This window comes from Sphaerodactylus townsendi, linkage group LG12, assembly GCF_021028975.2.
Source record: "Sphaerodactylus townsendi isolate TG3544 linkage group LG12, MPM_Stown_v2.3, whole genome shotgun sequence".
Lineage (NCBI taxonomy): Eukaryota > Metazoa > Chordata > Lepidosauria > Squamata > Sphaerodactylidae > Sphaerodactylus > Sphaerodactylus townsendi.
In genome coordinates this window covers 14,690,768-14,762,568 of record NC_059436.1, presented here as the reverse complement: position 1 = coordinate 14,762,568, position 71,801 = coordinate 14,690,768, and the positions used below count along the sequence as shown (strand labels likewise).

The following is a 71,801-nucleotide window of genomic DNA, read 5'->3' as shown; positions in this document are numbered from 1 at the left end:
AGATTCAACAATTTATTTACAAGCTTGATGAAGCTTTATACTATCTCTGTCCTCCCTGAGACACGTATGGCTACTTGGAGAGGCTAAAACAACCATTTAATTAAAATGACATTTTCCTTAACCTTTGTGGTGAACTGAGCCCCAGTAGGAACTTAATAGCTAACAATGGGGATCTTAGTAGGTTGAGCAAATGGCTGTAGAATAAACAGTAGTGACCTGCCTTTGAATTCTTTGGCTTAAATATCCAGATGCATCTATATTAATCAAATTGCTGAAGGAACCAGGCACTTGTCAAAATCCTACAGATTGCTTTTCAACTTAAAGAATTACTGTCTCTGCTGAAAGCATGAATGAGAAAAGTATCTGAAAATCCTTGCCATTGGAGATTCTCCAGTATTTATGGCTGCATACTAGTAATAACATCTAGCTTTGTATGGCAAAGTCAGCATAGCCCTTTATTAAGCCCCCCAAAAAGTGCTTATGAGCAGAAGCAGAAAAATTAGTTTGGATCCTAAATTTTTGGCTTCTAGTGACAAAGATGGTTTGTCAATACATGTATTAAGATATAGATAGCTGGGCTGTAACCAGTTGCCCAAAAACGAGCCTCTCAAGACAAGTTTACCTATAAACAGGCACTGATAAGGACTGTTTTAAACATTTCTGTTCAGATACACACAGGGTTTGGTTAACCAATGAGTAGTGTGGCTGTTCAGGGACCCTGGTGAAGTAGTGAGTGATGGCAAAGGCATTCTATCATGTGACTCACTGTATGGTGTACGTTCTATCAAAATCCATTTTCTGAAATCCATTTTCTACCTCCCCAAGAGTTCTTTACCGTGAAGTTTCTGGGTTGACCCCAAAGGTTGTGTGGTTTCATCCACGGACTTCTAAAACGAAGAAAGTAATATTTGATAGTATAAAAATTCAAAGAAGGGTGCGGTAAGAACTTGAGGGAACATCTCATTTTCCATAGATTTTGGCCCCGCTGAATCCTCTTTCCCTTCCACGGCAGTCCCCATGGAGGAGAGCTAATATGCAATCCTGTTTTACTCCTTTGTTGGAAGGTATTTCAGATGCTAATTGGCCAAAATCGTTGCTGTGAATATGGCAGCTGGTGGCAGTATATAGTTTGCGGATGAGAAAGAGTAGACGGGGATCCATCACCATGTTGGCTACTTTGTGCCATAACCACTCCCTGGAGACTGGATCAAATGCAGTCCTCAAGTCAAGGAAGGCTACACGTAGCTTATTCCCCTCCGGGTCACTGTACTTTTCCAGAAGGTGGCTCAGCATTGCGCAATGATCAATGGTAGACGGACCTCTCAGAAATTCTAATTGTTCAGGGCCTACCCAAGACACACACTAACTTATTACTATTGAATTTGTTATGGTTTCTGTTTTAACTCTTGTAAGCCGCCAGGAGCTTGGCTTTGGCTGGGTGGGGTAGACATATAATAAAATAAATAAATAAAAACAAATATAAGAAAGAAAATGGGCCTGGTTGTTCCAACTGTTCTGAAAGAGCTGCAGCTCTAAAGCACCTGTGTTTTCCTAGGCCCCGTTGTTCTAGCCCGATTTGCTTCTGCAATCCATCACAGACGCTGCAAAGATTTCTGTTCGCCGCTTTGATAAGGTTGTTTTTGTTTATCATGTTTTTCCTAGTATTTGCATGGGAAACGGCCAGCGTTTTTTAATCTCCCTTCCGTTGGGGCTTATCAGCTATTTATTCATTGGTCTTTTTGGAGATAGTGGCTCCGCAGGGATGGGATTCAATCTCCAGAGTTCTCGAGGGCAAATGAGAGCTGGTAGAAACACACGTATGCCCACAGACAGACAAAATGCCCTCTGTGTGCATGCTGGGAGCACGCCAATGAAAAATCTCGAAGGAAGAATGAATGAGCTTTCCCTGTTTTGTTTCTTTTGATATTCAATTATATATTCAGTTTGGGTTCTTTTGATATTCAGTTATATACATTTGTCAAAAGAGCTGGTTTTCTACTTTTCACTGGTGGTTTTATAGGTGCGGTTGCACTAAGCGTGCAATTTGTATGCATTTTTTTGTCATTAATGCACAGACATCCAATGCAGAATATTGTAGTTGACACATGAATAAGGCTGAAATGTGCATACATTTTTACAGGCGGAAATTGGTGAGGGAACGGAAAGCACTGCAGAAATAATTGTGGATTTGATTTCCACAAGGGAGAAGTGAAATTGAAGTAGGGAATTTTCAGGTCACAACAGCAGGGATGAGAAATTAAAAAAAAACACCCCTGCTTGGGAAAGTCTGGGTGGAACTTGACTTATAGTGAAGTCTTCACCCACCCTCTTTGGAGCAGACCTGGATACAAGCCACACTTCAACACACAAGAGATTTTTATACTGGTTCATTTTATGGCATAATAACTTTTCCCCTTCTCCACAAATCCAAGAGGCAATATTGTCCAGAGCCCATAGGGCCGGGGTGGCGAACCTTTGGCACTCCAGATGTTATGGACTACAATTCCCATCAACCCCTGCCAATTGGCCATGCTGGCAGGGGCTGATGGGAATTGTAGTCCATAACATCTGGAGTGCCAAAGGTTCGCCACCACTGCCATAGGGTATAGTGATGAAGAGTGGCGGATTCTAATCTGTTGAACCAAGTTTGTTTTCCCTGCTCCCCCACAAGAAACTTGCTGGGTCACCTTCATAGTTCTCTTCAAACTCTCTCAGCCCCACTATCTCACAAAGTGTTGTAGAAAGAGGAAGGGATTCTGATTGTAAGCTGCTTTGAGACTCCTAAAGGCAGAGAACAGCGGGATGTAAGAACCAACTCTTCTTAAATTCCTTGTGAAGAAATCAAAGGCCCCTTCCGCACATGCAAAATAAAGAGCGGCCCTGGAATCAACAGGGCCTGCCATTGCTGCCCGGGATGGGCACTGCAAAGAGGCCCTGCCATGCCTCCCCTCAGAAGGGAGGCGTTGGCCACACCCACTATGGGCGTCAGCAGGTGGGGCGGCCAGGAGCCTATATTAGGCTTTGACCTGGCCCTTGGCCCCACCCTGGAGCAGAGCGGCGCTGAGTTTCCCACCCACCTCTCCCTTTTGGTCAATGTTAATGCATGTGTATGCTGTCATAGCCAAGCTGGCGGTTGCGCATGGGAACTGATCTGATGGTGAGGGGAGCTGCGGAGCTAACCCTCTTTGGCGGAACCTCCTGAAAAGGTTTGGGGTGGAGCAAGCCGAGAGTCAGGATGCCCAGCAGGGGGTTACTGAGGCTTGCTCTTTAGCGGTAAAATGGATCTTCAGACAGGGCATGTCAGCCCACCTGAATTTCCACTCGGTCGCTGCATTCTGCAGCAAAAGCGGATCTCCAGAAAGGGCACTTCGCCGGCTGGGTTCCACCGATTATGCATAAGGTTAACGGTTTCCTCCCAACAGAAGCGGGTTGGAGGAAAGTTTTCACTGGGGAACAGCTCTCGGGCTGCCCAGTGTTCAGATCAGATCCCATGCTGCGCCTCACGCTTCTTTTCATCCTTTGTCAATAAAACGGTTTGGCTATGGCCAAAATTTTAACCCACAGACAAGAGTGTTGTGTCGTTATTTTGTTAGGAACTCTGAGCAGTGCCAGTCCCACCCTCGGGTGGCAATGCGTTTTCAAAACACTTTCACAACTGTTTGCAAGTGGATTTTGCCATTCTGCACAGCTTCAAAGAGCACTGAAAGCAGTTTGAAATTATTCTGCATGTGCGGAATGAGCCAAAGTGCTGTGAAAACCTTACAGGGCCTGACGAATGGTGGACAAACATCCTAAACAGTTCTGGGGACTTAGACTAATGTCTTTATTTCCACAAATATAAGTTTAGAACAGGAGCGCAGGCAAGCACACCAGGATTATTAATTAATTCATTCAAAACATCGTATGCTGCCTTTCAACCCATTCAGAGTCCACAAGGACTAGTCTATGAAGCTGCTTCAGTTCCCTGCAACCAATTGTATAGCCTGGACGCCCCAGCCCACATAGCCCCCTGGGATTGCCACCTTCAGGTGAGACCTGGAGAGACCTGACATTATAACTGATCTTCAGGGGACAGAAAACAGTTCACCTGGGGGAAATCGCCACTTTGGAAGGTGGTCTCCATAGCATTATATCCCACAGAAGTTCTCCCATCTCTAGACCCCACCTTCCTCAAGCTCCATTCTCAAACTCTCCATGTGTTTTCCAACCTGGAGCTGAAAAGTCATTCACAATAAGAAGGGGGCCTGGAGACACCTCCTAAAAGAAGGCGATGGCGGCTTCGTCTCCGATAATCTTTCTGATCTCTCAGTCAAAGCAAATGGTTGATCTTTGGCATGGTTTTCTGGAGACAGACCTTGGGCAACCCTGAGCAAAACCCCTGCGGGTGTTTATGGTGTCTCTTTACTGTGGTTGCCATTTGCAGTCATTAAATCCCACCCCATCATTATCTTCTAACAGTACTGCAATCCTAAGAAGGTTAGCAGTCTCCAGAACAACTTCCAAGACGGCAGAGTCAATTAAGAACCTCCTTGAACTTCTTTCAGACAATAAGAGGACCAGTAGAGAGACTTTTCCCATGACCCAGTGACCCCCCCCCCATGACACCACTGGGTTTTTTTCCCATCAGTTGAGGAATGGGGTGGCTTTTTGTCATGCTTCTACTGCCATGTGACTGCTGAAAGCATGGGATGAAGTGAGTTCAGCTTGTACAGGGATTCCCTTTCCAGCAAAGAAACCAAAGGTAGGATAGTCAGACCAAACCTCTACAAAATCCAGCTGTTCAGCCACTGCACAAGTGCAGTCTGTCCCTTACATGCAATGCTTGTAGGAGGAGGAGGAGACAGCAGCGTTTGGATTTATGCCCCACCTTTCTCTCCTGTAAGAAGACTCAAGGTGGCTTACAAGCTCCTTTCCCTTCCTCTCCCCACAACAGACACCTTGGGAGAGAGGTCTGAGAGGACTGTGACTAGCCCAAGGTCACCCAGCAGGAATGTAGGAGTGCGGAAAGACGTCTGGTTCACCAGATAAGCCTCTGCCACTCAGGTGGAGGAGAGGGGAATCAGACCCAATTCTCCAGATTAGAATCCATCTGCTCTTAACCATTACATCATGCTGGCTCTTAATTAATGGGGGCTATTTATGGGAGAGGCTGGCAGACCCCACTTCACCCTGTTCCTGCTTCCTAACCCCAATGAGATCTAGCTGCTTGCACATTACAAAAATTTTGACATTTGCACCTACCCAGGCTATTAGATGTCTCTGCAAATGCATGTGGGGTAAATGTAATGAACCAGAGTCCGCAGTCCCCATAACTTGTGTTGGCAAAATTAGCCCCATATCCTGGTGTGTCTTTGCCAATGAAGGAACAGCAGTCAGGTGGAAGATACGAAAAAGAATCTTTGTTGCAATAAAGGGAGCTCCAGATGGTACGAATGGCCAAGGCCAGACCTTTTAAACCAAGTAGTAAAAAAATAGTGATACATGCACAATACATTCCTTCAGAACTCTCCATCCATCCCATAATAAAACTTACTCTCTGTTCCCTTATCTTGGTAGTTGTGCTGCTAGGCAACATTCCCATAATAATAACTTTCAGATGGGAGAGAAAGAAATGTACCATTGTTCTATGATCCTAAAATACCAAGCAAAAACTTTATCTTTTTCCTCCCTGCTTCAAGCATCTAAGCACTAAGCAGACTATTACGAATCCAGCTTTAGCTAGGCCCATTTAAAATGGAAGCTGTTTGGTTCATAAATCACTTGTATTGTCTTTCTCTGCTAATATGCATTAGAGGCCACTCTGCATGCGTGCGCGCGAGTGCGCAAATTGCCGACAAGTCGCAGCCAACTTATGACAACCCAGTAGGGTTTTCAAGGCAAAACGCATAGGCCCTTTCTGCTCGGGCCATAAACGGCGCCCTGGGGATGGCAAAAATGCCGTCCCCAGGGAGCCGTTCGCACAGGCGGCGCTGCCAAAACGCAGCAGCGCCGACCTAGCTCCCCTCCCCCACCCCCAGGGCAGCGTCAGGCCGCCTCCAAAAACCTCCCTCCTGGAGGGAGGTTTTTGGAAAAACAGCGCATTCAGTATTTGTGATTAGAGCAGCACCACCAGGAACACGCTGTTTTCCCCGTCCCTATCCCACTCACCTCATCGCCTCCATTGCCCTGCTGTCCTCCTACGACCCTCCCTTGCTGTCCTCCGACCCCTGGAGGTCGGAAAGCAGCGTGGGCGGGTCTTAAGAGGTCAGCAGGGCGACGGAGGCGACGAGGTGAGTGGGACAGGGAGTTTAAAGGAGCAGAGGAAGCACCTGCGCTGGCCTCTGCGGGGGCCGCTCGCATGCTCCCATGCGAACGGCCCCCACCCCTCCACCGGCAGAATTCCTGCCGGTGGGGAAGTGCCCTTTGGCCCGTGCGGAAAGGGCCCAAGAGAGCTAGTTTGCTATTGCCTTTCTCAGCATTGCAACCATGGACTTCCTTGGTAGTCTTATAATCAGGGCAGACCCTGTGTCACTTCCAAGATCTGACGAGATCAGGCTAGCCTGGGCCATCCAGGTCAGGGTCGGTCCCTCTATTTGTCCCTTTAATATCAGTTGGATCTCAAATCACAAGCCTTTATTGGCATAAAATAAACATACAAAATCAGCATACAAAATTTGCCCATTATTGCTCACAATTATAGACACTGGTACTAAAATACTAAATACTAAAATATATACATGGTCCTTCTGTAACTATAGGACATTCCTTCAGCTAAGTTAACTCACTTAAACGTCATCGGATACTGACAGAAGCTAGAAAAATTACTGCTGGCTATATGTGGTCATAATACATAGACATTGGTTGGTATTCATCTAGACTTACGTCTATTATTGTTAGCAGAAATTTTGCTACATTCTCACACACTGTGGGATCCATGTTGTTCAAAAGCATAGGTATCTTAAGAGCATCAGTTAGATTGTTATACAGAAATGGGATAAGTGCAGATTGTGACATTCTGATTTTTGCAAACCTTACACAATGAAAGAGGGTATGATCGAGTGTCTCCACCTGACCCATATTGCATGGACATAGCCTCCTCTGTTTATCAATTTGTTGATATCTGCCATAGAGCAGCATAGAAGGCATTAGATTGAATCTGGCCAGTGTTAAAGCTCTTCTTAATTTAGGGTTGGTGATCCACTGTAAATAATTGGTCATGTGTCCTTGTTCAATTGGAATAAGCAGGGTCAGGGGGGAACACGTTTTCCTCGCAGCTGTTATCATATCCCGATACTCTTGTTCTAATAGCTTAGTTTTCAAGCAGCTATATGCTTCTGATAGGGAAAGAGGGACTAACGACTCTAATGAAAAGCCAAGAGTGTTGATTTTTCCCTCAACTAGTTTCAGCCACCTAGAATTTGCATAGTCGGAAAGCATGAGGTGTAACAAACTGGAGTGATCCTGCAAATAGTGGATACGTAGCCAGTATCTGACAGTTCTCAGCCAGGCCATCGTGGCATATGATATTTGCCCGAGTTCTAAACATAGGGCTGCATATGAAGCACAATTTGGTAAGCCCATAATTTTGTGGAAGAAACGGGACTGGGCTGTGTTTATATTTTTGTTTATAGCTCCGATCCAAATAGGTGCTCCATAGAGGAGCTGAGAGCCGCATTTAGCATTGAACACCTTCAATGCGGATGGTATATACTGGTGGCCCACAGTGAAAAAGAAACGCTGAATTGCTAGGGCACTGTTGTTAGCTGCAGCGAGTGCTAATTTCCTATGTACTGCCCAATTAAGGTTGCTAGTAAGAGTTATGCCCAAATATTTGAACTGGTTAACTTGTTCTATGGGTCTGTTATTGATGGTCCATGTATGACTAGGGGGTCTTCTAGCGAAGACCATTATTTTGGTTTTTTCATAGTTAATTACCAGTTCGTTCCTCTTACAATATTCAGCACAGCAATTTAAGAGACGAGTGAGACCAACTTTAGTGTGGGAAAGAAGAACGGTGTCGTCAGCATACAGTAACGCGGGCACGTGTTTAGTGCTTAGTTTGGGAACATGCCCATTGGCCTTCTGGAGGGTTGGCACTAGATCACTAAGGAATATATTAAACAAAGTGGGGGCCAATGTACAGCCTTGTTTGACCCCTCTGGTTGTGATGATATTTTCTGTGAGCGGTCCTTTTGTTGCGGCTCTTATTCTGCAGCTAGTGCAAGTGTGTAGCTGTTTTATAAGAAACAGTAGTCTGGGGTCCATGTGTAACGCCGTCAATTTTCTCCACAGTAGGGCTCTAGATATGGAGTCAAATGCCCCTTTTAAATCCAGGAAGGCTGCAAACAGTTTACGGTTATTATGAGTTATACTTTTGTTAGCTAAGTGTGCTAAAACTGTTACATGATCCAGTGTTGATTTATTTTTAGTGAATCCAATTTGCTCCGGTCCTATTACTTCTACTTGCTTGACCCAATCTTCCACTCTCCTAAGGAGTAGTTTTGCATATAGTTTGCCAATTACAGATAATAGGCTTATAGGACGATAGTTTGAAGGATTAGTAATATCACCCTTTTTGTAGATTGGGACAACTATAGACGCCAGCCACATCTTTGGGATGCGGCCCGTGTTATTTACATGGGTAAATAAGGAAGCCAGAGTTGTAGCCCACCACTCGGGTGAGGATTTAAGTATTTCTGGTATTATTGCATCGGGACCTGGGGCCTTACCGCTTTTCAAACCACATATCAGTTGGATCTGCAGAAATGATCAGGTGATGTTATGTAACTTCACGCCATGCAGAGCTTCTCCTTTACCACACGGTAATCCTCCACGAGAGGAACAGGACATTATTTTCCTGTCCCAGTTGGCAACCTTGGATGGAGGCATGGATCAGAGAAGACTGAAGAGGGGTTCCTTCACAATAGCCTGATGCCACCTACTGCTGACACCAGCCACAAAAATGTCCCCTGCTTCTATTAAAATGCTTTAAAGGGACCAGGCCTTTCTCTGGCTTACATCCCACCCAACCCCCATCCACAGAAAAGTACCCACCCATTGTTCAGTGTTGGAACAATGCCTTGACATTGATGTTTATTTCTTTAAACAAAAGCTGCATTAAGTGCCTTTAAGAGCTGGCTGCTTGTGGGGCGCAGGTGGGCATCTCTCTTGGAGGATTTCAACTCTCTTTTATGCTCCAGGCTTACAAAATGTTTTGCTGGGGGCGGGGGGAGAATCTCCATGGCTTTCTGCCGGGCCCTTTTGTGAGCGTTGAAGTCATTTTCACACCCACCCACCTCCTCCGCCACATAAAACATTACGAAAATAAATAGCCGAGCCAAAATTAAATTACTCCCCTGCTGACCTTACACGGATTCAGCAGCCTCCAAAGTTCAGCATCTCTCGGCTGAGGTCGACGTTAATTGTGCAGCCTGCAAAAACCACTGGCAAAGGTTGGAGGGGACCGGGGATTCTGTTGTAAAGTCTATCACATTTAGACCTGACCATAATTGCAGGAAGATTTACCTAGTTAAGAGTTATAATCTTTAACAGATGCCTGATTTCCTCCCATCTTTTATCCCTCCTTGCAAGAAAGAGGTAGGTATAAATCTTGGAATAGGTGCATTAATCTCTTCACTCTTGTCAACAGTCGTTAGGGAGGTTAAATCTCTCCGATCAAAGAAGATAAAGCAACCTTTGGGGGGCACTGTGGCTCAGTGGAAGAGGCTGTTTCCACACAAGTCACCTAAAAAGTCTTTAAAATGTTTTAAATTCACCTACAATTTTTGTTCACACTCATCCACTTGAAATGATTCCCAGGCACCAGTTTCTGTTTTTCCCAGCGTGCAGACAAATCAATTCTTCTATGCTTCACAGGCTTGTGCTGCAGTTCCCTGAGTCTTCTGCAGCCAATACTGTGAAGATTAAGTCCCCCAAAATCTCAAAACCCCTGGTCAACACACTGGGGAAAAAACCAGGGAAAAACAGAAAATGGTGGCCAGGGGGAGTTGAAAACATTTTACAAACGTTTTAGAAGAGTTCTGCAGAAAGGACCACTGTCTATTTGGACTGTCAGTGGCTCTCCAAGGACCCAGGGAGAGAGCCAGCATGGTGTCGTGGTTAAGATCAGGTGGATTCTAATCTGGAGAACCGGGTTTGATTCCCCACTCCTCCACCTGAGTGGCAGAGGCTTATCTGGTGAACCAGGTGTGTTTTCGCACACCTACATGCCTGCTGTGTGACCTTGGGCTAGACACAGTTCTTCAGAACTCTCTCAGCCCCACCTCCCTCACAAAGTGTCTGTTGCGGGGATAGGAAGGGAAAGGAGCTTGTAAGTTACAGTGAGTCTCCTTACAGGAGGGAAAGGTGGGATATAAATCCAAACTCTTCTTCTTCTTCACATTAACCGCTACTTTATCCTATCAACTAGAGATGCCAGGGATTGAATCTTGGGCATTTCTGTATGCAAAGCAGGGGCTTTACCACTAACATCCAGCCCCTTTCCAGCATTAAGCAGTCTATTATTCTTTCAGGAGCCATGCCAGCCATCTGCCCCTTTATAGACATCCTCGCATACACGCTTATTTTTAGCTGACAGATGTTGGAGGGTATGAGACCCAAGCCTTCTTGCCCACCTCCCATGTTCTCCTTCCAGGAGACCGAAATATTCTGCATGCTCTCCAGCTCTGGCTAAACAGATATTTTTTAAAAAATGTAAATATTCACATTACAAGCCAAGGATGGAGCAAAGCCCAAGAGAGCAGAAAATAAGTTGTTAAAACACAGAACAGCCTTCTCAGAAAAATGTGCAGTTTCTAACGCTGTCCAAAAATCACATGCTGAATGATTACTTAAACATTCCAAAGTGAATGGCCTGGGGGAATGGCACTTGAAGCGAAAGAGAAAGGGAGATAGTCTTTAGGTGCTTGCTCTGAATTGGACTAGTTTGCTTTTCAGGCTAGCCTAGAGTACTATTTTCATATTTCCAGTTGCAGAAGGTTTTTGTTAGTTAGGTTGTTAGGAATAGATCCTGTTGTTGGGGCACCAACCTTCCGGTTGATTACAACTGATCTCTAGGCACAAGGGACCAGTTCCCCAAGAGAAAATGGTCACTTTGAAAGATTGCCTCATTCCACACATGCAGAATAATGCACTTTCAAACTGCTTTCAGTGCTCTTTGAAGCTGTGCGGAATAGCAAAATCCACTTGCAAACAGTTGTGAAAGTGGTTTGAAAACGCATTATTTTGCATGTGCGGAAGGGGCCAAAGTCTCTATGGCATTGTGCCCCATTGAAGACCTTCCCCCTGCTAAAACCCTGCCCTCCACAGGCCCCACCTGCAAAATTGCCAGGTACTTCCCAACCTAGAACTGGCAACTCTATATTGCTGTAACATCTTTCCACATCTTTCCATTGCTACAATTGCCAGTCATTAATGGCTTCCTTGGCAGCTTCTCCAAGGAGGCCAAAGCTTGTGTAGAATTGCTAAGTCCAGATTGGGAAATTTTTGGAGATTTTGGGGTGGAGCCCAGGCTCCGTAGAGTCCATTCTCCAAAGCACTCATTTTCTCTAGAGGAACTGAGGGGGGTTTTTTGCCTGAAGATCATTTGTAATGTTTGGAGATCTCTAGGTCCCATCTGGAACCCTGCCATCCATGACCCTGAAGGAAGAATCAACTTCATCCTCCTCGAGGAGAACCCAAAGTAACTTCATTCTCCTCTCCTCCATGTTATTCTCACAACAATCCTGTGAGGTAAGTTAGGCTGAGAGAGTGTGACTGACCCAAGGTCACCCAATGAGCTTCCATGACACAAGTGAGGATTCCAACCCAAGTCTCCCAGGGCAGAGGCAGTTACCAAGGGGAAAGTCTGCAGGAGGTCTGCTCCCACCACCATTGCCTCCCCTGGAGCCAGTCTGGGGGTTGCAGTGGGCAGGCATGACTTGTCCCCCAGGGCGGGCCTAGACAATGCAGCTCTTTGATGTCCAGATCCCCTATCCTGAAGTCATGGAAGGGTCCTAACAGCTTCATCCTCCAGCCCTGGCTTGGCCCAGCCCCAGTTCAGCTTCATCCCCCAGGGCAGTGGCATCCAAGTAGCGATGGGGCAGGTGGCAGAGGTGGCTGCTGCAGCTGAGCTGAGAACCAAGCTCAAATGGGAAGCTTGCAAGCACTGCCTTCTTACACATGCCCCTACCAGCCAAGCCCACCTCCCCTTGGCGTCCACTTGGTGGCTGCTGGTTGCATGACGCCAAGGGCAGATGTTCTGTTTGTGAGTGATTGACTGTAAGTGAGTTGTCGCCATCATGGCTAGTCTTTTATATAATAGCAGGATATTTATCACTGAACATGTTTCTCAGAATGAAGGACACTTGACAGGTCATTTCAGGCCACCTTCTTGGTCCTTTGCCAAATCCTAATGAAGAAACAGGCTGATGTTCTTGCAAGATGGAATTGACTACCTTCTGCCTTTCTGACCTTGAAACTATGTGTTCCCTTTTTTTAAAGTCATGCAGTCTCTTTTTGAAAGCTTATTGATGCACATCTACAAGGTTCTGCCAAGTTAAAAAGCCATTCTTAAGTGTGTGGTATTTTGAATCCCAAGCACTTGATAGCTGCTCAACACTGGCCTCCAGCTGATGCACTTTGCTTCTACTTCATCTGTTGACATACTCAAGAGCTGCCACAGGAAGTAAAATAAGAGGCTGGAGGTAGAAATCATCCAAACAAAAATGGACACTTAAGGCTGGCCTAGGTCCTGATACTAAAAAAAAAATGACGCAGAGATGTCAAAACATAGTGCCTTTTGAAGAGCAGATGAAAGCTCAGGGGTTACTCTGACCTTACTCGAGAAAAGTGGAACAAGAGGTTCTCAATTTTATTATAAACAGATTGCAGAGTTCACATTATCCAGAGAGAATATGATGAGCTTAACCAGGAGAGCCAGCCAGACAGAGAAAGGACCAGATGGATGATCTTAAATGCTTTCTTGGCATCATTGGACAGCAACCCAAATAGGTCTGACCCAAGGCCTGATACCTGTAGCATGATAGCCAAAGGCAGCCCTTCTTCATGTACCCCAAAACTGTGGGTAAACGTAAGTGATATGCTGCTAGGAAAAATGGCACAAAGGAAGCTGTTGATTTACATTGTGAACTCTCTCCATCCATTACTAGAATTGCTAACTCTGGGTTTGGAAATAGCTGGAGATTTTGGGGGTAGATCCTGTTGGATTTGACAGCCTTGCATGCAGAAGGCACGGAATTCTGGGACAGCTCAGCGAACATCCTAAAAGTGACAGTTGGAAACAGTTGCTCTCTTGACTCCTGCTGAGAAAAGATGTTGTTCAGTGTTCTGTTAACAAAAGTTGTGTAAAAGGCTCTGACTGAATGTTAAATATTGTAAATAATACTTGTTATGGTAACCAAATTGTAACAAAACAATGAACTGTGAATGTATCGATGTATATGTGATACTTTGTTATGTGTATATAGTCTTTTTCTCAGTACAGTGGAACCTCGGTAATCCATACATGCGGTTTATAATCCCAGTTTCAGAGTTAGATTTGGTTGCAGCAGGCCGTTTTTCTTCCTTAGTTGTCATGGGTTCCTCCGGTGTTACTTCATACGGCATTAGCACAAATTTACGCATGGCGTAGCACATAGTAAATTTACGTGCAAATTTACAAACGGCGTAGCACATGCGCAAACGGCGTAGCCTCGGTTTACGCCGGTTTCGGAGTTTGCCAAGCGCCGCCGGATGGATTACCGGCGGTTACTGAGGTTCCACTGTATAAGTAAAAAAAATTTGTTTATGATCTCTGAGGTAAAAAGGCTGGTCTTTACCAAAATAACTGCTCTTCTTTTAAAGTGGAGCACAAAGGTACATTCTGCCCGTTACTCTGCAAACAGGATTATACACAAATATACCTGTTGACCTTCAGATCCTGGGGAGGGCAGGGTTTGGGGAGGTGAAGGTCCTCAGCAGGGCATAATGCCATCAAATCCACCCACTAAAGCAGCCATTTTCTCAAGGGGAATTGATCTTGGTGATCTGGAGATCAATTGTAATAACAGGAGATCTCCAAGTGCCATGCTTCACTGTATATTCTCAAATTATAGGTGTGTGTCAAAGCACCTGTAGACTTGTGGAGGAGGACTTTCTCCTTTTCCCTCCCACTGCAGTGCACTGATCTTCCAGAAAAGTTATTTTGGATGGTGAGTGGATCTTCATGATTAGAATAGGGGGCAAAGCAGGGTCTACAGACAGTGTGGGGAATTGTTCGCAGGAACACTAAGGGCACTGGGGGACCCCAAAGCCATGTGAAAACAAGCAACATATCCTGTATACACAATAAATTCTTCTTGTGAAGAGTTGGGCTATCTGAGTATTTACTTTGTTATCCCATTTTCCTATAAAGAGTTCTGGGTGGATAAAGTGTGCTATCGTGTCACAGTTGACTCATGGAAACCTCATGAAGTTCCATCTCCTGAAGTTTTCAAGGCAAGAGACTGCCTGCACCTGTGGACTTCCCTTGGTGGTCCTGGACTTCCTTGGTGGTCTCCCATTCAAGTACTGGCCCTACTTAGCTTCCAGTCTCTCATAAGATTGAGCTTTTGGGCTGCTATGCTGGATGGCTGGCATAGCTTCTTTTACTCATGTGGTCTTGGGAAGTCATGCTGAGAAATTGCAGTTTGGCTCCAACAGACCCCAAGAGCAGCATTCCAAGCGAGGAGGCAAGAAGGCCATTCTGTGAGGACAGAGATCCTTCTGCCTGCCTGTGGAGGTCAAGATCCATTAAATCCAAGCCCGTGAGTTGTCTGAAGCTGCCCAGAGATGACAGGTGGTGTTGAAATCTCTGTGATTGGCTGAACTACCCTGGTGTCACAGAGACACAAGCACAGAAGAGTCTGGGCTCTGAGTGCCATTGGCAAAGCTGTTCAGATCCTAGTACAAAGAGACATGGAATGCCTAGGAAAGTTAGGATTAAAGAAGCAAGAATATCCCAGGCCGTTTCCGCATGGCCTGTTTATGGCGCCCTGGGAACGGTAAAAACGCCGTTCCTTAGGAGCCTAATTCGCGATAGGCCCGGCGCTTGCCTGCTAAGCAGCAGCGCTGACCTGGCGTCGCTCCCCCTCCCCCAGGGCGGCGTCAGGCCGCCCTGAAAAACAACCCTTTAAAGGGAACACGCTGTTTCCCTTCCCCGTCCGACTCACTGTGTCCCCGATACGTTAGAGCCTGCTGGCCCGTCCGAAGCCCTGCACCCACTCTATCCTCGGCCCTGGTCCTCTGACCCTGGAGGTCGGAAGGCAGTTGGGCGGGCTTCGAACGGGCCAGCAGGTCAATGCACGGGACGCGTGAGCGGGACGGAGAGGAAGAGGCGGCCTTACGCGGAGCCGTGCTGTCTGGTGACCGCTCACTTCCACGCCGCAGAATTTTGCCGCTGGAGGCTTGGGGGCCATGCAGAAATGGCCCCAGAGAAGGCAAAATGATTGGAAAGCAGGAGGTTTGGGAAGCAGGGGTTAGAATTTGGAAGGTGGATAAGGAAGCACAAGGCTGTGAGGAGTCCAGAAACCAGGAACAGGCTGAGAGAGACAGGGCCAAGGGTTGAAGAGGTGAGGCATCAGATATCCCTTTGAAATCAGCAGACAAATTGTTGACAGCAGGCCTCTGGTGTTACTTTACTATGCTTCCTTGAGGGAGAATTTCAATGCCATGTTTTTCCCACAACAGAAGAGGAATGCATGGGAAGAAATAATGTTGAATTGCAAAAACAAAACAAAACCTGTGAATATAATCCATGAAAGGTCTATGAACAGATGCATGCAAGCATCTTGTCTCCTGAGATCCTCTATGACTTGAAATAGGAGTCTGAAAGGACTTCGGTACCAAAAACCATCTTAAATCTGATATTCAGGTCTTAATAGTTTCAAAGCAAATGATGAGAAGTACTCTCGCTTGCCTGGGACTATATGCTATAGCAGACTTCGTTTTGTGATTAATCAATAGGGTTGCCAGTTCTGGTTTGGGAGAAAAACTGGGGATTTTGAAGGTGGGGTCTGAGAAGAGTGGAATAGAAGGAGGGGAGGGGCTTCTATGAGATGTAATGCCATACACTCTACATTCCAATGCACCCATTTTCTCCAAGTGACGGTGAATAGTTACATCCTTCCCTCCTCCTAGCATGATCCTAAGGCAAATTGAGGCTGAACAAGCCACATTTATGGACAAATTGATAGGTGTGGCAATTGTCTCCTCGGTTGGAGCCCCTAAACTGAGCCAGACCACCGAGCCGCCCTGCCACCGGTTATTGTGTACTCTGCCAGATGAGATTTTTTAAACTTGTGATGGCAAGGATTGAACCCAAGGCCTTCTGTGTGGAGTACTTGTTCCCTGTTAATGCTGTGTCATGGCCTCTTTCCTTGCTAGATTCAATGGGCATATGTTCTTAATAAAGTTGTTTGTCGTAGTAAAAAAGGAACACAAACAAGATCCTTTTTCTACAGCAAGAAGACACCATCAATCACTTTCTGTGGATTTATTTGGAGAGCACTTTAGTGGAGAATTTTTTTTTACAACAGGGAAAGTTTCTTTCAACCCTTTACGCAATTGAACATCTCTGCTTTCCCGTCAAATTGAGATGATCTTGAAATTTGCCAAAGCAATTACAAAAATGACAGTCCAGATGTAACATAATTCATTTGTTTGGGAGGGAAAAAAACAACAGCGTGCCATTAAGGAAGGAGAGGAGACAAAGTGTCCTACAATGGCATTGCCAAGAACACTTCAAGGAAGACAGAAGTGGGGTCTTATCTTAAGACTGGTGCTGATGTTGCTTGCTGTGGTGAAGCTCAGTCATCCTGGTTGGGTTAGAAAAGAGGTGCCAAGACACTGGGCACAATTGTTTGAAAGTGGATTCTGCTATTCGGCACAGTAAAATACAGCTTCAAAGTGCACTGAAAGTGGACTGAAAGTGCATTATTCTGCATGTGCGGAAGGGGCCTAAGCCACGTGGGGTTGCGGCTGCATGGTGCCATGCAGATAAGGGGCTGCCATATTGGTGCCATGCAGATAAGGGGCTGCCCGGCAGGGAGAGCTCTCCCAGATGGCTCTCGGTTCCTCTCAGTGTCTGATGTTCCATGCAGCCCTGGGGAAGGATTAGAGGGACTATTAATTGCCACGAATAAATGTCAAGACTTCCCCACAATAACTTGTGCGTCACTTTTAGCTGGCATTAAGACTGTGAGAGCCAGGGTGGTGTAGCAGTTAAGAGTGGTGAATTCTAACACATGCCAGCTGGGTGACCTTGGGCTAGTCCCAGTTCTCTCTGAACTCTCTCAGCCCCACCTGCCTCATGAGAAGTCTGTTGTGGGTAAAGGAAGGGAAATTGTAAACCCCTTTGGGTCTCCTAGAGGAGAGAAAGGGGGGTATAAATACAAACCCTTCTTCTTCTAATGTGTTTTAGATAATAGTGTGTTGCTTTTTGCTGAGATAGACTAATGTGGTGGTGTGTTTGGAACTGGCCCCCGAAAGCAGCCTAGCAATCCAACACTGAGATTAGGAATGCGTGACTATGTATTATTTCATTCCTTTTCATTTTTGTGCATGATTAGGAAGATCAAATTCCCCCGGCCTGTTTTCTTTTGACAACTTCTCCCTTTCATGCTAGTTATTTGTATGCCATCGTAATATCACTTTTCCATGCCAATTTTCCCATCATTTTTACACATTTGATGCAAAACAGGCATGAATGTACAGTCGATGTTTCTATCAATGTTATTAATATAGTTGGGGGGGGGGGAGATTATTCCTGTTTCATCTTGAGTGGGGAGAAGCTGTAAAAGAAACCTGAACTTTCAAATCGAAGCAGCATGTTCATGAGATTCAATAATATCCCTCAGATAGGAGGCTGCCCATGAGGTTTCCAAACTTTTTCAATGCCCCCCCCCCCCCGATTCTGGAATCCCTTGTTCCAGGAAGCTCATGATACCCTTTTAAAGGCTAGCTAAATGATCATTTCCTGGAGGTATTTGCTGGTTTTACTTGGTGGACTGATTGTTGTTAAACTGATTTTAATGGTTCTCCTGTTGAGAACTGCAGTTTTAATTGATTTTATTGCTGTTTTTTCACTGATAAAATTTTATCGCTGATTGTATTGCTATTCTTTATATTCTTTATATTTCTATTAGCTGTTGCTTTAGTATGACATTTAGCTCTCTCAGCCCCACATATTTCACAAGGTATCTGTTGTAGGGAGAGGAAGAAAAGAGCTTGGAAGCTGCTTTGAGACTCCTTGCTATCGAGAAAAGTGGGGTATAAATCCAAACTACTACTTCTGCATCTGACCTCCAGACTATAGAGATCAGTTCCTCTCCCTGGAGGAAATGGCAGCTCCGGAGGACTGACAGGATGGCATCACCTCTTTGATGAGCTCCCTCCCCTTCCCAAATTCTGCCTTCCACAGGCTCTACCCCAAAACTGTAGGAATTTCCAAGCCAGTAGCTTCTCTGATGCAGACAGATCGGGTAGGATTATGCTTCTGTTTTACTGCAATTTGCAGCAGTTGGTTTATGGCAGCTGTTTGACAGGTTGGAACATTGTGACTCAACAGAACGTGATTGCTTTCCGTTTCCTACAGTTCTGGCTACAAGCAGGCATTGGGCACCAGCAAGGGCCAGAGGAAAGTAGAATCAAAGCACTTCTCCTGGTTTTGATGTTCATAAATAAAATAAGCAAATCTTTTTACTACTTTTTGATTCAACCTTTCTTCCATCAAGAACGAATGAGAGTACATCCAGGCTTCCAGGAGATTTCTTTGCAGTGCCATGTCAGAAATAAGATCCTAGTTTTGTAAGGATGCTACATTGCCCACTATGGGGTCACAATTCTGAATTCCAAATCTTTGGCACCGTGCCCACACAACATACATAATTCTGCAGTGTGCAGATGCGACACAGGAGAATGGCCCTTCACTCACAATTGAATTTCAGTTTTACCATGTGTAGCCACACATTGGGAAGAAGCCCAAACTTTGAACTTAAGGCAGTGCAATTTCTCTGAGGGCTTTTACCACTAAGAATTGCCTGTCCCATTAATTATACCAGTTAGAGACAAATTTTGTCAAAGTGAGTCAGATTGCAGTTGGCCATTTTATTTTCCATCCTTGGCTCAGTTCTGTTTCCTATAGTCTGAATGGTTCTTTAAACAAAGGCCCCTTCCGCACACGCAAAATAATGCGTTTTCAAACCACTTTCACAACTGTTTGCAAGTGGATTTTGCTATTCCGCACAGCTTCAAAGAGCACTGAAAGCAGTTTGAAAGTGCATTATTCTGCATGTGCGGAATGAGCCAAAGTTTGTTTCTCCCTTTTTATTTGGTTGTGGGCAGTTTGGGTTTAAAGGGTCTATAGGAGAGGCCATAGTGGGGAGGGGAATTGGGCATTCTTGAGTCTACAAGGCAGTTGCCACAGAGACTCCCTCCACCTTCACTGTAGCCACCTCAGTGACCTTGGGGGAATTATTCCCTAACCCACCTCGCCTAGTTGTTTGTCTGCAAAGAATAGGCAATGGAGAGCCATGTGTACAGATTCTCTTGGAAGGATGAGATAAAATGTACTAGATAGTCACTCAGACTATACACCAAAAGCATCTGCCCAAAGGGATTCTGCTTGTTTTCACCACAGCTTGGCTAAGCGAGAGGGTGAGGAGCCAGCACAACACTGTGGAGGCATGGAGGCTTGGAGTCCCAAGTTGTGTGTGCTTAAAGTGATGTCAGCTGAGTGCATGTAAAGAGCCATCAAGTCACAGCCAACTGAAAGGTTTTTCAAGGCAAGAGACAAATAGAGGGGGTTTGCCATTGCCTGCCTCTGCATGGTTTCCCTGAACTTCCTGGGTGGTCTCTTATCCAAATACCACCCAGGGCAGACCCTGCTTAGCTTCCAAGATCTGATGAAACTGACCTGGTCTGAACCACTGAAGTCAGGGCTTCCAGATACTTATAATCTACCAGTTGAGTGGGCAGTAGTGGAAACCAAAGAAGGGGTCATCAGGGAAGAAGAAGAGGAGTTTGGATTTATACTCCACCTTTCTCTCCTATAAGGAGACTCAAGGTGGCTTACAGACTTCTTTCCCTTCCTCTCCCCACAGTGGACACCTGTTGAGGTAGGTGGGGCTGAGGGAGTTCTGAGAGAACTGTGAATAGCCCAAAGTCACCCAGCAGGAATGCAGGAGTGGGGAAACAAATCTGGAGTGGAGGATTGGGGAACCATGTGGAAGAGTGGGGAATCAAATCCAGTTCTCCAGATTAGAGTTAACTACTGCACCATGTTGGCTCTCAGAGATGTAGGCAGTTTGTGAAGCTGTGACTTAATGCAGCCAGGAAATTTCTGAACTCTAGGCTAGGAAGTAACGCATTTTATTGGGAGGACCTCCACAGAGACATGAACTACATTTCCAGTAACCATAAAAAGATGCCCCAAGAGACTGCTAGGATTTTAAATACTTAACAAATTTATTTCAGGTTTGCTAGTGACACACAAACAACAGAGACCAACATACAGTATACACGGTATACACAAAGCAGCCAGTACAATAGGCATGTCTATCCTTTTGCTGTACACCTAGCAAAAGAACCATATTCAAAGGTGTTAAATTCCCCACCCCCACCCCCACATACACCATAATAGGCAAGGAAGTTACTGCTGTGCGGTTTCTAGGAACCGACACTCTTCATCTTAACACATGAAGGATACCCTCCCAGAAAATCAGAAACTAATCAATGGTTTTCCAGAGTAAACGGAGTCTGAAAAACCACCAATGAATGTGCATTTCTTTTTAGGAGACAGGGAGGAATTAATAAAACTTGAAATCTATGTAATCCAAGGACACTATATGGTACCTACACAACAGACTTGAACAGGCTTAAATGCCATTCCTCTTCCCCGGGAACTTTAGGGTTGTTGTTGTTTTTTAGGTCTCTAAGCATTCCTCAGCTTCGCGTTACAAAGTTACTCACCACATATATCTAAGTTACTCTTTCGTGCCCAAAAGAACCAACTTTGGTCAAGCTTTTCCACATAAAAGAGATTCTGATTCACAATGGTGACAAGACAAGCCTGGCTAAACTGACACAAATCCAGTTTAAACTGGTAGTGTAGACAGGTACTAAGGACTGGGAATACCTTAGGATAATTCTTCGTGAACTGGGGATACCTCCAGGACAGTTTCTTGGTTGCCCAGGGTTACTTTTCTCCGGATCCTAAGAAAGGCAATTTTGACTAGCAAGCCTTGGATTGGAAACCAGTTCCAAAGACCTGATGATCTCACTGGCTCTTTCCAAGCAGACACTTTAAAACACTTTGAGGCAGCAAATAAAACATCTTCTCTGAGGAGTTCTGCATTGTCCCATCCCCCCCTGCAAAGACTTCATTTGCCTGTGCTGTCCCTTTAAGATGACATTTTGTGAGCTCACTCCTTGCCTGGAGAAGCCCCTTGTCCTATTTTTGGAGCATTTCAGAGCATTTTTGAGATTGGGGGCAGCTTAATCTTCACAGCATCGACTACAGAAAACTCAGGGAACTGAACACGAGGCTATAAAGCATAGGAGCACCTATTTGTCCACGCTCTAGGGAAAAAACAGTGGCAGCGGGCCACTCCCCAGGCCCCTTCCGCACATGCAGAATAATGCACTTTCAATGCACTTTGCAGCTGTGCAGAATAGTAAAAATCCACTTGCAAACCATTTTGAAAGTGGATTGGAAGTGCATTATTCTGCATATGCAGAAGGGGTCGGGAAAAACAAAAAATGATGGCCAGGAATCATTTCAAGGGGGTGAGTATAAACAAAAATCATATTATTTCAGGGGATCTAAAACGTTTAGGTGGCTTGTGTGGAAACAGCTACTGTCAAATTAAATAATTCCTATGTATTTCAGGGGTAGGAAACGTTAAATCTTAACAGTGAAAAATGATGTCTGCCATTCTAGTTTTGAGGAAAGGACGGAAGAATGGATGCAATCATCCTAGATACCGGGAAATTCCTCAGCAGCCACTGAACAAGGATTTAGAGGAGGTGACTTTTTGTATGATTGTGTGGGAATACAAGGGGAAGAACCCTTGGACAATCTGCAAAGTGGCAGGAAAGCAGATGCAGTTGTGTTTGAAGGCACATTTAACCTAAAGTCTCACAGAGAACTCCCAAGCAGAATTGCACCAATGGGCTTAGAAAGGTGTAATTCTGCCTAGGATCACACTACTCAACGATGGAAGTCAGCTGCAGCTAGGGTTGCCAAGCTCCAGGTGTGACCTGGAAATCTCCTAGAATTACAGCTGCTCTCCAGACAACAGAGATCAACTCTCCTGGAGACAACATCTATTTTGGAGAGTGGACTGTATGGCATTATGCCCTGCTGAGGTCCCTCCGAAATTTAACCCTCTTCAGGTTCTAATCCCAAATCTCCAGGAATTTCCCCAGACTGGATCTTCCAATCCTAGATGCAGCCAAAACAACCAAGAGTCTCTGGCATCTTAGAGGCTCACAAATGAATGGTGACTGAAGCTTTGGAGATCCAGAGTCCACTTTTTCTGCCACACAATGGCATCCTGTTGCCAGAAATAAATACCAAATAAGAGGTAAGGAATTATTAGAAAGACTTTTGAATGTTGGGGGCCTTCAGGCCACATTTTACAACTCTTTCCCTCCTGTTTATACTCAGGTATATATTGCTGCCAGCTAAAGATGTCAAGTACTTCATGCGTCTGAAGAAAAGTTTGAACACAGTTGGGAAAGTCTGAAGACAGAGTGTCACCCTATAATGAGTCAGCTCACTGGTCCATCTTGCTCAGTATTGCCTCCTCTGATTGGTCAAAGCTGTGTGGGCTCCAATGCAGACAAAGGTCGTTTTCAATATCTGCAGCTTGAATATTTTAACGGGAGATTCCAAGGAGTGAACCTGGAACCTTCGACATGCAAAACAAAGCGTGTCCTCTGTCACGGAACCACAGCTCCGCCCCAAACATTGTGAAGAATAAACTGGATAGTCTTTAAAGTCGCACAATGCATTCTGCTTAAGTCTAAATTGGTTTAAATAATTACGCCCTCTCTCCAAGGAAATCCCAGAGCCATAGCTTCATTCTGCACAGAACAAATAAGAAATCCTGAGGATGGGAAAAATGCTTCTTGGGGAGGAACTCCACACACCTTTTTCCCTAACAGATCCTCAGGACACCTTATTTAAGCTCAAGACAACTTTTTTTGAAGTCACTAAAATATGGACTTTTTCGTAAAGTCATCTGCAAGTCGCCTCCTGCTTACTGCGAGGAGCTGAGGAGACATCTTATTTTTACCGCCCGACATTAAAGCTCTCTTGGCAGTTTCCTTGGCCACTCACACCTGACATTTTTTGGTGTTGTGGTGATTCTCTGAACCTGCAGCCATTTGCTGAAGGTTGCCCAAAGACATTTGCTCTGCCGGCTCCGCTGCTGGGCAACTTTTCAGCCCGAAAAGTACATTGTTGTGCTCAGTTCACCCTGCCGATTCTGGCAATATATAGTCTTCCCTTTTTCATTTTTAATGAGCTGTCTTCGAAGACACGCAGACATGATATGAAAATTGGCATGGATTCTGAAATCACGTCTGTGTGTCTTCAAAGGTAGCTCATTGTTGTTTTTTAAGGGGAAACTATCAATTGCCAGAATCAGCAGGCTGAGCTGAGTATAACCATGTACTTTTCAGGTTGAAATAGCACCCAGCAGCAGAGCCTGCAGAGCAGACCTCCTGGGGAAACTTTCAGCAAATAGCAGCAGGCACAGAGAATCACTTGCAGAACCATAAAATGTTGGGTGTGAGAGCTTTAAACTTGGGAGGGAGGAAAAACTTGGGAGGCAGAAAAAAAGCCTTTTTCTCCTCTCACAGCCTTTTGTGTCCATGCTGTCCAGACAAAAATGAGGTGATGGCTTCTTTCAAGGCACTCTGGGATGTCTTATTTGTGCTGTGCAGAAAGGACCATAGTTTCATTAGTGGAAGTAAAGTACATCCAACTGAGAAATCTCAAACTATCCCTAGGAAGATTCTGAAGGTCAAGACCAGCCACCACATTATTTTAATACTGCTGTGAATCCCTTGGTTTCGAAGGCAGCTTTTTAACATACAGCCAACAGCAGGCCCGGCTTTTCATATCCCGGTTCATAATTTCTTTCATGTATAATAAGGTATTTAAAAACCTTGTAAACAGTCTTGAAGGAGGGAGTGGAATGCTACTCAAAGGCTCCCCTAAATACTCACGGAACAAGCACCATTTTGAAAACAAGAGTCCATATTAGCTACACGTGGCACAGAAACCAAGCCACAGACAACATTTCTTCCTGTATAAAGAAAGCAAACTCTTCCACAAGGAGAACGATGGAGGAGACTCTTCTCGGTTTTCAAGTCCTTGGAAAGATGTTTGCTGAGGTGATCTGAAAGGCACTGATGCCAGAGCACCCCAAGCTCAGCAGCCATGCAAGATGGCCCAGAGGGGTCATATTCTTCTTCTGTCTCTTGTTGACTAAAGAAACACAGTTTACTAGGGTTGCCAACATGTCCGGATAAAAATGTCCCGTTTTTACGTGCTTAGTTAACAGTCCTCTTCATGGTAAAACATTACAAACGAGTAGACGCGAAAAATCTGAAGAAAGCATGACTACAAAGTTCATTAATATTTCATGTAGTCCATAACTATTAGATAGACGAGATGCCTAATTTTTGTTTTGTGCAAGACAGAATTTGAACTGATGCACTGGAAGAAGAATTATTAATTATAAAACAAACATGAAAATCGAGGGCTCGTCTATAAAGTATCTAGAGACTTTGTGAAATAATGATGGACTCCACATTCATGCTTGCTTAGATATTTTCTTTGTGTCTACTTTGTGTTAGATTTTGCGTTTACCTCAACGATGATTGCTAACTAAACACGTAGTAAATGCAGATGCATTTAAGTTGTACCCATAGACTATATTTGGATTCTGCAGCCTGGCTATAATTGCTACTGTTTTAGTTGACTATTGACTCTAAAGGCTATACTGCTTTAGTAACTTAGGAGTTACCTTTGTGCCATGAACAATTTTAACGTTTTCCCCACCCCAGTTGGCAATCCTACAGCTGATGACTGTTACGACACTGTGGACAGCAGCCAACCTAAGACACACAAGGAAGTCATTGAAAATGATCTACAGGCAGCCGAGATTAGTTATTTCGACCTGACACAGCACACCTCAAAGGAATGAAGGTGTATCTGCTGACTGCCCTGTTTAACTTGTGCACAGAGGCCACTCTCCCCATTGTTACCCTCCACCATCAAATAAACTGAATCCTCGCCTCAAAGGCACTGACTCAGGTCACCAGCTTAAGATCTACTACAGGCTCATGTTTGACTTCAGAGGTCATAAGAGATCTCCCTTAGGATGAAACATAATCTGAGATCTTGAAGCCTCCATGCTGCTTCAGACACATGAGTAAACATACACACAAACACAGTGCAGAAAACATTTCCTTTTTCCGCTTCCCACCAGATCCTTCCTGTTTAGCCCTGTTCACAAGTTGCAGTGAACACAGATGCACTTCATGTACAGTGTACACTTGACTGTTTTTTATACTTGTTAAGTACTTTTCATGTCACATTCAACACATGGGCAGCTGAACATGTGAATGAAACCCCATAATTTTCCGAGTATGCAAGTGAACGAATATTGACACTTTCTTACAAACATGCGCATGCATGTACAGGCAGGATGTATGTCTACCACAGCATATGAACAGGCCTACTGCCTCCTCATCATGGAGAAAATATTTTGGTCTCTGCAAAATCTGGGTTATATCTGATGTTTTTCTCCAGCCAGAAACACAGCTGCCCTGCTAGAAACAAACTGCCATCACATTCTAGTATTGATACTTACGGGGAACATAACCTCAAAGTGAACAAGCACATGAAGTTGCTTCCAGATGAAGGCTGCAGAACACGAGACCTGATACAGCAGAAATTTCATAGTATATTTTACAAAATGACTGATTGAGGTCTGGGCTTCAGAGCGACTGCAATGTCCCTCTAACTGCATAATCCTCCCCTACAGACAGTTGAAGTCGACTATGCTGTCTCAGGATAAGAGGTTAGTATGGTCAGTTGAGGGGCAGCCATCAAGAAAATGGTGTGCTTTCGCATTAGAATATAGTCCCGAACGAATATGAAAACTGTCATTCATTTTTACACGCTGCCTTTGTCAAAACCATTATTTTGTGATTATTGAACATGGCGCTTTGACACAACAACATGGTACTTTGATACTTTCAAACAGACAAGAGAGAGCAGGGCTAGGTAGGTACTAGGACCCAGGCAGAGCATTCTACTAGCAAGAAGGTTCAGCATGTTTTGTTCTGTGGGGGAGAAATATACAACCCTACTAACATATTTTTCTGAGACAGGGTGTAACAGGATCACAGTGGCAATAACTATCTGATCCTCAAGATTTCTTTTGGATGCTACAAATTTGGCAAGTATCCATGTGAACACATGAAGCTGCCTAATACTGAATCAGATCCATGGTAGGTACATCAAAGTCAATATGTCTACTCAGGCACACAGGGGCTCCCCAGGGTTTCCAGCAGTGGCCTTTCACATCACGTATCTCTTGATCCTTAACTGGAGATGCCACAGATTGAGCCAGGGACTTTCTGAATGCTACGCATACGCTCTACTACAGAGACACAGCCATTCCCAACATTTCAAAGAATTTTACATATACAGCTGTCTTCTAATGAGACAGACTATCGGTCGATCCAGCTCAGTAAGGTCTCTTCTGATGGGCAGCGGCTCTCCAAGAATCCAGGAAGTCTTTCCCAATTTTAACTGGAGATTTCTACCTACAAAGCTAGTGTTCCATAATGGAGCAACATTCAGATTCACATGGGAACACTCATAAGTTGCAAACATGGAAGGCATGTGGTTTTTGAATAGTTAAAAAGTAAATTTTTTAAAAACCTGCCTCCTGCAGATCCCCTTCGTTTTGTATATTTGGGATAGGTAAAGTGCATCTCTGCCCCACCCCCCAATCCCCAAGGACAGTCTTCTTAGACAATGGATTGAACAAGCAACCAAGGAAGAGGATGCTTCACCCAAGGAGGACTCGACTCAATGGGGATAAGCACCATAAACATAACTACTGTTCAACCCATACAGGTTAACAGAAATAGTGCTATCGAGTCATGACTGGCTGTAGCTCTGCACAGAAGCATGAATGTAATAAAAAACATTTTCTGGATATCCACCAATGTGTCAGGACCGAATCACAGTATGCCCATAGGCCTTGCAGGTAACTTACTGTACCAGCTGTTAAGCCTTATCTTTTCTTGCAGGTGCAAGAAGGTAATTCTTTAAGGTCTTCTTTATCGCTAGGGTGTTTGGGGAAGGGGGAATCTCAAGAGATGGCCTTTTTATACATTTTGCAAGAGACTGGGCCATAATTCTAAGGGATGACCATCACTGCCTTTGGACCATCTTGGATGGCAAGTTGTTTCAGTTCCGATCTGGAAATCTCAGCTACGCAGCCACAGCCATCCGCCGCTAAGCTGTGGTGGAGTTCGGGTGGTTTGGCAGCTTCGAGGTAGTTGTTTATTCCTACTTCATCTCTGAGCAACCATCATCAACAAACCCCCTGCTCAGCCCCTTCTTGCGGCACTCTTTTTCGGCCCACTCAAATCCTTTTTTATTGTTGTTGTTGAAATGCACTATGTAACAGATACACCACCACCCCCTTCAACTCCACTGAGTCCCTCTCCCTCCCCCCCAGAGGCTGTTTAAAACTTTCAGCCACTTGGTTGCAGAGAGCAGGAATGATGCAGCAGTGTCTCGGTCAAAAACGGGTCCAGCCCAGTCAGCACGGTCTTGGCGTACAAAAGTCCAGCTCCTGCGGCTTCTTCCTGAGGTTGCAGCGGTCACGGGGTAGCAGAGCACCGCCCCGCCCTGTGCATTTCAGCATGCGCCTCTTGAACCCCCGGCCACAGGTTTTGGAGCACGGTGACCAGGGGCCCGCCTCCCATGTGGGGCAGGGGTCACCACATATCCTGATGTCGGTGGGTCGCTGAGTTGCGTCACAAGCGGAAGCCAACTGGCCTAAGGCATCACGGCACAGCACCATGCGCTTCTGCAGCCCGTTGCCGCAGGTGACGGAACAGTCCTCCCAGCTGGTGGTGGCCCACTTGTAAGAGGGGCGTTTATAATCCGGCCGACCTGGATCCAGGCGGTTCGAGAGGGTGAGGATGCTGTTGTTGAGGACTGGTGGGCGTTTCCCGTCTTTCCGGTAAGAGGACTTGTCCTCCTTGTTTTCTTTGGGCAGGTAGAAGGAATACCGTACCCGAGGCGGGGTCATCTTCCCCACCGACAGCACCTCCACAGTCAGCGGCTCCTGGATGGGCATAAAGGCTTGGAGGCTTTCCACGGCCGTCCCGGTCCCGCTATACCGCACCACGCTGCCCTTCACCATCAGGTCCCTCTCCACGGCTGAGACAATGAAATGCCCATTCAGGAGGTATTTGCCATGCCCATTTTTCACTGCCAGGTAGTTGTCATCACTGATCAAACCCTTGTAACCTCGCTGTCTGATGTCAATGCTGGAAGCACCAGCCGGGATGAGCACTACAAAGTTGTAACCATGCCTGGAGAGGGAGAGAGACATTTCAGACAGAGAAAGATTTTACAACAGGACGGAAAGTCGAGTTGTACATATTTTCTTAGCACCCTGACAACTGCATATTTTGCTTTTTAAAAAAGGACAAGGGTCTACATTTTAAAACTCTGTGTCCCTCTAAATGTGACAGAACAGCATGTCTGCACACTGCCATCAAGCAACTTCTAATTTCTCCTACCTGGCCCTACAGGATCCAGAAGTTATGAATTCAAGAGACACCCAGTGTTTTGTTTTGTAATAAACTATAGTGTTTTTGTAACCCAGTATTTCCAATCTAGATCAACTATTGCAATCCTAAGAAGAGTGACACCTGTCTAAGTCCACTGACTTCAATGGACTTCGAAGGGCATATCTCTGTTTAGGATTACACCATAACTATACATCTTCATTATAGATTGTAGCCAACATTCCCTGTAAGCCGCATGGGTGCGAGGCCACTGAATTGGTGCTATGTAGAAAAGGGGTCGCCTGGCAGGGGGTGCGTTCCCAGATATTTCACACGGCACTGGAGAAAGATGAGAGAGACTATTGACTGTAATTATAATTTTTCTATAATGAACTATACATCTTTTATAATGAAGAGTAGGTCACCCTAAGAAGACTGGGAAAAACACATCATAATTACAGTCACCCAAAGCCAGGCGTCCATTGGCTCATTAGTAGAAAGCAGCACAGTTTATTCCCTGTCCGAGAAGGAAGTTTACTCACATCGGCTTGGTGAACAGGCCAGAGACTTTCTTGCAACTCTTGTTATCCCCACCGCACACCCCGCATTTATCAAACTTCTTCTTCGAGCCAAGTTTCCCATCGCATCCGGCCTTGATACATTTGCCCTGAACACACAACGAGGTAGAGTCCGGAGAGCACGGGGTGCCATCCACCACCTAGGGAGCATCAAGATGGAATGCGCCATTTAAGGATCAAAAGGGGAGCAGTGGAGGCACACAGCAATTGGTGCGCAGCACCGTCTTTAAAATGCTTCATCTTTATTCACAATATCAACACAAGAGCACAAGTCATTCGATGGGGAAATGAAGGAGATACATTAAGTAGATGGAGTTGCATCCCAGATTCCACATAAAGAAACTAGCAAGTATTGTCAAAGGCTTTCACAGCCGGAATCACGGGGGGTGCTGTGTGGTTTCCGGGCTGTATGGCCGTGTTCTAGCAGCATTCTCTCCTGACGTTTCGCCTGCATCTGTGGCTGGCATCTTCAGAGGATCTGAATCCTCTGAATGCTGCTAGAACACGGCCATAAAGCCCAGAAACCACACAGCACCCCAAACTAGCAAGTGTCTTAAAGGTATTATGTCCTTAATGTTAGCATATTAACTGTGAAATCCCTCATTTCTATAGAGCATGCATATACATAAACGCCAATCTCTACTTTAGCAAAGCTCCACCTTTTCCTTTACTGCCCATTCAGTATAGCTACCACAGAGTGTAGAAGGAGCTAAGTTTTAGTTCAGTATTCACCCCTCCTGCATCCAGAAAAAAAGATTTTCAAACAATATCAGGTATTTTCTAAATAATTTTCACTGTGGTTCTGAAGGCTATCCAGAAGTGCCATTATGACCCCTGGAAGTTTAAAAAACAGGCACTAAAAATGATGTCAACTGGACCCTTTACCACTAGAAGGATTATGCGTAGCACTCTTCTGAAATATTCTAGAGTGGTGCCGTGTGGTTTCCAGGCTGTATGGCAGTGTTCTAGCAGCATTCTCTCCTGACGTTTCGCCTGCATCTGTGGCTGGCATCTTCAGAGGATCTTCAGCCATACAGCCCGGAAACCGCACGGCACCCCAGTGATTCTGGCCGTGAAAGCCTTCAACAATACATATTCTAGAGTGTCCTTCAGGTTTAATGCTCAAAGTATGATGCAGTTTATTCATTGATGCAAGTAACTACAAGCTATGTACCCAGTTCATGTATTCTAAGAGAAATTTCACTCAATAAATTCGAACATTCTGCCTTTTATGAGAGTCAAAACATTCTCCGCTTTTGTTCTAATTTCCACTTTGGTTTCCATCCATCCATCACTTTTGCCAGCCCTCTCTGCATGAAGTGTATGAAAATATATGATTTATTGTAAACTTTCATTCATAAACTGATCTATTTGTTAAAATATACCACGTAGTTGTGGTGATAGCCTTTTGGATACTAATTGCATTTTTGCATTGTTTATGTAGACCTCTCTGCAAACTGGTTGTGCCCCCAAACAGACTTTTTTACCAAGATGATGCCAAAGAAGAAGAGAAGAAGAGTTTGGATTTATAACCCACCTTTCTCTGCTGTAAGGAGACTCAAAGAGGCTTACAATCTTCTTTCCCTCCTCCCCCCCCCCACCCCACAAAAAACCCCAAACACACTGTGAGGTGGGTAGAGCTGAGAGAGCTCCGAAGAACTCTGATGAGCCCAAGGTCACCCAGTTGGCATGTGTTGGAGTGCACAGGCTAATCTGGCTCCTCAGATAAGCCTCCACAGCTCAAGTGGCAGAGTGGGGAATCAAAACCAGTTCTCCAGATTAGAATACACCTGTTCTTAACCACTAAGCCACTGCTGCTCTCAATGAGTTGACCGGTTCCTGAACTCACCTTTGGAGCCAAGACATAAAAGTACCCTGTTCCATTGGCTCTGCAGATCAGCTTGCATTTGTCCCGAGGAGACACGCCAGAATACTTGGGGACCCAGGAGATGGTGGCCGTAAGCCGATTCGTGCTGTGGTTGTACCCGTTGAAAGCCTCGCACTGCTCTTCCCGAAAGCTTTTCCCTGGGACTGTGAGAAAACAGTTCCATTCAATCTCAAAAGCCATTTGGAGCTCATTAGATTGTGGTCGGTACACGAGGCAGCCAGCATACTAAAGCTAAGCACGAGCAAACCCCACTGAAATTGTTCAGTCTCGCCATTCCAGTATTGGGCCATCTGAGGGGTTACGGTCTTAAGTTAATCGTTTGGCATAGTTACTACCAATTAGCAATGACTGCTAAGGGGATTTATGTCTCAATTATATGTGCTTGAGTTCTGGTATCTGAGCACAATGTAAACATATCATGTCCTAACAAGGCAAGAACTGTTTTTTATATCACATAGAAGTTCCAGACAGCCAGATGCCTTTGGAAGTCCATAAGCTGGCCATAAGAGAAGTGATCCCCCCCCGCCATCCCGCCACCACCCCATTATTTGTCTTAGGCAATACTGCTTCTGTTCGAGGAGGTTCCATTCAGATCCCTGCTGGATTAGATCAATGGTCAAATGTAGTGTGACATCTTCTTTCATAGAGAAGCCAATCGGTTGCACAATCGGTTCACCAATGAACAGAGCATAGAAGCCAAGATGACACTTCCTAAAACTGGGTTCACTGAAGTTCACTGCCTCTGAATACCAAGTTTCCCTTTACTCATCATGGCTGTAAACAGTTGATGGAACTCACCCCCAAGAATCTGCCTAACCCCCTTTTAAAGGCATAACAGCTTAAGAGGTTTTGATAGACCTACTTTTCATAAATTGGTGTAGTTGGATTTTGGAGTAATAAGAACTACATAAGCAATTAAGTGACAATGAGTTCCACAGATCACCACCACTTATTATTATTAAGAACTTTATTTGCTGAACCAAAATGGCCCCTGAGCAGCAAACAACCACCATAAAATCCAACACTACCATCAATTTCAAAATGTAACACCATGCAAGGCTGGTATCAAAAACCCACTAAAAAGGAGATTAAAACTGATAAAGCCAGTCAGTGAGAAATGGGAAAACAAAACCAGAAACACAGAAAATGTAGCAACAGTCAAATGTTTGGGTTTTAATAAGTATGATCTGACGCAGAACCTGGATCTAAAAGATTAGGTGCCAAGTGGGCACCTTTCCCAAAACAAGGAGTCACTGCAAACAAGCCCTTGCTCCTACAGCTTCACTAATCTCTCCTAAAGGGTCTTGGCAGATGACCTAAGTTGCTACAACATTTGCTGGGTGTTGTGAGAAATCTCTCCCTCTTGCAGAAGTATTTCTGCCCTGAGAACATTTCAAGCTCAGCTGTTCAACTCCTTGATCAACTATTTGATCTCACTGTTAAAATCATGGTAGACAGACGGAACAGCAGGTAATCAGCACTCTGATGAGCAACTAGTTATGAATGGGTTGGAATGGCAATGGTTCAGAACCCACATCTGGTAAGCCACCCATATCCAAGTCCACATCTTTACAGAGCCTCACCTGAATCTGAGCAGGGATCCAGACCACAAGAACGGTATTTCACTCGAACCCCTTCACAGTACTTCCCTTCATTGGCAGGTGGGGGGTTGTTGCATTCACGCTTGGCCAGCTGGACTCCTCCGCCACAGGTCCGAGAGCATGGGCCATAGGGTGCCCACTTCCCCCAGTTGCCATCCACCTACCACAAAACAGCAGGTTGAGTACATGCCAAACTCTCAGCCCTCACCACCATGGAGTTTTGCTCACTGATTGTTTTGCTCACTTACGATTGCAAAGACAGGCTTACAAGTGTGCCAGCAACCAGGGGTGTACCACCCAGGGGGACATAAAAAGTCAAATGTCCCTGGGCTGCAGCCATTTAGTCATGTGGGGGGCGGAAAATCACCCCCACATTCCTCCTCCTTTCCCCTCGGGTCCGTACACTGACTTCAAGACCTGGTGCAAAAAAACCATTGCTTGGTCATGGTGGGGGAAGGCAGCTGCCCATATAGGGGTGTGAGGGGCACAAAAACTCAGATTTTGCACCGGGCTACATTTTCCCAAGATACACCTCTGCCAGCAACTCCTGGCAAAATCTTGGTAGAAAGTGCTGTTAAATTGAAGCCAACTTATGGTGACCCCAAAGGGTTTCTAGGCAAAAGGCAAGCAGGAGTGGTTTGTCATTGAATGTCTCTCCACCTGGACTGGGCTTCCCAACCAAGTACTCCCAAGATCGCCCCTGCTTAGATCCAAAAATCTGGCAAGACTGAGCTAGCCCAGGCCATCTGGGTCTGGGCAGAAAAATCTTGGAGTTCCAAAATTCTTTACAGCCACAGATTTTTGCAAATTACATTGATTTGTTTACAGAAGTTACTTTATGTTTAGAATGTACAGCCTTGTGGCACAGAAATCACAATCTTTGCAAATACATATACCATTTTGCATGCCATGATGGAAAAGATGCAGGACACAATTGTAATAAATAAGTTGCTGCTGCCGCCACCACTACCCTGCCTCTGTATGGATCCTCATAATGCACAGCTATCAAGTACTCACCCGGTACTTACTGATGTTATGCTTCTCAACACAAGCCCCTTTCAAGCAGAACCTCCCATCTCCACAGCTGGTGCCATCAGCCCAGGGGAAGTGACGCGTCTGACACATGATGTGGCCTCGAGCTTTCCCTGTGCACCACAGCTTGGTGCAGTACTGCATGTATGGGCAAGGCTTGGAGCCAACGCCAAAGGCCAGCTCACATTGCTGGTTGAGGTTGTAGTTGGCTCCAGGGAGGTCTTCAGGCATTTCAATGGGCTTGGTGGGCTGGTCTAACAGGCAGTCACCTGGGAAGACAGAGACGGCAGAAGTGTTAGCAAAAAGAGTTTCCATTAGACTTTTGGACTCTGTCATGTTGAAGGCTTTCACGGCCAGATTCAACTGGCTGTTGTGGGTTTTCTGGGCTGTGCGGCCATGGTCTGGTAGATCTTGTTCCTAATGTTTCGCCTGCATCTGTGACCAGCATCTTCAGAGGTGCACTACAGAGAGATCTCTGTGATACACCTCTGAAGATGCTGGCCGCAGAAGCAGGCGAAACATTGGGAACAAGAGCTACCAGACTACGGTCAACACAGCCCGGAAAACCCACAACAACCAGTTTTGGGACTCTGCTTTTCTGAAGGCTGTCCAAAGCAATTTCCAATAAAACCACTCAGTCATAAAACACGGGAGGGGGGCTGTTTTAAAAGCACTGAAGATGGTGAGGCAAGAAGGCCGATTTACAAGCTGCATTCCAACCTTCAAGCAGTTTATGATGCATGAGCGACTTTGGTTAAAGCAAATGAAGACTTAAAAACAAACGAGCTGGGAGTTCTTGTGACCCACTGGCAGGCATCACTCAGCCCCTCTGAGATGGCTGCTCCAAGGCTCAGAGGTTGTGTTTACAACGATTTACTGTCTTCCAAGTGTAAATTGTTTAATGAAATGGGAGGACTGCGCCAAACCAGCAGGTCAGGCCGATGGCCCTGCAGCATGTGATGTCTCCAACCTGCAAACAGCTGGTCTTAAAGGACTCAGTCACCCTTTGTTCTCTTCTGCTGTGTCTGTGGAGAGTGCTAATGTAGCTAGGAGAGAATAACCTACCTAAAAAATATTCACGTCTTTATTCCCCATCGGGTTCATCATGCTTTTTTGTTTTATGGTTTGTGCTTGATGCTTTAACCTGTATATTGTTACTTTGTTTTGGTACCCTGCAAAGCTGCCAGTTTTCTCAGGAGAACTGATCTCTGCAGGTGTAACTCTGGGAGATCTTCAGGCACCACATAGAGGCTGGCAAAGATACCTGTGAGGCTGAGAGACAGTGACTGGCCCAAGGTCAACCAAAGAACTTCAAGAGAGGCCAGGGGATTTGAATTCAAATCTCGCAGACCCTAAACTAACACTAGAACTACAAATACCACTACTAGTTCTCATCTTTCCACCTTAGTATATTAGGGAGTGTAGGTTAGTTAGGGCAGTCAGCTCTTTTTTGGAGTAAATTAGGTAGTGCTGTTAGATTTATTTTTACAGCAGTTAAACTTTAGTATAGAGTAGTTGTTAGCTCTATAGTTAATCTATTGATGTAGTGTTGATGTACTGATGTGTACTGTTAATATAGTGTTAATGTGCTGATATATATTGATATATTGTTGGTGTATTGTTAATGTATTGATATACTGTTAATGTAGTTAATGTAGATATAGTGCTGCTGTTATTGTTATTGACTAACGCTAGGTCTGATCTGTTTAAGTAGCCATCTGTAATTCTGTTTTCTATTTTATAGTTCTTAGGTAATTTATTGGTATTTATCATATTTAATGTGTACCGTCGTGTTCTGTTGTTCGACACCCTGAGCCCTTTGGGATGGGCAGGGTATAAATCAAAGAATAAATCAAAAATAAATAAAATAAATCTTAACTAATGAACCAGCTTCTTATACTTGTAATTCTACAGATTTTAGAGGGGAAGCTGGGCTGGTTTGTTATATCAAAGCAATGTAGGGTTTTGTGGCTTAGAACCTTCTTGGCCTAAAACCAACATTGCATGCATGGCATGTGTTCACAAACATAAATATTCATGCACTCCCATGCACACAAGCTGCGATAAAGTACTGTCAACAACAGGATCAAAAGACAATAAAATGAAAGAAGACCAGCCTGTAGCAATTCCGTGCAAAGTTCTTGTATACATTTGAGGCTACACAAAAATGTCACAGCCTTAACCTTTTGCATTTCGTTGCCTTTTCTCCCCAAAGTTTTCTTTTCTCCTCTGTAACAAAGGCTGAAAATTACGGGCAAGGATAGCACAGGAGCCGTTCACTCAGCATTCAAACTGCCTAACAATATGTCAGGAGCATCAGCCCGTGAGACGGCAGAGCTGGGAAATGAGCAGAAATTGGCACTTCTGATCTGGTTCTGAATTTCATAATAGGAAAGGACTAGAAATCCTGTAATGACATCATTAGCTGTTTACAATATGAGGCAAAATCAGTGTATTATCAAAGGCTTTCAGAGCCGGAATCAACTGGCTGTTGTGCGTTTTCCAGGCTACAGGGCCAAAGTTTAGTAGTTTTGGCTCTTAACGTTTTGCCCATATCTTTAGAGGTATGTCACATTGAGACGTGTTTCTCTCTGTGGCACGGTGTGGAGTGATTGTATGGTGGGGTGTATATTTTGTCCACCTCTGGGGGGGAGACACATCTGCACATGTCTGAGTGGAGTTTATTTACAGTTGCATTTGCTGTTGCATTCTCACTATTACATACCTCTGAAGATGCCAGCCACAGATGCAGGAGAAATGTTAGGAACAAAAACTACCAGACCACCGCCACACAGCCTGGAAAACCCACAACAGCCAGCCGGGGCAAAATGCTTTTGAATTTAATTTGGCTTGTAAATAGATTTGGCCCATTCTATGCCAGCTCTGCCCCATCTAAATTTACCTTTCAGCCTCAGGGACTGAGGAAAGGAGTCTTTGGTAGGCTCTGAAACCCTATCCCAGGCCGTTTCCGCACGGCCTCCCTGTCGCCTCCACGGCGGCGAGAATTCCGCCGGCGTGGAGGCGAAGGCCGTTTGCATGCATGCATGCGGGCGGCCTCTTCCCCCTGCCCCGTTCGCACCGCGCCGCCGGGAAGATGCTTTCCCCCCAACAACAACCCTTTAAAGGGGGAGGAGGAGGGCAGTCAGGTCTGCGCTGCTGCGTTGCAGCAGCGCCGCCTGTGCGAACAGCGGCCTGGGGGCGGCGTTTTTACCGCCCCCAGGCCGTCGTTTTTGGCCCATGCGGAAAGGGCCCCAGTCACAGGCCAACTCGTAAGAGACACCCACCTCTACATGGAATGTTTTTGAAAAATTTCACTTGCATTACCAAAATTCTTGTTAATTTCACCTCCAAATTCATTCTGACATTTCCACCTGGTCACAGTTCAGAGGCAATTCTTTCATTCACTGAAATCATACAAGACAAGAGCTTGCCGCAATTTCTGGCTATCTCAACCGATTCATAACTAGGAAAAAAGGAAGGTGCTACTGAGTGGCAACCAAACATTTGACAACGGCTAAGTTTATGTACTGCAGGAATGACCATTCACATATTGCTGCTTTTGGCCCTCGTACAATACTTTTAGAAACTGTCTTTTCCCTCCTCTGTGTCTGTAAACAATGGGATCAAAAGGCAAGGTTCTGAAGTAAGGTTTCCTAAGGAGTTCTGTCCATACTTATGACTACACAGGAGCAAAGACTATATAATTCAGGCCACTCAGCTCTTCTACCCAACCTGCTCTCTCCACTGACCCTGACTTTTCTCCTCTCTTGGTGCCTCCGTCCCACACTCACCATGCCCACTGTCCAAGAAGTCTGTGATTATGGCTGCGCTGCAGGCGGACCAAGGGTTGGTGCGGTCAATCTGTATGAGAGTGGGCGACATCATGTGATTGGTCTTCAGCTTCCCAAAGATCTCCTCGCAGACTTTCACATTGTCATGGGGCATGTTGAACACGTGCCCTGAAAGAAGGAAGAAGTCAGATTTTAAGATCACAATGATAATTCAAGAAGTCTCCTCCTCACTGTGGAGGTTTCCCTGCACCCAGCAGGGAAATGGCAATCCCAGTCATAATGATTAAAGGAAGCATTAGGCCTTCGTTATGCTCCAGGACAATTCTGATATCTGGAAGTTACTCACTGTGAGGACGGAAAGTCCACCCCCTTAGACCTCAGCTAGGGTCTGGTACTCAAGACAGAATTTGGGGCATTGTGTTGGAAATAGCAATGTCTGGTGTGCAAAGGAACTGAGAAGACCCAGCAGGAGATGGGCGAGTGGTCAGCTAGAGAGGGCTGTAAGGTCAGTGACCCCTTCGTCCTTTTGTGTCACTTCTCGTCTGTCCTTAGACTGATACTGCCAGGTCTACTTTCGTGCTTCTTCTTGGAGGTTAACAACTCTCTCTTTAGCTAACAAGGTTGACATGCTATCTTTCCCTAATTCCCTAACAAACATTGATCTTTTATCCATTTAATCATTGCATTAACTGTTTCTCTGTGCAGTTTACTGCCAAACTTTCCAGTCTCTTTTGCTTTCCTCCTTTCTCTCTCATCACTCTGAGGGTGGCCAGTCTTAGCCATTTCTTTTTCCTGGCTTCCTGGTCCCAACTCTGAGGCCAGACAGCAGTGGATGACATCAGATCTGGGCACTGAAAGTCATGGCGGAGGCGGGAGGAATCTATAATGGCAGTTTCCAGAAGCAGGCAAGTAATTGGGCACACCTCCTGTCTGGCATTTAACACCAAGGAAATGAAAGGGAAAACTTGTGTCATCAAGAAAAAGAGTAGCCTGCCTTGAATTCGCATAAACGTTACAAGTATTTAAAGTAATGGGGGAGAGACCCTTTTGAATATAACCTGTTGGAAGGGAACCATCCTACGCTCAAGGTTATCTTCCTTTCAAGAAGAAGAAGAAGAAGAGTTTGGATTTATATCCCCCCTTTCTCTCCTGCAGGAGACTCAAAGGGGCTTACAATCTCCTTGCCCTTCCCCCCTCACAACAAACACCCTGTGAGGTAGGTGGGGCTGAGAGAGCTCTGAGAAGCTGTGACTAGCCCAAGGTCACCCAGCTGGTGTGTGTGGGAGTGTACAGGTTAATCTGAATTCCCCAGATAAGCCTCCACAGCTCAGGCGGCAGAGCTGGGAATCAAACCTGGTTCCTCCAGATTAGATACATGAGCTCTTAATCTCCTATGCCACTGCTTCAGGTAAATATCATATAAGATATATATACAACTCAGGAGACGAACTCTCTTGGAAAAAAGAAACATGTCTGCCTTATTGATGGGCATGTTTCAAAATGCACAAAGACTGGAAATGGATCCACAATAACATGAAGGCTCATGCTACCCCTATCTGAGGTCCCGTCCCTGGCTGTTAACTGTGTTCCACATCTAATTCAAGGTACTGGGGCTCACACTTCCATTTGCTGACTAAAAGCTGTCCTCTTTTTTCCAAGCATGTTCGGGCTTGGGATAGGCCTGGCTGCTGGTATTTGTGCTATGTGTCATCAAGTCGCTTCTGACTTACGGGGACCCTATGAACTCCACAACATTTTGTCACTAACAATTCCAGTCCTGTGATGTTCAGTTTTATGTCAGCTGTGAGTTCTCTGCTGGGAACTCAGTTTCCAAGTATGTGGGGCCCCAATTCAGATCAAACCATGGCCCATGGGAAGAAAGGACTTTAGCATTTTTCTGTCCACTGGGGACATTTCCCTGATTTGAAATGGCCCCTATTTGACCCACTGAGGAAATCTTATACCCCGATCAGTATACATGGGCCTTTCCCCACTTACCTTAAGCCCCACACTACTCGAGGAGAGTAGCGCGGGGTCCCTCGGCACTCCCCACTGAGAGGGGCGGTGACAGCGCAGCCGCCCCGAAGCTGCTGCTGTCGCACCCCTCAGCGCGCAGCATCCCAGGCGCTCTTCTTAACGGCGCCTTTTGATGGCCCCGCACCGAGCGCGGGGTCGTGGGGACGGCCGGGCACGCGCCTGGGATGCTGCACGCTGGGAGCAGCGCGCGGCATAGAGGGGAACAACGAGAGTGGGGAAAGGCCCCATGTTGCCCCCAGTGGGGCAAACAGAACCCTTCCCCAGGTCATTTGGGTAAAGAGAACAACACAGTGGTAAAGGCTGGATCTGAATGGTATCCCAACATACTTGGGCACTGAATTCCCAATAGGGATCTAGCAGCAGACATCTGATTGAAAGCCCTCAGGGTAGACTGGGCTAAACATGTAGAAGATGAGACAAAACGTCCCTTCACTCCTTGAATGTTTCTGCATAATCCATGACACCCTTTTTGCTCATGGGAGTCCCAGCTCAGGATATACCTAAACAGTACAGTCACTGCTGTTCTGGATCTCCTTCCCAGCTCAGCCAATTTTTTGCTGCTCATGTTCAAATCATATTGCCCCCAAAGGTAGACAAAGTTACAACAGATGTATGTCTCCTTGCCAAACAGAGCCTGCAAGCCAGCAGCTCCCTGGCCAAGGTTCGCATAGACACCAGTACTTACAAATGCAACAAGAAGGAAACCTGAGCAACAGGGACCAGGAGGGAAAAAAGAAGAAGAAAAAGAAACACACATTTCCTTATTCAGACTTCCTGGCCACTCTTGGTAATAAAACCCCTCTGCTGATCCCCCTGTCAAGCTGGACTCCCTCTGAACATATAAGCTAAATAACTGGGGTTGAAATAACATTCCACTAAATTGAAAACATGGCAAAACATTAACATTGTGATGGTCAAAGTCCAAAGTCCAAAGTCCAAAGAACGCTCGACTTCTGAGTTTGCTCCTCCTTGTACACTATGGAACTTGCATTGGTACCACGCGAAGAGGCAGAAACTTTGCTTCCCTGTGACAGCATTTCAGGGAGATCAGAGGGCTGCCACAGGAGGGGGAGACACGTATGATCCATACCACTGTTGCTAGAACCTTTTATTGGCAGAACTTTTAGCCTGGATCCCACACAGCAGCCAATTACCCGCTGCCAGCTCTTGCCCACTTTAGTGTGAAAAGTCGCATTAGAAGTGCTCTCACTTTTCACGGGGAAAGCGAGAAGCACCAGAGGGTCAAGAGGAAGTATGGCGGGACAAGAAATCTCGCTCCGACATACTTTCTCTCTCAGTGCGCGGCAGGGAGGAAGCACGTTGCGATAAGAAATCTTGCCCCGATTCGCTTCAGCTCCCAGTGCATGCCCGGAGCCCCCTGGAGCCCCCTCCATAAATCGGCCAATGAGGACTGACCCTGATTTGAATTTGCAGCGGAGACATACTTAGCAGCTTCCAGAAATGTTTTTCTGGGTGACAATCATATTTGGGAGAGCCTGACGTTCTCAAGTCTAACAGGGAATCCTCAGATCACATAGGGAACCCTGCCAAGCTCCAATGGCAGGCGTAACTTATGTGGGCGTCAGTCTTGTGGGTTATGGAGTTACAGAAGTCAGACTGGAGGAAAATGAGTTTACAACCTCTCCAAAAGAATTAGGCCTTCTTTTTTTCTGCCATCCAGTTGCAGCTGATCCATGGCATCCCAATAGGTTTTCAAGGCAAGGGACATTCAGAGCTGGTTTGCCACTGCCTATTTCTGTGCAGCAGCCCTGGATTTCCTTGGTGGTCTCACATGCAAGTACTTATAAGGGCTAGCCTAGGCTACCAAGATCGGTACTGGATTAATTCTTAATACCAGAATGTACATGTTCAGTCCAAGGCACCAACCTTGAAACACTATTAATTCACACACGAATATTCGGCACATGATTCCTGTAGCCGAATGAGTCTGCCAGCTCCATTGGGAAGCACCGTGGATGCCTCTGACAACAGGCGGTACAGAAATTCTGTCTGTGACACGTAACCCACATTGGTGCATTCACCCATGCAAGCTGCCACTACCAGGTGCTTCGATCAATGATCCGCAAGCCAGCCCGCTCTGACCAAGAAATCCAGTTCCTGGATGAACAGTTCCTGGTGCAGCCAATTCCGAAACAGATTTGCAACCGCAGAATTTGTTGCAGTGCTAATCAAAACCGGAGTCTCTTCCTCACCCTGAAGGAGAGCCAAAAGAATTTGGCTACAAATCCTTTTGACAGTCTGGCACGGAGCTTCTCCGGATCTAGGTGTGTGTCTAATGCATCCCGGCCGTGACATGTTACTGCAGAGTTTCTTAAGCCTGGGAACCGGGGGCAAAGCCGGAAAGCCTGTATCTGTGGCTCAGGCGTCCTTGTCTTCCTAGCAGCTGTTTTCTAACCATTCCAATCAAACCTCCTGATAGTACTCGGAACAATGCTGTAGTCTCTTTCTCACACACACACATTTAGGTGGAGTCCCCCTGCCCCCCCCCCAACCTGGCACTGAAATCTGCCTGGAAACTTTGCTATTGTCTAAACTTCCTGTGCAAAAGCATTCAGATTTATTTTAAACATCAGTCTTGTCCCTCTCCTAATTATGAACCAAGAAATTTTCAAAACCAAATTGGATCCAGTCCCTGTCCACCTCCCCATCCCCCCAATTTCTCAATCTGCTTCACAGGTGGCAACCACAGACACGGGGCCCTGCCTCTTTGCTGTGGCTTGGTTTTTAAGTGGCCATTTCCTAAGCCACAGGATGATGGATGGGGGCTCCTGGCCAAGAAAGGTCTGGCGCACATCTGACAGGGAACAAGCAAAGCCAGACAGACGCAGAGCCCAGGCAGCAAGTGACTCCACACTGCTTTGATTGGGGTTGTGGAATTCCTGGAGATTTGGGGGTGGAGCCACAGGTGGGAAAAGTCTGAGAAAAAGAAGTACCTCATAATGGTACACAGACCCAGAATCCACCCTTCAATGCAGCCATTTCCTCCACAGGAACCAATTTCCGTAGAACGGACATCAATTGCAATTCTGGTGCCCTGCAAGCCCCACTTGGAGGTTGGCAACTGTAGCTTCTCTACAGGATTACAAAGTCAGCACCCCACAATATCTTTGGGTTCCATGCCTCTCGGGGGGGGGGAGTATATTGATTTTAATCCTTATATAGTCATTCTTGATGGTCTTCACATAATTTCTTATAACTGTTTCATTGGCTGTGAATTTTTAAGTGACTCCTAATTACCCCTGGCCCAAGAGAGGTCCATCTGACCCTTCTCAGCCTTGGCCACTTCCCAGAGGAGACCAGGGCCCTGCAGGACTTCATGGAGTTCCATGGGGCCTGCAAAATGGAGCTGTTCCACCAGGAATTCCATTGAGGCAGGTCCTATGGAAGTGGTGGCGAACCTATGGCATGGGTGCCAGAGGCAGCACTCAAAGCCTTCTCTGTGGGCACGTGCAAACAGAATGCCCTCCCCCACATCTAGGCTGGCCTGGGCTGCTGGGCTCGATTATTAGCATTAAACCTAAGACCTAGTTTGGGGAAGCAGTGTAGGTAACCCTGTTAAGCGCTGTTCAACCCCACTAATTTTCATTGGAAGAACTAAAGCATGGGAGTAAGCTCAGTTGCTGGCAATGGGGCTTGCTTCTGAGTAAACCCTCCTAGGGTCATGATTCACCTGTTGGAAGAGTTGCACGGTTGCTTCAAAGCAAAGCCACCAACTACCAAGCTTATTCCTGAATAACACACACCTCAGAGCCAACCGTTTTATCTAAACTAAAACCTCAGTATTCAGGTTAAATTGCCATGTTGACACTTTGTGATAAATAAATGGTTTTTGGGTTGCAATTTGGGCACTCGGTCCCCAAAAGGTTTGCTATCACTGTCCTATGGCCAGCAGCCTTCCCTGGGGCTATGTGTCATCTTAGCACACAGATAGGTGTTACTTCTGCTTGGTTTTTGTGGACTCCAGAGAAGTATGGTTTTATTGATTGCTGATTTTATGGATTTTGTGGTTTTATTTAATTATTTTGGGTATTATCTTTGACTTTTAACCTATGGGTAATTTTTGGCCGAGACAGCTTTTCTGTAATGTAATTTTGCATGTACATCGCCCCGAGCTAGACCTCGGAAGGGCAATCAATCAATCAATCAATCAATCAATCAATCAATCAATCAATCAATCAATCAATCAATCAATCAATCAATGCCTGCCTGCCTGCCTGCCTGCCTGCCTGCCTGCCTGCCTGCCTGCCTGCCTGCCTGCCTGCCTGCCTGCCTGCCTGCCTGCCTGCCTGCCTGCCTGCCTGCCTGCAATGTCATTGAAACTGAAATTGAATTGAATATGTGCCTTTCTCTTGACCAATATTTTTGTGGGGAGCTGAGAACCAGAAAGTGGGCATGGGTCACAAAAGCTCTCACTTGGCTTTGTTTGGCCTTTTACAGTAGAGAGACAATAGTTTCTGGACTTATGCCAGAAGTAGGTTTTGGATGACCTGGGGAGAGATGTTCAAGAAGTAGGAAAGGAAGTCATTTCCTTTTAAGGAATATAATATCAGTTCACACACCATGGTCAGTAGTGAGGCTAATTAATTTGATAATGTTACAAATTATTTTAAGAAACCAACATACTGAGACATGTTTAAAACAGCCTGTGATTTCAAGAGAAACGGTATGTTGCTTTGTAAATAATTATGTAAAATTAACATATGGCAGGAATGCTCTTTTCCCCTTTCTTGTTAGAGACTTGCATCCATGCTTCCTAATTCGATTGAGTTTCAGTCAGAGGGATCCCCTCTAGACCTTCTTTTGAAGAGATTTGACTACTGGGGAATTGGTCCCAGGCCTTATCGGATAGGTGTCAGTTGCCTTTAATTTCTCTAAAGCACATGGATATGCTTTATCACTGCCAAGTAAAAAATATTTTGGAAGATCTTGAGTATTCATTCTCCTTCTCCTTGGAGGAGTGGCATACCACTCATGTGGACAGGTGGGGTCAAATGACTCCGGGTGCAACAGGGGCGCAAAATCGCCCCCACCCCCTCCTCCCCTGTGCCAACTTGGCTTGGAAGAGCTGGGTTGGCGCAGGGGAGGCGCCAAAAGACAGAGTCAGACTGCTGCCAGGATCCAGGCTGCTGCTGCGGCACCCGTCTGAGCTGCCTCCTTCCCTCCCCAAGCCCTCAGGGGCAGGGCTCAGAGGTGCAGCCAGCCTGCTGCCACTGCAATGTCTGTCCGAGCCACCCCCACCCCAAGCCCCATCCGCCCAAGTGAGTGGGCACGGGGGGCTCCCAGAGCAGGTGTTGTCCCCGGGCACCATTTCCCCCAATATGCCTCTGCCTTGGAGACCCCACCCTAACCACGCAAGCACTGACACAGATCCTACCTGACCAGAAAGAAAACCTCCTGTATCCCACATGGGAAAGAGGCCCAGCAAAAATTCCATGGATGACCAAGCGTCTCAACAACTCCCACTCCCTTACCCCTATGGGGAGGGCCACATCATCTGGTTGTAATCCACCCACCTGGGGGGGCGGCATCTGGTTGAGGTCCACCCACTCTAGGGGGAGGATTATGGAGAGGGAAGGGGGAGGCTTCTCTTTACTACCTGCTAGCTTCTCTTTACTACTGCATTCACAAAACCCTCCAGCCGTAGCCACGGACCTGGAAAGCAACTTATGAAGTTGGAGAACTGACAGGTTGGAATGTCTCAAGGCCAGAACTGGGCCCCGGAAGCAGAACTGGAGTGGGTTGCTCCAATTCAGGGTCCCCCTGGTGAGAAGATGAACCTGGAAATCTGGCAGCGATAAGAACCACAGTGGACCCTGGAGGGCATGAGGTAGACAGCCAGGCTCCTAGACTTCGATCTGAAGGCAATGTTTCCCCTTGCCATTCTCTAGGGCCACCACAACAGTTTCTCTCCATTGTGCAGTGCACTTCCTCTGCCATTAGCACTTCTGGGTACGGAAAGGCTCTCTGGAAAAACACTGATGCTGGGCAGGAGGAAATGCTGGAGGAACGGGAAAAAGTGTCAAGAGCAGAGGACAGCCTCCACCAAAGAGACACTCAGAAAGAATGCTGCCATCCGATCCAAGCCTTTGAAACTCACTTAGTCCATTTAAAATTAACATACTGCATTTCAAAAAGTGCAAAGAGCTTTATGCAGATCCATAACACACACATTAAGAAAACAATTGCTCATGAGCATCGTAACGACCAAATCCAGTTTCCAGCGAAAGAAAACTGAATATGCCTTCCTCTCCAAGAACTTCTTAAATTCTATTGAGAAAGTGAAGAAGCCGCCCAAATCTCTTCAGGGAAATTCTTCCAGACTGTGGGGGTGGATACAGAAAAAGCAAGTTTGCTTCCTGCCCAAAGTCAATGCGGAATAGAGGTTAGAGAATGTTACATTAATAAGCTCTTGGTGATCTGTTAGAGTAAGCTTTTGGTGATCTGCTTTCAAATCTACCACATAGCACATTGGGCAAACTTGGCTGGTTGGTCTCTGTCAGCCTAAGGTCGTTTCCCCACTTACCTGGGTGAATGGTTGCTGCGCGCTACTCACAGTGCGCGTCATTTCTGATGCGCGCCCGGGCTTCCCCACGACCCAGAGCATCAAAAGGCGCTGTTTCAAAAGGTGCCAGGAATGTCGCGCGCTGAGGGGACGTGACAGCGGCAGAGTCGGGGCGGCTGCGTTGTCGCCGCCCCTGTAATGGGGAGTGCCGGGGGACCCCATGCTACTTGGGGAGAGTAGCGCGGAGCAGCAGGTAAGTGGGGAAACGCTCTAAAATTCCTCACTGGGCCATTGTGGTGATTTGTGGTGAGGAAGGGAGATGAGTAAGCACCATTCTGATCTCCTTGGATAAATGCTGAGGTAAAGCAATGTCACAGAAAGATACACTTTTGTCAAAATGCCTAGAAGGGTTTGCTAACTGCTCCTGCACTATCACACGGGTTCGCACAGATGCATGATCTGGCTAATTTAGGCACCACACTGCTTGGCAGCCACAAAGGCCTTTTGTGTCTAAAACTGAGGACGATGGAACCTGAGCAGACATCAGAGCAAGATACAGTGTGGTATAGTCGCTACAGAGACAGACCATAGATATGTGTCCCCTCTCAGTGGGTGACCTTGGGCCAATCTCTCTATCTTGGTTTAATCTACCTCAGAGGGCTTTTGTGAGGATAAAATGGGGTAAGGACCCCTATTTATACTGCCTACAGCTACTTAGAAAGAAAATAACAGAGACAGTTGTTTTACTTACAGGACAACGTCCCTGCTTGAACCAGGAGCTTTCTGGTTTGAAGCCCAGATCCCAACAAGAAACAAATGCTCTAAAGAACTGCTAATTTAGAAGTTCATACACCACCTTTAACTCCAGCGGGAGCCCAAAGTTCTCCTTTCCACCATTTTAACCTTACAATACCCACCTTGTGGGATAAGTCAGGCCAAGAAAGCGATTGGCCCAAGATCATCCAACAGGTTTTTATGGCTGAAAGGGAATTCAGACCAGGGTCCCCCGGATCCTAATTCAACACTAACCATGCAGTACTGCCTAGCCATAAAACCATTCTTTCCCATGTCTACACAATTCAGATTAAGAAGAACAAAAGAGATCTTAAAAGCAAACAGATTTCCACCACTACAATATGAAGCTAGCAGAGCAATTCTTTAAACAGTTACACTGTTCCAACCCCAATAGTTCCAATGGACTCTGAAAGGTGTAACTCTGCACAGGATTGCTCTGTCAATTGTTCTTCGTGCTTGCTAGATGCTGAGAAAGAAAACTCCTGGGGGCGGGGGGTGGGGGGGAGCAACCAGTGCTTCATCCTTCCCTGTGTCTGGGATTGCAATCCTCCAGCTTTCTCTTCCTGTAAGCAGAATAGCCATCAGAATTCCTGAAAGAAGTTTTCCCAGGGTGAATGTAACAGAGACAGTTTGGCTCTCAGGAAAAGGGTTTTGCCCTGGAACCAGTTTGAATGCCAGGACTCAGCCCAAGAATTGGATAGGGACTTCTACCCTTAGAAGAATGGTTTGGTCTTTCCGGTGCTGTAGTCCAGCCAAAGACCCGTCTGAGAGCCAGGGGTATCAGGAAATCCAAACATCCGACAAGTCTGCCTCCTCCTCTCAGAGGAATTGAACACCTCCAGTTAGGTTTTTGTGTGTGGCCACTCTTTGAAAGCTTAGAAGAGGAAGGCAACCTCAGAAGAGGAAAGCAGACTTCATTTGAGGGGTCTCATCCTTTGAATGCTCAGAGGCTGTGTACTTCCAACCAAGGATAGCTAATTCACAATCTAGTGGCCCCAGGATCCCATTAGGTTTGTAATCAGGGGATGGTCCGGTCTTTGTCTAAAAATGTTTAATGAAAAAAAAGCCAATCATGTTGTATTTCATATCAAGTGTAACCATGCCTGAGCACACTGGAACTGTTTGAATGAGCAGGCAGAAATCAAACAGGAAAGATTTTCCCAGGGCTGTCCCTCAATGCCCCCTTTTCCACTTTGAGATGCGGCTGCTCTTGAATGTACCACCCCACCAAATCACAGTTTGTGCCTTACCAAGTTCATGAGCCGTGGTGAAAGCAGAAGGAAGGCCATCGTCTTCAATGACGGAGCAGCTACGTTTGGGGTCGCACATGGTGCCCACATCTGCCATTCCCAAGGTATCACAGGTGGTCGCTCCACACAAATCCTGTAGGAAACATAAGAATTCACTTGTTAGGTCAAGAGGTCAGGTTTCCACTAGGAGCGTACATTCAGATACATGTGTATAAAGTGCCGTCAAGTCACTGTTCGCTTAAGTCAACCCATAGAGTTTTCAAGGCAAGTGAGAAGAAGAGACCACTGCCTTCCTCTGCAAAGCTTTCCTTAGTGGCCTCCCATCCAAGCACTGACCCTCCTTAGCTTTTGGCATCTAATCAGCTCAAGCTATACACATTACAGCGTTCAGACAAACCCAAGCCAAAAATAAACCCAGAACTTGTTGTTTCAGATCATCTCCAGGATATCCATAAATTTCCCCAAACACTCCCAAAATGTCAGGAGTACTGATCTTTTTTCTTCTAAAATTGTTGGAGTGCTTTCAGTAGCATGTTCAAGAGGAGCAGAGGGGGAGCCCGTCCCAGATCTCAGCTGTTCCACTGTACGTGGTCCTTTTAAACTTTAAAGGGTATTGTTTTCTCTGAGGCCTGGCCTCCAAACTCCATAGAAAACCACGTTCCTCTAAAATGTAAATGGTCCACATGCTATTAAGCAGCTGTTGGGAGCACTGAAGGTAATCCTGCCTTGGAGGCTAGGTATACCATCCTTAGGAAATAATGCCCCCCATATTGCCAATTGGCAGTAGACCTGGCCTCTCTATCACCCATAGGAAATAATGGGGTAATCATTGTACAAGTTATTTAATGACCCTCTCAGCAAGATACTTGTTCTTTTTGTTCTGCCAAAAGGCAGATCCAAGACAGTCATTCTTCCTCTTCTTTTCCTACAGCTGTTTCATCCCCGTTCCTCCTACTATGGATTTGCACATGCTGATTTGGTTGAGTGAACTTTAAGTCACAAACTTTAATCTGGGCCAACCCACACTGTGAAGGTTTTCCAGGTCATGTTGAGTCATCTAAGCAGAGCCAGTTTAACATACTCAGAGCTATCTTTTTTTTAAAAAAAAAATCAGATTCATTTTGATAGTGTGAATAGTTCAGGAACACAGGAAGGTGCCTTACGATGACTCAGAACACGGATCTACCAAAACCAGGATAATAGAATCATAGAGTTGGAAGAGACCCCAAGAGCCACCAAGTAATCCTTGTTTTGTTTCTTTTCATATTTGTTGATGTATTTTCTCAATAGCTTCGCTTATTCTTTCATATTGCATAGACATGTTGTATAATTTTTGCATGCAACTCGGGTAGTATTTTCATGTCAGAGCATGCCATTCAGATGCAGAATGCTGATTTACCGATGCTGATGCTCAAACAACATGGAAAGATGTTTTCTTTTTACCGGGGAGCTTTTTGCACAAAGTCTGCAGTTTACCAGTCTTCCAGCAGAGGCTATTTCAACCAACTGTTACCCACAAACCCTTGCTCACTTCCCTGAAAGAAAGTGTGGGCACCACACTGGAGAATGGGGTTCAGAAAAGCCACAGATGCCTTCCTAGATCACTGCTCCAAGTCTAACTACATCAGGCCAAACTGTTTGCTAAGAACAGCTCCACTCAACAAGCTGGGTCAAATTAACCAAGTTCTTTATTATCAATGTTTTGAAATGCACTATAATACTTAACAATCTTGCGCATTAAAAGCTAAAGGCAAGCACTGGTCTTTACTGACCCATGGGGTGATGTTACTAGGCAGACTATGTTTATGGGGTGGTTTGCCATTGCCTTCCCCAGACATCTACAGCTGACCCCCAGCAAGGTGGGTATTCATTTTACTGGCCTTGGAAGGATGGAAGGTTGAGTCAACCTGGAGCCGGCTGCCTGAAACCGACTTCCGTCAGGATTGAACTCAGGTCGTGAGCAGAGCTCTGACTGCAGGACTGCAGCTTACCCCTCCACACGCCAGTGTTCTATCTTGTGCATTAGGTCCTGCCATATTGCAAAAGCTCAAGCGATGTTGCAATGAAACGCAGGTGTGATTCACGCAAGCCCAAAAGTGAAATCATGAAAGGCATTTATTTGGGGGAGGCGGGGGGGGTCAAACAACCAGAAGAGAATTTTGAAACCATCCATAAGCTGAAGATGATTCTCATATTACACAGAGACAAACTCAGGGCTGTTACTGAGGTCTCCACAGGGAGATGAAGCCAGCCAGGACTTCCTGATTTGTCCAAACATTTGTCTAATGCTCTCACGCATTATGCATGCACCTAAAGATCTACATCTAATAACGGCATGTATGAAGCGCCTCATGATTGAGTGGTAAACCTGCTGGTTGAGGAACTCTTGCGAATGAGACCCATCTTGCTGAGATCTGTCTACCAGACACTGCTAGGGAAAGACATCTCCCACCGCAAAAGAGCAAGGGAAGAGGCAACATGATGTGGAATGCAGTTTGGAGACAAGATAACTACTTGGAAAAGCGTTTAAAGAACAGGGCTTAGGAGGGGAAACTCACACTGCCAAGAACAGAAGCAAGACAGCTTTGCTTTCAGAATTCAAACGGCGTTTCCCCAATGGAAGACGTTTTTCCAGTTATCGACAAAGCACCCCTGGTAAAACGTCCGGGCTTCACTGAAACCACGGCAGCCTGGAAAAGATTAAAGGATGTGTGCAGAGCACCAAAGAGAGGCCTCCTCAGCTGGGAGGAGTTCATGTCCAGGGACTACCCTCTAGAGTTATCAACTTCCAGGGGATGCCAGGACATCTCCAGCTGGAAGTCCTGAGTTCTTGGCCTGGGACTGCCCTCTAGAGTTGCCAACTTCCAGGAGATACCTGGGGATCTCCTAGAGTTTCAACTGATCTCCTGCCTACAAAGATAATAGAGAAAGCAGCTGCTTCGGAGAGTGGACTCCATTGTATTAAGTCCAACTGAGATCCCTCCCATCCTCAAACCTCCCCCTCCTGCAGCTGGCTACCCAACCACCCTCTCCTGCCTGATGGTGTGAGACAGGCTGAGAGCACCATCCTCCTGGTGGCAGAAGCGCCAAGATCGACTTCTGCTGCAGCTAGGAGCCCTCGGCGGCTGTCGGGAACCAGGAGCGACATCATGGCTCGCAGATGTTGCTCACTGAGGCTGGTACGGAGCCATTATTAGTACAATACAAATTGCTTCCATCCCCTAGCACAGCAAGACAGACCCTCAGAGACACAAAACAGCTTTCGGGAGGAATGCATGATGGTGTAATTGAGAGGGCGGGGAGGGCAGATGAACTCAAAGAGCTGGGGATGAAATGCCAAGGCTTCTTACGTGGCTGCAGCTGCTTCACGTATTACACAGATGCAAACCTGTGTTTGCTGTCAAGTGTATGGGCCTTATTATATCTGGAAGACAAAGTACAGGATTAAAGGCTTGCAATATTAGAAGAGAATGGTCCAGGAGGATGCTATCGAAAAGAGAACAGGATTGTGGGCCATTCATTTGTTTACTTATTAAGTTAGTAAGTTAATTGGTCTCCCCATCAGGTGTACCCTACATCTAGTATTCAAAGGTATACTGCTTCTGCTTATACTTAAAGGTTCCATTTAGGAGCAGCAGTGGCGTAGGAGGTTAAGAGCTTGTGTATCTAATCTGGAGGAACTGGGTTTGATTCCCAGCTCTGCTGCCTGAGCTGTGGAGGCTTATCTGGGGAATTCAGATTAGCCTGTACACTCCCACACATGCCAGCTGGGTGACCTTGGGCTTGTCACAGCTTTTCGGAGCTCTCTCAGCCCCACCTACCTCACAGGGTGTTTGTTGTGAGGGGGGAAGGGCAAGGAGATTGTAAACCCCTTTGAGTCTTCTGCAGGATAGAAAGGGGGATATAAATCCAAACTCTTCTTCTTCTAGCTACCACGCATAATGTTTTTTACTTATTTATACAATGGATAGATACACCATCTTTCAACCATCAGGTTTTCTGGGCGGGGCCAAGCCAAAAACAAATTCCAACAAGTAACATATCAAACTGAACAGTAAAATATAGTTGTTTAAAAAACATTAACTGCCCATTAAAAACACTAAAAGTCCATTAACTGCCCATTAAACCATTAAAAGTGAAGTAAAAACCACATGTTTGTTTTGCTAGAGAGCAGACCAAAACCAAATGCCAGTAAAGCAAGCTGAAAGAATCAGATCTCATATCCACAGTAGCCTCCACTATGCCTACCCTGGAGTTTGATCAGAAGGTATAAGAAGGGATATCCTTGGTGAGGTTAATTAGGTATAAATCTGGCCAAAGCCTGCAGGGGCCAGAGAGATCCCTATATAGATCACCTTGGGCTTCGTGATGGCAGAAAGTGGGATATTCTTCTTGTTACAAGTGAAAAATGACTTCCTCTGGTCTGTCCAGACATTCAACTTCAACTTCAGCTCAAATGCAGACCCAACTTTAGGTTCAAGTTGAAGGAGTGTATTTTCTTCCCAAACATCATAGCGATGGCTTCCCTCCAGCACTGGGCTCCCATCCCGAAAGTGTCCAATCTCACTCGGGGGGGTGGGGGGACTGCGCATTTCTCCCTTTTTCTTCCTGGAGCCCTTCTCCTTCAAAGTGCACCCAAACAGAAAGGTAGATAAGTGGAATTTACACAAACGGGCATTCTTCATCTTTGTGGTATGATCCGAGATGAATTTTGGTTTCTTTATCATCCTCTGAGATCCCACCAATAGTTGCAAGAATCTCAGATGAAGATGCTTCTGGTATAAGCACATCTAATCTCCCACAAGGATTTTACCTGGTCTCCTCTGCTCTGCTCCTACGTGGCAGATGCCCGCCTTAAGGATAGCAAATTAGCAGGCTAGACTCTCCCAGGAGAGACACCAAAGACCCAAGCACCTTGCCTGAGAAGCTTCTGTCATCAGAATAGTTGAGTGCCTCTCTTTGGTACAGCCCAAGCTTATCAGATCTCAGAAGATAAGCAGGGTCAATACTTGGCTGCGAGACCACCAAGGAAGGCAATGGCCAACCACCTCTGCTTCTCACCTGCCTCAAAAGCCCCCAACTGAGCTCACTAGAAGTCAGTTACAACATGAAGCACATACACTAGACTGTAGCACATACACTTGAACGCTGTTCAAGAGTTCGTCCTTGTTTCTCACCTACTGGCCCTTCGGATATCCTCCCCCCCCCCCTTCTGTTTCCTATTTGTGAAAATGTAGCCAAAAACCTTTCCCCCTATTCACTTCCCTTCCTCCTTCGGGACGCAGCTTCCCTGAATGTGCCAGTATCCTGGATTAGAGGAAGAGAAAGCTTTCCACTGTCTTCACACAAACTCCATCTCTGCAGCCAACTCATCTTCCTCTGGGGCAGTTCCTGGTCAACATAGCAGATAATCTGGCACAATCCCATTATGTTTCTTTTATTGAAAGAGAGCATGAACCGAGAAATAAGCCAAGGGAAACTTCTGCTAGGCCGTCACAGTTGCTGGTCCTCGACCGAAAGCCCATAATAATATCAGCTGAGTGGGGAGGACGGATGAGAAGCAGAAGTTAGGCCTGAATCCAGATAAAGAGAAGTCAGTTTGATGGGTTTCCTTGAATCCCTAGTCAGAACGTCTCTCTCCATATATTTTAAAAAGTAATACTTTTGACTATAATTCAGCATGACAGTCGGGTGACAGGTATCCCACAATGCACATAACAGGGGGTAAATTGACAGGTCTGCTTGAGAATCCAGGCCGGTAGCTACAGAGAAGCCAGGGGTCATTTCCAAAGGACAGCTGCGCTATGCAAAAACTCACACAAGTCAGATGAAGGCAGAGGGAAAGAACCGGGGGGCGGGGGGAGCTTGGGATAGAGAAGCATGAAGAATGGTCCCTTCCATAACATCGTGACCTACCTACCCAGGTCGTAGGTGCATAGGCATACATGCTCATCCCTTGCTCGCTTCCACATAACCTGCGTGCAAGATTGCAGATGTCCTACCATAGGTGGTTCTTCCGCATCATCTCAGGAGCACCGTCTTCTTATCACACATTTAAATTCGACACCACTCTAGCTGTTCTGCTACAGACCAACCCAGGTGTCTTCTAAAATTAACACACATTGCCAATTAAGAGCCAGTTAGATGCATAGCAGGAGTCACACCATCCCACGATACACATAAACATGAACCACTTCATTGTCCAGCTAAAAATCAGAACCCATCTGCACATCTGGAATTATCATGAGGCAAAAACCCATTTTCGACGGCCAGTGAAGGGTTGTATATTTGAATGTCCCCTTACATTAAAAAAGACCAAAAAATATACTGCATATAGAAAAGGGCCAGTTTGTTCCAGCTCCTTCTTCAGTCAGAGAAAGCAAAGCTTTTGGGGTCTCTGTCAATCAAGCGTCTCTGGAACCAAAACATGCTTCCCAAGAAAAGCACATCAACAAAAGGGAAAGTGTTGCTGGGCCAAAGCTGGCTCTTTGCTGCACTTGACTCATCCCTCTCTTTTTGGGTGTGCACGTGCTGAGTGACTTGCCGTTTCCTCGCTAGTCTTTGGCTCCTTGCCTAACACCATAACATTATTACACAATGACAGCATACTCACTGCCGCAAACCTTATACACCTACTGAACATACAACCAGAGATGTAACAAACGACAACATTTAATGGTGGCAATGTCTTCACCTTAAGTCTGGGTTCGAATAGGACTTAGGGCCAAACTTAGTGCCCCTTCCGCACATGCAGAATAATGCACTTTCAATTCACTTTCACAATTGTTTGCAAGTGGATTTTGCTATTCCGCACAGTACAATCCAGCTGCAAAGTGCATTGAAAGTGGATTGAAGGTGCATTATTCTGCATGCGCAGAAGGGGCCGATATGTTATAGCAGCCACAGATTCAACCCGTGGCCACTGTAATGTGTGCTCTTACAGAGCCATGACACTTTCCCTATTAAGATCCTGAGGTTCATGTTCATCTGCTGTATCACTAACAAGGGGGTGCTTTGAAGACTTCTCTAATTGGTGCTTACTGCAGCATGTGGTTCCCCAGAGCAAACAGAACCGCCACCTTCTGCCAGCAGGAGTGTACCATCCAGGGAGACATCCAGGGTCAAATGTCCCCGGGCTGCAGCCATTTTGTCACGTGGGGGATGGAAAATTGCCCCCCACACCCCTCCTCTTTTCCCCCGGGTCCATACACTGACTTCAAGACCTGGTGCAAAAAAAGTTGTTTGGTCATGGTGGGGGAGGGCAGCCATCCATACCGGGGGCAGGCAGGGGGGGCAGAAAACACAAGGCTACATTTTCCCTAGATATGCCTCTGCCCGCCAGCCATTTTAGCTTGGGAAAATAGCACAAAGATGTCTAAAGCTCCCAAACTGAATTGGGCCCTGGCAGCTTGAGAACCAGGGTTGACAAGTCTCCAATAAGGCCAGGAGGTCACTCCAAATTACAACTGATCTCCAGATTCCAGAGATCAGTCCCCCTGGGGGAACTGGCAGCTTTGGAAGGCAGACTATATAGCGTTATACCATCCAGAAGACCCTCCATTCCAGTGGTGGGATCCAAAAATTTTAGTAACAGGTTCCCATGGTGGTGGGATTCAAACTGTGGCGTAGCACCAATGGGGCTGGGTGGGGCACGACGGGGCGTAATTACAGCTCGGGAATTCAGGAGACGCGGGAGCATTCCTGAAGCGGGGCGGCAGCGGCAGAGGACGCAGCCATTGCTCCGGTCCTTGGGTGGGAAATGAATGCACTGCCTTGGTATGATGCCGCGCTTTTACCGATTGCACTTCCTGCTGGAACTGCTTCAAGTTCATAAATTGCTACTGCTGAGAGGAGAGGCGTAACTAAGGCAAAAATCACGTGGCAAAATCACCAATTAGTAACCTTCCCTCGGCTTTTTTACAAATAGTGGTAACCTACTCAAAGTTACCAACTAGTGAGAACCTGCTGGATCCCACCTCTGCTCCTCTCTCCAAACCCTGCCCTCCTAAGCCTCCACCCTGAATTAGCCAGGAATTTCCCAAATGGAAGAACTCTTGTTCCCTTCTGTTACATGTGAATGCAAGTGGGGTCAGGGGATTCTTGACTTGACTCCTGTCACATGTATCATCTAGTCTGGCCCCAAAATGAGAACGTTCAGGTCCAGATGGTGCAATAGTAAAATTCAGTAGCCTCCTATTTTAACAGGGAGGGGAGCTATCAATCAGGGCAGCCGAACAGATGATGGAAAATGTCCAGGAGAGAAAGAAGCACAGTGAGAGACTCCTCGTTCTTTTAAGCCACTTCATTCCCCATCTCAGTGTGTCCCAAATTCCCAATAATAGAAACAAACGTAACTCTTCCATCCATCCTCAGTAGAGCCCCTTCTGTGCCTCTTCAGAAATTCTGGCCATGCCTTGTGATTGGGAGGTGAAACGAGAACAGTGACTGATACAGAGGCAAAATAAGCAGTCTCCTCCAAACATGCACCTCTGCCAATACACATTTCTGTGTAAACCAGCATTTACTGCACATTCAAAGCACTTTGATATGCAGTTGTCCAAAGGCGTGCCTTGTAACCTTCCAAGAAAGAGCCTTCTCATTCACGCTTTGCACAGAAGACCAAAATTACAAAGAAGGGGAGATAAGGAGCTCACTCAAGGATGCATCCAAGATCGAGCAGCACTTACTGTCTTAGCAAGCTTCTCCGGATACCAGAATGAGAATCCAGTCTTGCACGGTCACCCATGTGTTGACTGCAACTGGAAACTGTCTATTATCAAGCTCGTCTCTCTCTCCTTTTTTAATGAAATTGGAACTCGGGTTTATGTAACAGCCTTTTGGCAAGCAGATAAATTTCACGGTATCAAGAGACCACAGATGGACGAGCTCAGGAAAGGCAGATGTCTTTGCTGATCCTATACCCTCACTTTGGGATTTAAGGAATGAGCAGTTCAGTAATGCACAAAAAATGCAAGCTGGCTATTATCTGAAAGATGGGACAAAGCTTAAACTGGAGGACAAATGTAGCTCTGCATGGAACTCCACACATTTCCATAAATTTGGACCAGCACTCTGGGGTCGTTTCCACACATGGTCTTCACCTGGCTGGGATGGCTGCTGGTAAAATGTGGAGTGAATGAGGTTTTCACATGGCAATTTTCCCTGTTATTTCCTTGCACCAATCCCTCAGCAGCATCTGCCACTTTTTCAATTTAAAAAAGGAACTAGAATATCCCTACAGTGATATAACATTATAACATTTCCTCTTATATCTCCACAATGGAAAGGCTAAGCTAGAGAGTGACTTTTTTAAAAAAAAATGAAAACTGGGACTATCAGGCATGTTGTTATAACATTGACTGTTATAACATTGACTGTAGCAATGTGAAAATGATCTATTGCCATATATTTGAAAATAAAAAGTCCCTGACAATGGTGAAGAAGAAATTATAATCAAGAAAAATGATACTACGGTAGTGAGACAACCCAAATTTCTTTATGCGACAGCAGCCATCCCGATGTGACTATGATCTTTTCTCGAACTCTACAGCAAAGCAGGATTTAGAAAGATCAGAGAAAACCAACAGAAACCCTAGGGGCTGAAAGAATGAAAATATTATGGGGAAGAGGGGAGGGGGGATTTCCCCCGGGGAACTGAATTTGGAGCAGACAGCCCATGTGAATACAATCCATCATCGTGATTAGATCAACATGTGACTGCAAGGTTTACAGTCATATTAGGGAAGGTCTCATTACTCCCATAGTCTCCCGGGAAGAGATAGAACGATTTCCCTTTCAATTATGCTAACAGGTAGGAACCAGGAGATAGGGTAGCCAAATGTGTTTAGATAGCCAGTAAAATTGGGAAAACCTGTGTTAGTCACTTCCAATTTTAGAAGGATATTTATATTTTTACACTTGTATAAGATGGGGCGAAGTTTTATATTATTTTTAGCATTATTTTAGTATTATGTTACTTTTATACTCAGGCCTTAGACCAGGGGTAGGGAACCTGCGGCTCTCCAGATGTTCAGGAACTACAATTCCCATCAGCCTCTGTCAGTATGGCCAATTGGCCATGCTGGTAGGGGCTGATGGGATGGGGGGGGGGGGGGTGGGGGGGGGGGGGGGGGGGGGGGGGGGGGGGGGGGGGGGGGGGGGGGGGGGGGGGGGGGGGGGTGGGGGGGGGGGGGGGTGGGGGTGGGGGGGGGGGGGGGGGGGGGGGGGAGGGGGGGGGGGGGGGTGGGGGGGGGGGGGGGGGGGGGGTGGGGGGGGTGGGGGGGGGGGGGGGGGGGGGGGGGGGGGGTGGGGGGGGGGGGGGGGGGGGGGGGGGGTGGTGTGGGGGGGTGGGGTTGGGGGGGGGGGGGGTGGGGGGGGGGGGGGGTTGGGGGGGGGGGGGGTGGGGGGGGGGGGGGGTGGGGGGGGGGGGGGGTGGGGGGGGGGGGGGGTGGGGGGGGGGGGGGGTGGGGGGGGGGGGGGGTACATGCTGGCAGGGGCTGATGGGAATTGTAGTCCATAACATCTGGAGTGCCAAAGGTTCACCACCACGGATATAGATCAATAAGATTAGATCAACATGTTTTCTTGCCCTTGTGCCAAACCAGGCAGGAACTGCTCCAAAAACTGTACCATCAGTTGGAAATTTCCCCTATACAGACGAACTAAACCCTTCATGTTTATGGGCAAAGCTTGTGGGTTTTGTCCAACCAAAGGAGAAACTGTAAGCCAGTGATATTCACTTGGTGGCTCAGGAGTTACAGGTGGCTTTAGAATCAGAGTTGGAAGGGGCCCTACAGGCCATCTAGTCCAACCCCCCCTGTTCAGTGAGGGATCATCCCAAAGCATCCCTGACATCTGGGGAGAGGAAGGGAAAGGAGTTTGTAAGTTGGATATAAATCAAAACTCTTCTTCTTTGCTTTTTAACATGCCACCTGTGGCTCATCTAGGTTTATTTTCCAATATGGCACCTACCCAATGTTTCAGGGAAGTGGGTAAGGCCTTCACCTGGTAGCGCTTGTGGTTGGCAGGAAGTTCCTATCTTGAAACATCCACTGGCAGAGGAACAGGTGTACTGCTAGTCATCCTGAGGTCCAAGCTTCACACCTTCATGCCAGGGATGGAGGTGAATGGAAGCAATTGCAAATGTGACTCTCCATGGCCCGCAGAGTGAAAATCACTGGTGAAAACCCTGCATTCAATTAGCCAGAATCAGCCCCGGTTACTATTTGCTTCCTCAAGCAACAAAAAAGGTGGTCACTGTTTCTGGATTGCACTTCTGCAGATTTTAGGAAGGCATTCATGTGACTGAATTCTGTTCCATATTAAAGCAAAAAAGAAAAAATGAGAAAGCAAGATTTTCTGGGGAGGGTGAAAGTTGTGCTCTTCCTGTTGCCTGACTTACAAGCTGTTTACACGCAGACAATAATTTGCTATTATTCAAGTGTTGAAGTATATTGTTCAAGTATATGAGCAACCCACCCACCCCACCCCCAATACCTGAATTGGAACGGTCACAAGTTTATCCCTGTGTCTACTGTGAAAATAAGGACATGTTCCCAAAGGATAATGGAAGGTCTGCACCAAATTCTGATCTACGGTTACTGCATTATCCAAATTACTTTTTTTTAAAGACGCCTCTCTCCCGCAAACCTCACTGCAATCAATTTCCTGTGTTACCAAAAGTGTACAACTTTGGAATTTGTTGTGGAAAAGCCCATTCTCTTTTTAAAAAATGTGTGCGGGACTTATCTGCTCCAGGATAGAATTGCACACAATCAAGAAGAGAATTTAAGACACTTTTACTTTATCTATTAAACTATCATATTTTCCTTTTCATTGTTCCCCAAACAGTCGTGAAACTGCAGGGCTCTTTCAGATTTCCATTAACTGAAAACAATTGTTTTCTCCTCCATCCCTGCTTCCCTCAGTCTTGATGGAGGATTTTTATAATCCAGTAAGTCATATCACATTTGCCACATTAATATTCAGCGCTGCTGTGTGACACAAACAATTGGAGAAACATTCAGCTCCCTTTCAAAGTTGGTGGAAGGGCGCCAGCTCTTGTTTCGCTAAGACAAGGGTCTCATCCATCGAGCCACATCCTGCTCTAATGTATTCCATGTGAAGCCTGTAGTCCCACTCATTAGCTCTGCAGACAAGGAACAGCCAGATCTGCCCTGCTCCATTCAGGTATCCTGGGAAAAAGGCAGTGGGCAGCAGAGACACAAAACAGAAAAGACATACTCAGATGGTCACTAACTAAGGCAATAAATGGTTGTGGTTTATGGTTTCCCTGAAGTCGTGATCACTTCGCCAGCATTTACTATTCTGCCGCTGTGATTTTGGCTGGATCATGCAGCTTTACGAAAGTATCCATGATAGGATTATCCTCCGAGGTTAACACCACTGTTCATGTAATGTGCCTTTTACATGATGTTAGATCAGGACCTGGTGTTCACCAGATGTTCAGCCTGAACCCAGAATCTGACATCAGCCTTCTACCAGCATGGCTAAGATTCACGTAGCGGCTGGCAGTGTACCGGCCATCTTGAGAGTTCTTCATTTGCTAGTCTGCTGTAACCAGTCCTTAAATACGAGCTTCCGGAAAACAGCATGGTTCTTGACTTGAAAGAGGTGCCCGGCTTTGAATTGGGAAATACCTGGATATTTTGTGGGTGGAGCCTGAAGAGGGTGGGGCTTAGGGAGGGGAGGGACCTCAGCAGGATTTAATGCCACGGAGTCTGCCCTCTAAAGCAGCCATTTTTTTCAGAACTTGGCTATCTGGTGATCAACTGGAATAGTGGGAGATTTCCAGGTGCTACCTAGAGGTCAGTAACCCTATTTTAGCTAGGCCACACCTAATCTACAGTAATCTACTATGGGATGTAGATCTTCAGGCAGTGAGTAAAGTCTTTCCCTTAAGCTACTACTTCTCAATCTTCCTGCCAGAATTGTTGGGAATTCTAAGTTTTCCTAAGATGTACTGGAAGACAGAAAACACCAAAGGTCCAAGCAGCTGCATGCCATCCAGTGCACTCTGGAGCATGCACCAACACTGGCTGCTCATAAAATGATCCCTTTTTTCCAGCCAAGTAATACATTTGAAATGCTGCTCATTTTAATTTGCCCACAGAACAACGGGAGCTTATGGGGTGCTCAATTCAAGAGAAAATGAACACGAAGGATGGGGTTCAATTTCCAGATGCACCCCATTTGAAAGGACTGCAGTGCCGCACATTAAGGCCTGCTCCCATCCAGTGACCCATCTGTGCTTGTGTGTTTACTTTTTTTTTTTAAGTACCGTTGTGGCATCCCTGTATCTTGACATCACTGGGAAGAAGAGCCTCCACCCCATTTGGACACATATGTGCAATCACACCCCAGCCTAGCTCACACTTCCAGATCATTACTTCTGTGGCTTGTTATGTGGTTATTCCACTATTTGTCCAAGAGCCCACTGTGGTCAACCTGGGCCAGGCCCGCGATAAGTGAGGCAGGAAAGTCTAAACTCAGTTCTTGTGTGCTGGACTCAGAAAGTCCTGATGGGAACCTCATCCCGTGTGAAGCTGGAGGTCATAATGTGGTTAACAGGTGGAAAGACCAAAGCTGCAAATCAAATCAAAATGTCAGTCCTTATACGTCAAACACCAAAGATTTGTCCACTTCATTCAGTTCAAGAATATTTTTAACACCAATAGGTCAGTTATCTAAGCAATGCCACCTGAGAAATTTAAGAGTTATATTGGAATTTTACCCTCCTTAGGTGTTAGGATGCAACCATTGTTTAGTTGTTTTTTTAAGTTATATGTATTCATAACAAATCCTACTTAATGTTACACTTAATGTTAAATACACAGTGGTATTTAAAATTATAAAAGCATATAGCAGCTTAGGTCTGGAGTGACCTACTAACCTTACTAATTTCTATGCAGCCTCGCAAAGCTGGTGTTCTTTTTTATATATGGCATCGGGAATAATCCATTCTGTAGGAGGAGTTCCCCATACGGTACCCTTCCGGGTGTTTTTAGAAAGTCGGGAAAGTCGGGTAGGGTTTGAGGGCGGCAGGACCTTCTGATTCAGGCCGCTGCAGATACAAAAAATGTTACTTCAACCTTAACCGTCGCACAGATCTGTTATCTTTGACTGAAGACGAGACGGAGACGGCAGCCATCTTCAGCGACTCCACCTCCTGAAGTGGCCATTTTGAGGAGTCATTTTGTGGCTGCGCCAGAATTTCCAAGGTGCTCATATGCTCAAAGGGGTTGGGGACTTCTGCTCTACAGCACTGACATAATACGGTTATTTTGCTTTGGAGTAACCATGTTGAGGTCACTTAGATGCCAGAATACCTCACCTGTACAGCATTCCATTTTTCCCACTTTCATGAAACCCTCAAATTTCAATAAATAAATAAATAAATAAAAGAACCACACACATGCACATAAGGCTGTGTGTGCTGAAACTTGAGAAACAAAAAGGAAAAAGTTTTGTTTTAATTAATACCACTCCGGAGTATACAATTAATACCGCTCCAAAGTATACAGTACAAATTGAGAGCAGCACACAGATTCCAGAAAGCATGGGCTTTAGTATGTTACACATGTGTGGAAATGCCCCGACATCTGTAAATTACAGCAGCCAACTGCACAGACAGGAAGATGACAGTCGGCTACAAAACCCTGAAAAAAATTAAGTTAGTAATGGGGAATGGGGAAGCATCAAAGACAGAACATACGATTTGGCTGAAAACTCCTGCCATGTCAAATGAGAAATCCCTAATGGAGGCGTGAAAATGTTTCCCATGAGTATAACTGGGATTACTGCCATGAGTCAGAACAGCATCCCTCCAGAATCCTGTCTGCACACAGCTAGTGACTCCACAAGGAAGCTTTACGTCAATCACCTGTCTGAATCTGGTCCAGGAGGAGACGTTACTGAAAGACACTCACTGTCGGAGGATGACCATTGGCTAGAAACCAGGGATGCCTTGACCATCTGTGCTTCTACTGGGTAAGGCTCCATCCTCCATCTATTAGGTAAGTCAGCATCCATTTATAAGTAAAGAAGGGGCACGTGTCCATCATGAAAGAGCAGAGCCAGACATGGATCGAGTCATCTCCAGAAAAGAAGGATGCTTTCAAGACACCGTGACAGTTCCTATTTTTTTTTCCAGAATGGTAGCAATGCAACCAATAAGCGAGAGCTCTCCCTCTGCTCTTGGAGAATCACAAGGGATTTCACTGGCCCCAAATCGAATTAACAAGGGTGGCACAAAGACTTCGTGAACGTAATGGACTTCTACCACGCTGGTCCATCAAAAAAAAAAATACCTACTCAGCCTGCTGCTCTCCAGGGTCTTTCATATCACCTACTACCTGGTCCTTTAACTAGAGATGACAGGAATTGAACCTGGGGCCTTCTGTTTGCCAGGCAGATGTTCTACCACTGAGCCACACCCCCTCCCCGAGAAGAAGACAGGAAAAAGAACAGCATGTTTCACGCTGAACGGAAATGAGGGCTCAATCGTCTGGAAGGAACTCCTTTTAAAGGCAACCAGCATACAACCGCGCAGATTACGGATTGCATTTACTTCCAACGTAAATAAATGTGCACATGAAAAATGACTCTGGGAGAACAAATCCCACTTTACGCACGAGGCAAGAGAGATTAACCCATTTCCAAAGCGAGATGTCAAAAGGCATTGGTAGGAAATTTCTCCTCAGTTGTTTGGGGTGATTTAGAAGGCAAGGCAAATTCCTGGCATCCTCACAAAAACGCTAAGCACCCTGCCAGGTCAGACCAAAGAATTCTTGACTTCAGGCTCAGTAGCTGTCCGGACAGTCATTTGGTGGTGGGAACGGCTGGCCATCACTGGAGGGGAACCATGGAGGGACCCACTCTTATGGAGCCCATTAAGCGATGAAAGCTAGGGAGCCATCTCTGCATCACAGGAGGTCCTAACCAACTAGCAGACCTCAGCCTCAGCAGGCAGCCATTCATCAAGCCCGGTTTTGCACATTGCTAGGACACCCCACCTTCTAGCACTGCCAACACTTTGCAGCAAGGATTGGCTTCCCTCCACACATCCCACCTGCGAGCTGGCTCCTGCTCATTTCCGCTTCCCAGCTGGCTTCTTTGATTTTGTTGTCACAACAACCCTGGTCTTCTGTAAAACAGCCTTGTCCCCTTTCAAGTCCCCCCCCCCCTCTATCTCGCAGCAGGGAGTTCCTTGGGTTAACTGACAATCGAATGAAGACAATCTTCTTCTCCAAGGCCGATCACCCACACATTCAGATCCTCGGTTCCTTTTATACGAGACTCAAAACCATCCGTCTCTATCACTTTCTCCACACCCTTTGTAATTCGATAAACCTCTAGCATTTCTGCATGATGTGGATGGCCCAAGCTAGCCCGATCTTCTCAGATCTCAGAAGGTAAACTGGGTTAGCCCTGGTTAGTCTTTGGTTTGGAGACCACCCAGGAAGTCTACTGCTATGCAGGGGCAGGCAATGGCAAATTGACCTCTGTCTTTTGCTTTGTCCTGGATGGCCCAGGCTAGCCTGATATCATCATCAGATCTCAGAAGCTAAGCAAGGTCCTGGTTGGTCCTGGGATGGGAGACCACAAAGGAAATCTGAGGCAAAGGCAGGTAGTGGCAAGCCACCTCTGTTGGTCTCTTGCCTTGAAAACCATCTGAAGTCACTACGTATCAGCTGCAACTTGATGGCGCTTTCCACCACCTCCTTCATGGTAACTTTTCCAACACCATCCCAGACTGAAAGTCCAAGATGCTGCAGATGGGGAAGCTGCCAGCAAATCCTCAGAACCACACGGTAGCAGGCAATTGCCAATCCACTGTGTAAATTCAGAGCAGCTGGAATATCCCAATCTGAATGCAATGGGAGGAGGGAATTAGTGTGGTTCCCCCGCCCCTGAGGAGGAGGCCAATGGCCAACTGCTGAAAATACCTCCCATTGAAGAATATCTTTCCTCTGACCCATTTACCGGCCACGCTAAAAAATGGTGCCAATGTTTTCTTCTTTTTTTCTTCCTCTTCTGGGATGCTATTCAATAAGAATTCCACAAACTCACCACCCACTACAGGAAGAGCCGCAGCTCAATGACAGCCACACACTTTGCATGCACAGAGTCCCAAGTTCGATTCCTGCAGTCCCCCATTTAAAGGATATCCAGCAACCAAGCTAGGAAAGTCCCCTCCTGACATTCGGGGAGGGGGGGAACTACCCTCTTAAGCAGGTTGCCTACTGAACAACTTGCCTCTGTCGTTGGGTTATAGAAATGCTCCTCTGTACTTTACAGGGGGAAGAGTGTTTTGTAAAATTAAAGTCAATATTTGCCAGGCAAGGACTTTGATGAGATGCATTTGGATGACGACTGCGTTATACACATTTCCTTGAGTAAATTCCCCTCCAAGAAAGCATTTCAAGAATTGCACCTGAAAGAATGCATGCAGAAAGAATGTGCGGTCTCACACATGAACACTTATATTAAGCCCCCTTCTACTCAATCAGACCTCAATTCATCCAAGTCAGCGTTATCTACTCAGATGGGCAGCAGCTTTCTGGGGTTTGAAGCAGAGACCTTTCACACCATCTACTACCAGCTCCATATGCCAATGAAAGCTTGGTTGTTGGTTGTTACTACCGGCTCTTTTAAATGGAGACAGCCAGAATTGAACTTGGGACCTTCTGCATGGCAACCAGATGCTGCCACCACAGAGCCACAGCCCCTCCCAAAGGTCATGGCTCCATCCCACCCACATCCTCAGAACTATTCCTTGGTGGTCTATAGCAAATGAAGGGAGCTCTAACTAGGAAAGTCAATACTTGAGTGTCTACACTGACATTAGACGCTCCCCACCCCCCCCCCCCCCCCGTTGCATTGACAGCCAGGGCAGCGTAGTGATTACTGTGCTGGACCAGGACCCAGAGGGCTTGGGTTCTGATCTTGGCTTGCCTGAAACTTACCGGGTGACCCCAGGCCAGATGCTCCCAACTTCACAAGTTCATTGTGAGAATGGGACTGGACAGCTACACAGCGCCAGCAGCAGGCAACAAATAACAGGCCAAATACACGAAATCTTCTAATCTCGTTATTAGAGCACCTCCCACTTACCAAGTGGACCAATCGGATCTGAGAAAGCTGGTTTACAATTCAGACTCCTTTGGCAAGCGGGATCAAACCACTCCGCTTCATCCCTGCTGACTCTGGCTAGGGAGCCAAGCCCACATGCCCAGTCCTTGGCCACACCGGTGCCCACAGGGTTGGGGGAGGGGACATTTCAAGCATCACCTGGGCCTTCAGGGTTGCTTGCAGCAGGCAGGTGGCCTGAAGGATATATTCCCATTAAAACTGCCCTTTTGCCAAGATCATCTGGCAAAGGCTCTCTCTCCACCCCATCTGTACATCTGGTAGGGACCCAGGACGGAGCCTTCTCGGTGGTGGCGCCCAGACTTTGGAACCCTCTTCCCAATGAGCTCCTTCCCTGTTCTCCTCCCATCTGTCAGGCAAAGACATTCTTATTATGAACAGATCTTTTTGCATCCAGATTTCAGCCATCGGCATTTTAGGTTTCATGGGTGTATTTCAGTAACTTTTTAAAACGGCACAGTATGATTTTACGGTATTGCATTTCGTTTTATTGCTCTTGGTTTTATTGTCATGGTATTATCTGTGGTCTCACGCAGGGAGAGGACAGGATGGGAGTTTGGAAGCCACTTTGCGACTCCTTACCGGTGAGAAAAGCGGGATATAAATCCAAACCCTTCCTTTTCATTGCATTTTTGTAAGCTGCCTTGAATTTAGCTATAGAAAGGCGAGGTATGAGTACTGTTAATAAATGATAAATACCTAAGTGGTGGCAGCAGCCCTCCCCAGAAAGGAAAGTCGGCAGGAAATTTGGGCAGTTGGGAAGGAGGCGGGTTCGCGTGTTGGCTGCACGTCTGAACGGGCGCCAAGGTCAGGCCCCCCTCCCGGCGCCCTCCACCCACCCACCCACCCACCCACCTGCTTGGTGAAGAGGATGGCGGTGTCCCAGTACTCGGGGTGCTTGTCGCTGCCCTTGTTCCACTTCTTCTGCCAGGCGCAGAAGTTGCGCAGGGAGAGCGCGGCGTTGCCGGTGACCTTGGGGCCCTTGTCGTCGCGCCCGATGACCAGCAGCTTGACCACGGCCACGTGGATGGGGTTGCCGATGCTGGCGTGCCGGTAGAGGCGGGCGGCCGTGGCCATGAGCGTGAGCAGGTAGTGCTGCAGGTCGTCGCCGTGGAAGCGCGCCATGGACTCGTCGGCCACCACCAGCGTCTCCACGTAGCGCGGCGCCGACACGAAGCGCTTGGCGCGGGCCCCTTTGCGCGCCGTGGTCTCGTTGCGCGGCATCCAGCCGGCCGCCTGCGCGCCCTTGTAGCGCTCCAGCGCCTGCAGGATGGCCGGGGTCAGGCTGGAGCCCACGCCGCACCGGGAGGTGGCTCTGCCGGCGTGGCCCGGCGCGCTGCGGCGCTGCAACAGGTGCTCCCCGCGGCTGCTCCAGCGCGCCCGGTTGCCGCTGCCGTCGTCCCGCAGAGGGCTGATGAGATACTCGGCGCCCCGGTAGCCGAAGGCGCCCGTCAGCCCCCCGCACAGGCTCAAGGCGGCGAAGGAGTCCCGATCCGCGTTGACGTCCCCGGAGTAGAAGCAGTGCCGCGGGGCGGCCTCCTCGCCTCCCGTGCCCAGGTACTGCGTGGCGAAGGCGGGCGCGATGAACTGCGCGTCCGGGCTCAGGTTCAAGTAGAAGTCCTCGCGGAAAGCCGTGATCTGGTAGACTGCCCCGCGCTGGGGGAGCTCCGCCGGGCCGCTCTTGAAAGGCTGCCGCCCGTCCAAGCGGATGGGGGTGACGATCTCCGACTCCAGCGGGGCGCACAGGGCGGGCAGGGCGGCCAGGCAGAGCAGCAGGGAGCCCCGCAGCGGCATGGCTCGCCGGGGCCGCGGGAGAGAAGGCAGGCTGGTGGCAAGGTCACCGCCGCCGGGCGGGCAAAGGCGAGCCCCGGGGAGGGAGGGAGGGAAACCTGCTAGCCAAGCCAAGCCAGCCGCCCGGCCCGCTCCAGCCTCTGCTTAAAGGGGCATCCCGGTCGCCGTCTCCTTTTCGCCTTCCTCCTCCTCCTCCTCCTCTCCTGCTGCTCCCCCCCGGACGCTACCTGGCTTTTCAACCAATGCATCCGACCTCTCCGGGCTTTATATACATCGCTGTCATGTGCCAGCGGGAAGGAGCGCTTTGCAAGCCGAGGGTCGTCCCCCCCTCTTTTTTTTCCTTGCAAGGGGGAGGCGCTGCCGTCTCTTACTGGACCTGCCCCTCGGCACCCCGTGCAGCGCCTTCTTGCTCGGCTTTTAAAGAGCCAGCGCGGTTTGCAGGCGCCGCTTTGCACTCCCCCCCCGCGCCGCCCCCAAACCACCCCGGTGGAGATGACGGGTTGCAACCGCGAGGAAAAGTCGGACGGCTTTTGCAGCTCCGCTGAGCGCGCGCGGGGGCGGGGGGGCTTGTCCTGCCTCCTCCTTTGCAGCCACGTTGCCCCTGTTTCCCCTTCTCTCCCTCCCTCTCTCCCCCCCTCGCTAATTGAACCCCCCCGTTGCTCCGACCCTGCTGTTTTGCAGAGGGCCGACGTTTTTGTTTGTGGTCTTTGCGCTTTTCTTGAGCCCCGGGAAGGCGATGACAAGCCAAAGGCGGCGGCTGCCAAAAGGCTGTTAGTTTGCTTTCCTTTTTTTTTTTTTTTTGATGTGGAGATGCCGCCGAGCTCTGTGCCAAAGGGCGCATCAGGCCGCCTTTTAATTAGTGCTTCGCTTATCGTTTCCGACTTGGAAGGCTCAGCCCGGACACTGCCGGCTGTTCTGGGGTCGCTGGCATTAAACAAATGACTCCCGCTCTTCCTTTTCCCCTTAGTTCAGCGAGGTTTTGCAGACTGGCTCTTAGCGCTTCTTCACGCCTGCGCGCACACACGCGTAGTTTCCATACTAGTGAAGGCTTGCCGACCTCTAGCTTAAGGCTGGAGTTCTGGAAGTGCAACTGATTCCCACACTACAGACATCAGAAGAACAGTTTGGGTTTACACCCCACCTTTCTCTCTTGAAAATGGACTCAATGTGGCTTACAAGCTCCTTTCCCTGCAACAGACACCTTGGAAGGCTGAGAGAGTTCCAAAGAACTGTGACTAGTCCAAGGTCACCCAGCAGGAATGTAGGAGTGTAGAAACACATCTGGTTCACCAGGTACGCCTCCGCCACTCAGGTCAAACCCAGTTCTCCAGATTAGAATCAGGGAGAAAGCAGCCGCTTCAAAAGGCCGGGATTGCTGAGCTGCCTCCCTCAAAATCTGCCCTCGCCAGGCTCCACCCCCAAATCTCCAGTAATTTTGCAACCTGGAGTTGGCAACTAGATATCATCTGGTTGTGGTGGGTTTTCCAGGCTGTGTGGCCGTGGTCTGGTGGATCTTGTTCCTAACGCTTTACTTACGCATCTGTCAGAACGTTAGCAACAAGATCCACCAGACCACGGCCACACAGCCCAGGAAACCCACCACAACCAGTTGAATCTGGCCGTGAAAGCCTTCGGCAATCTAGATAATCATGTTCACACACCAAAGGTATTGATGGGAGTACCGCTAACCTTGAGGCGAGGCCTGAACATTATCTCCCAGAATTAGAATTTATCTCCAGGTGACTTCCCTTGGAGAAAACGACTGCTTTGGACGGAGGATGGACTTCCTGGCATTATACCCTCGATGGCATTAGAAGAGAAAGAAAAAGAGTTTGGATTTATACCCCACTTTCCTCAACTGTAAGGAGTCTCACAACAGCTTCCTGCATGTGAGCTCCCAAAGGCACCTGGTGGGCCACTGTGAGTAGCAGAGAGCTGGACTAGATGGACTTTGGTCTGATCCAGCTGGCTTGTTCTTCTGTTCTTCTGTTGTTATGTTCTTAACAAATCCCTTGCAGGTAAATGGGACTGAGAGAGTTCTGAGAGAACCATAAGCTCACCCAGTAGGCTTCATGGGAAGGAGCAGGGAAACAAACCTGGTTCTCCAGATTAGAGTCCACCTGCTTTTAACCGCTACATCACACTGGCGCTCCAGCCCATCCAGTTGTTTGGCCCTCAGTTGTTGCCATTCTAGGACACGCATATCTGTCGTGATCATGGGCTCCCTTAATGAAATACAGTTCCCAGTGTTCCTGAAGTGGAGATAACCCTGACCGCAAAATCAGTTCACGTCTGGTGTACTTTTCGAAATGTGTAACCCAAACAACCCCGTTCCGGAGGGCTTGCTGTATTTGGCCTGGTTGAAATATGCAGCTGGCGAAGGGAAAGAGCTTTGCCATCTGACTTTGCATGGTTCCTCTTCTCAGTTCATCTGCTGCGACTTGTGCAACGTGACTTGTGCAAAGCGAGTATACCGACTTAGCACACCAGCACAGTGCCAGACATCTGATGTACAAATAGGGATGTCAGGCATCACCCAGAATTACAGCTCATCTCCAGCGTACAGACATCAGTTCCCCTGGTGGGAAATGGCTGCTTTGGAGGGTGGAATCCATGGCATTATGCCTTGCTGAGCTCCCTTCCCCCCCCCCCCCGGTTCCACCCCCAAAACCTCCAGGTATTTCCCAACCCAGAGCTGGCAACCATATGGGCTGATGGTTAGATTCAGAATAAAGCAGCTTCATATGTAATGGGCACATGTTGCATTAAAATCCAGTACAATATTCTGACCGTCAAGTGGGGCCATGAAAATTTTTTCCTTTACAGTGCTCCCAATGATAATTCCAAATGGGTTGCTATGTTACTCTGTGGCCTTTTATGCACATGTGGTCTCCTCCACAGTGAGTGTTCATTCCCTTCAGGGGAATCTCCCCGTAACAGGTACATTTTACACTCCTCCAAACTCACCGTGCCAAAAATGAGAGAAGCCCCATGGCCATCATAACCTGGAAAAGATCGACTGTTCCATCTGCAGGGAAAGGGAAAGGGAAAAGTGTATGTTTTGCTTTCCGTGGGTCTCCCTGCTCCTCCCAGCTTTCCCACACACAACAGCAGTTCTTCCAGTGGGGACAGAACCAGAAAGTAGGGGAGTGGCCAGAATGGCAAATCCTCATGGCTGGGGAGTGCTTTGCAACAGGATAACCCTGTTTGATAAGAAAACAGTGGGGGAAACCCACTGTGAAGCACACAGCCGAGTGGAAAGCTGTAAGCCCTGCAGTAGCAGAATAAAGTGGGATTTAGTGGCACTTCAGTGGCACTTTGAAGACTAACAACATTTATTTTAGCATAAACTCGTGCAAGTTGGAGGGATGGATCCTACCACTTGATTGAACAAAGTTGGAAACCTTCCTCCAACTTGGGCAGCCTGAAGAGGAAGGCTTGGTGCAGGGTGGTTGGGTCCTTCCAGGGTTCACTTCATCAGGTGCGCTAA

The 71,801-nt window shown here is 46.8% G+C and overlaps 1 protein-coding gene and 1 non-coding gene across 2 annotated transcripts; both read right to left on the bottom strand.

Annotated features, from left to right (window-relative positions):
• Positions 1-27,747: 27,747 nt before the first annotated feature.
• On the bottom strand, positions 27,748-68,712 carry ADAMTS15 (ADAM metallopeptidase with thrombospondin type 1 motif 15). The gene is made up of 8 exons (XM_048512987.1): positions 67,376-68,712; positions 48,350-48,482; positions 37,745-37,912; positions 33,939-34,222; positions 32,904-33,081; positions 31,282-31,463; positions 29,397-29,572; positions 27,748-28,656 (listed from the first exon to the last, which is right to left on the bottom strand). Exons 1-8 carry the CDS (start codon positions 68,312-68,314, stop codon positions 27,876-27,878), a joined length of 2,841 nt encoding a protein of 946 aa, XP_048368944.1. The 5' UTR covers positions 68,315-68,712; the 3' UTR covers positions 27,748-27,875.
• TRNAA-GGC lies at positions 63,737-63,808 on the bottom strand. Its single transcript has one exon. It is a non-coding gene; the product is annotated as a tRNA-Ala (tRNA).
• Positions 68,713-71,801: the final 3,089 nt, after the last annotated feature.

Coding starts and splice junctions, on each gene's coding strand:
- ADAMTS15 (XM_048512987.1), bottom strand. CDS start 68,314: ATGCCGCTGCGGGGCTCCCTGCTGCTCTGCCTGGCCGCCCTGCCCGCC. Junction 34,223..37,744: donor CTTCTTGGACAGTGGGCATG/GTGAGTGTGGGA, acceptor CTGTCTTCCCAG/GTGACTGCCTGTTAGACCAG. Junction 28,657..29,396: donor GGCCTGTTCACCAAGCCGAT/GTGAGTAAACTT, acceptor CTCCCTCTCCAG/GCATGGTTACAACTTTGTAG.